Consider the following 70,715-nt stretch of genomic DNA (forward strand, 5'->3'; position numbering starts at 1 on the left):
CCAGGTCACTGGGAATTCTTTATTTCCTGCTTCTTCTCACTTGCTTGGGATGCACAGCAAGTGATGGAGCTGGGGTTGTGTTGGATTGACTCCCCAGCCAGGCTTCAAGGATCTCAACTCCCATTTCTGGGTGCTGGGATATCAGCAGGGATGTGGAGGATGGGCTGAAGTGCAGCAGCAGCTGGGTAGTCCCTCAGGGAATGGGAGTGGTGGGTGCCAGGGAAGCTGCAGGAGGGGACAGGGATGTGGTTTGTCCTTGGCACCAGGGATACATCCCGCAGCCACACCCATTCCCCAGCTCTCCCTGGGGTAAACAGGGACAGCACTGCTGAGCTGGCAGCTGGAAGATCCTAAGGACTACTTAGGGTGAGACCCAGCAGATCCCTGGAACCCCTTTTCCAGCTGATGTGCATCCCTCAGGATCAAACTGTTCCCTCAGGATGTTTGGAGAACTCGTCTCTCTTGTGAGCAGGGCCCAGGCAGCCCAGGTGGGTTTGCTGGAATGAGGCTGAAGGCGATTTGAGATCACTGGAGTGGCAGTGGGGCTGTTTCCAGCTGACAACATGGAGTGAATGTCCTCCAGGGAAGGAGGGAGGAGGTGAAGACCTAGGACTTCTCTTCAGGAAATCTCCTGGAACCAGGAACACCTTCTTCCCACCTTCCTCTAACCCATCCCCTCCACATAGCCCCGTGAGCACCTGGAACCCTCTCCTGACATTTCCCTCCCCCTCCATCCCACATCCAGCTCCTGCTCCCTGGCCGTGGGGCCATGTCCTGTCACTGTCACCATCCTGCCACGCGCCCAGGCCTCCTCCAGGAGCTGCCATCCCACGCTCCCGACCACGGAGCTGCTGCCAGCGCCGGGGAGCTGCTCCAAGGAGCGATGGACTGGAAGCAGGAGCAGCTGGCACTGGGATGAGCCGTGCTCAGCGCGGGCCATGCGTGTCCTGCCAGCCGCGATGGATCTCTGGAGCTGTCAGCTCCATGGAGCGGTGACACGTCAGCCTTGTCACCTCACCCCGCATGGCAGCGCAGCCTGAGAGGGGACATCTCTGAGGGTCCAGCCCAGGGCAGGGGGTGTCAGGGATGCATGGCCTTCAGGGGCTTTGTCGCCCGCAGCAGAAGGTGGAAGGCCAGGGAGGGCATTTGGCCACTGCCCACGGGACACCTCGTCACGTGAGGTTTGGAGCAGAGCCAAGTGACACAAAGGAGGTGACACGTTGTGATAGACGTCCCTTGCGCCCAGCTCGGTGCCAAGCCTCTGGCAGCAGGCAGGGAAGAGAGCAGTGATACAGCATTGGTCCAGCTGGCTCGTTCCCAGAATCCCAGAGCCACTGAGGTTGGAAAAGGCCTCCAGGATCATTGAGGCCAAGCTGTGCCCAATCCCCACCTTGTCCCCAGCCCAGTGCCATGTCCGGGCACTTGGGCACATCCAGGGTTGGGCACTCCAAACCTCCCTGGGCAGCCCCTTCCAAAGCCTGACCACCCTTTCCATGGAAAAATTCCTCCTGAATTTATGCAAACCTGGAGGATGGGGTTCACATCTCTGCGTGGCCACGGGGCTGGAGATCTTGGGGGTCCCAGAGCCCTCCCAGAGCCACACAAATGTTCAGTAGGCACTGCTGCAACTTGTCCTCTTCCCTCTGTTATTCCAGAACTCATGACTTGTCCATCCCTGTTTTCCTTGGTGCCATGTCACCTCTCAGCTCAGAAGATTCTCCCCCATCCCCTGCCTGGAGCACTCTGGGGTGGCAGAGCAATTCTGGTGGGCAGGGAGGCCAAATCCTTCCAAGTGTGGGAAGGGGGAGAGGCTTGGAGGGAGCAGGAGTGGCAAGACTGGTCCTGGAGCTGAGGGATTTCTGTCCCCAGGATCTCCTGGAGCTCAGCTGACCACCCTTTTCCCCCTCTGCTCCAAAGAGAGTTGATGGTCCTTCTCCGAGTGACTCCCCAGCAGCTCCTCATGCCTTTCATTTACTGGAGCAGCACTGGAGTTCCTGCATCAGTTCCTGAGCCCCTGACTCCACATTTGTACTCTTGAATTCCCTTCCAGGTCTCTTCCTGCAGCCTTTGAGGTCACCCGAGCTCTTCTGTTTGATATTCCACTGCTGCCATCACCCGCTTCTCCTCTGAATCCCCAACAGGTTTTATGAGCAACCTCCTACCTTCTGAGCAAAGATCATTAGTGGGAATATTAAGGAAAATCAGAGCCCAAATGGATCTTTGAGGAACTCCATTAGCAGCCTGCCTGCAGCTCCGAGCTTGCTGGTTTAACTCCATCCATTGCCACCTTCCCTCCAGGCATTTCCCAGCTTTCCCAGGTCCCTTTCTCCATTAATCCCCATCCTCACCAGTTTAATTAATAATTTCTCCTGTGCCTTACATCAAATGCTTGGCTGAGGTTCAGGGAGATGAGATCTCCTGGAATTCTTTTGTCTGGGAAAGCAGCTACTTTCCTAAAAAAAGCCAACCTGCCATGGAGTGCCTTTGGTAAATCCATGTGGGATTTAATCCCTTTTTCCATTTATTTCAGTGCTTTTAATTACAGTTTCCTTTAAAGTCTGTCCTAAAGCCCGGCCCCTTGCTCAGGTCAGGTCTCAAGTTGTCTTTTTTCCAGATCTTGTTTTTTCCTCGCTTCTGGTCAGTCAGTTCTTCATCCCAGGGAAAAATTCCTGTGGGCACATGGTGTAGAAGGGAATTATTGGGAATCCAGCCTGGCAAGGTTGAACAGCTTGGAGAAGCCTCCCAGATGTGACCCATCCCGGTGGAATGGGCAGAATCAAAATAAAAGTTGTGTGTTGGGATAAGAGCTGTTTAATAATTGATAATAAAGTAAAAAGCAGTAATAATGGTAAATAGTGATGGCAAATAATAATGGTAAATAATAGTACTAGTAATAGTATAGTAATAATAGTAATAATAATTATAATAATAATAATGTCAAAAACCCAGTGATGCACAAAACAATAGCTCACCATGCCCTGACTGATGCCAGGCTCCCCTTCCAGATCCCAGATCAGCCCTTTCCCAGTAGCTCCCCCAGTTTATACCCTGGATATGATGTTCCAGGTGTGGAATTCCCCTTGCCAGTCCAGGCTCTCACAGCATGGCAGTGTCTGGCCAAGGGCAGGGAGGAGAGGGCAGCTCTGGCTCTGCTCCCAGTCCAGGGACCTGCAGCACAAGGCCAGAGCCACTGAGGCTGCAGAGTCCTTTCCCTGGGCATTCCAGGCCAGGCTTCCATGGAAAACGTGTTCCCACCTCTTGGTGATGGATAAGGATGCCAAAGTCTGAGCGGCAACCACAACCCCCTGCCCAAAAGGTACAAAGGAACTTTATTCCAGCATTTCCATCTCCTCATGCTGTTTTCCTGGGAAGCTGGCACAGCTAGGATAGCTCAGAGCTCCCTCCTGACCTTCAGCTGATGGATCCATGGAGAGTTCCACTGATTCCACTCTCAGCAGCTCCACTCTGAGCTTGCTGTGCCACCAACATCCCACAGGCCATCTCCCCTCTTCCCAGAACCCCTTCCTGAATTTTCTGAGAGGCAGAAACCAAGGAAAAGGCTGTGTTTGTGTTTCTGGGATGGGTTTTATTCCACACCATATGTTTAGCAGCAGATGCTTCCGATGGGAATGTGACCAAAGCAGGGACGTTTTTCCCTGACCCTCTTTCCACACTGTGCAGACCCAGGGGGAAAAGGGAGAGCAAACATTTGGATCAGGAAGCTGCATTTGCAGCCTCCCAGCCCCTTCCCCCTGCACTCCATGTTTGCAAAGCTCTGGTGAATAAACAACCGTGTCCCCTTGCCAGCTTCCATGGATCCCAGGGAAAACTCAGAGCTGATTATAAACAAACGAGGTGAAAATTTTGGTCAGTTCCCAATGCAGCCTGAAGTGCTGAGAACATCACAGGTCTTTGAACTGGGGGATGAAAGGGTCAGAGGAGTTCCTGGAGTTTCCCCAGAGCCTGAATTTTGGACACCAATTCCTTATTTGTGCTCTTCAGCCAGGAAGAATTCACCACATCTTCCCAATAAAAGCCTGGGAATGCCTTTTAACTGAAGCAGCTCCCGAAGTCGAGAATCACAGGGAGCCCCAGAGCAGAGGCTGCTCATGGGGAGCAGCTCCTGCCTGTTCCAGGAGCACATCTCCATCCATGGATCCTCTGCCAGTCTCCTCCTCTCTATCGTGTAAGGATAGGGAATGGGGAAGCACAGAATCCCAGGATCACTGAGGCTGGAAAATCCCTCCCAGCCCATGGGGTCCCAGCTGTGCCCCATCCCCACCTTGTCCCCAGCCCAGAGCACTCAGTGCCACCTCCAGCCCTTCCTGGGACACCTCCAGGGATGGGCACTGCAAAGCTCCCTGGACAGTTCCAATCCCTGAGCTCCCTTTCCATGGGGAAATTCCTGCTGCTGTCCACCCTGAGCCTCCCCTGGCCCAGCCTGAGGCCGTTCCCTCTCCTCCTGTCCCTGTTCCCTGGCAGCAGAGGCTGCAACCTCCAAATGCACCAATACATCCCAGTATGAGTGACTGCAGGAGCGGGATAAGAGTGGAAAATTCAGCTTCCATGTCCAGATTCCAGACAGATCTTTGTCTTTTCTGGAGTTTCTATGGAAGACTTGGGTATCTCTCAAGTTTTCAGCTGCATTTTTCCAGGGCTAAACCGAGTGCTCCTGGCTGGAGACATAAAATTCCTGCACACCCTGGAGTGTGGAGCGTGTGGAGCACCTGGAACCCGCTGTGCTGTCAGAGGTGGGGCCTTTCCCAGGAGTGACGCCGGGATCCGCACACATCCCACGCCTCGGTGGCTGCAGGAGCAAATCCCTGCAAGGGAAAAGGGATTCTCGGGTGCTGCCTGTGCCGTGGTGGCAGCAGCTCCAGGGCAGGGCCTGCAGCAGGGAATGTGTCCCTGAGGAATGCTGAGTGGGCTGCCCGTGCCAGGAACATCTCCTGCCTCGGCAAGAGGAGCCCGGCTTTTGTCACTTCCCATTTCTCAGCTGGCAAAATCGGGATGTTCAGCTTGATATGCCCATCCTTCTCCTGCTGACTCCTTCGTGCTCCCGTTGCCACTTCCAAATGGGAACCAGCTGATCCAGCAGGTCAGAGGGACCTTCCCCCCATCCCAGCATCCCTGTGAGCATCCCCAAGTACACCTGGGATGACACCACGGGCAGTGCCGGCATGGAGCCATCCCAGGTGTGCTTTGGATCCCATCCCACAGTCTGGGGATCACCCTGCCCTGCTCTGATCCTGCCAGAGGAGCCCTGTGATCCCTTGGCATCACCCCTGGATGGAAACGAGATCCATGCAGCTCTGAGGTGTGAAGGGTTTGGATACCCTCATGGGTAGGGCTGGAAAGCAACCGGCTGCCACAGGGGATTCAAGTATCCAAGGAGGCATCTTTGGGACCATCCCAGGAGCTTCCCGTGCTCCCTCTGGCCCTGCTGGGCTGCACTTGGAGGATTTATGGGAGGGATCTTCCAGCATGAGATTCTCCCAGCCCTCTCTCCACCACAGCCCATCCCTGCCTAGATCCCTGCATCCCTCCAGCTGTCCTGCCGATCCTGCTGGAGGAGCCCACCCGTCACCCTGGGAACTGCTTGGTGCTGCTTTCGTTTTCATTTTCAAAGTGCTGACAGCTCCCCTTTGTCCCTCGATCCGTTTTTTGCTCTGGGCTTTTCTCTCCGTTCTCGTGAAATGGAATCATTTTGTGCCCAGCCAGGAGCTCGGAGCTGCTCCGAGGTGACAAACACGGCAGCAGCAGCAAATATTGTCACAGCAGCTCTTGGCTACAGCCTGACCCCGCTGCCCACGCACATCCCCGCTCCGTGTCACCGCTGCTGGAGCGCCTGCAGGGGACACAGCCTGCTCGTGGCTCGCCTGCCAACCTGCCCCCGTCACCCAGAGGTGGAATTTGATGAAATCTGGGCAGTTCCTCATTGTCCCCAATGCCCCTGTCTCTCCCTGCAGCACCACAGGTGCTGTTTACCCTCAGGCTGTGCCTCAGCACTGCCCTGTCCCCGTGCTCTGCATCCCAGCCCTTGGCATTTCTCACACATCCATTCCCATCCCTGTTCAAGCTGCCAGATGTGGCTCCAGGCACTTCCCTGATTCATCCAGCCTGGATGGATGGGATGGCCGTGGGGCCATGCCCACATTCCCAGGCTCTGCTCTCTCCCTGGGCAGGGCACTGCCTGCCCGTGACTCTGGTGACACCGTGGCCTGCCTGCCTTTGAATTAATTCCATTCATTTCACAGTGCCAGGGTTTCACTGAACCCTTTTCCTTATTTTTCACATGATTGCCAATCTCTGCTCTTGCACTGCCGAGTCCAACAATTTCTCCAGCTGTCCAGAGGGGCCATTAATCAAATGAGAGGGACGTGAGGGACATTGGTGTGCACAGCCCGTGGGTGTCGCCGTGTCCCTGCATGGCTGGGCTCCACCCTCTGTGCCCCCCTCTGTGCCCCCCTGCTCCCCAGGGTCCTGCTGGAGCTCCTCACCTGGGCCTCCTGTGAGTTCCAGCCCCTGCAGGCCAACATCTGTCCCACGCAGGGATCTGGGCCAGTCCTGGGTAAAGCAGCCCAGGGAAACCTCTGCAGCAGCAGGGCTTGGCTGCTTGGACTAAAATCAACCTGCTTCATTCCTTGCCTGCTTCATCCTCTGCATTCTTCATTGCCTGCCTCTTCATCCCCTGCCTGCTTCATTCCCTGCCTTCTTCATCCCTGTGTCTCCTTCATCCTTTACCTTTTCATCCCATCTGCTTCATCCCCTGCCTCTCCATCCTCTCGCTCTCCATCCTTGTGTCTGCCTCATCTCCCTGCATTGCCTCATTTCCCTCCCTTGTTTCCCTCCTTCCTCACCCCCCTGCCAGCCTCATCCTCCTGTGGGCTCCCTGTCCCTGCCTTGTTCACCTTCCCTCCTGCTTCATCCCCTGCCTGCTCCCTTGGGCTCCTGGCCCTGAGCAGCAGCTGCAGGAGGTGACAGCAGTGGCAGGAGAAGGGGGGGCCCTGCAGCCAGGTGGGAACAGCCTGTGCTCCCTTGGGATGAGGAAGAGCAGGGATTTCACACCTTACCCAGGCTCAGCACTGCGCTGTGCTGTGCCAGCTGCCAGGTTTGGGCCCCAGGAAGCTCTCCAGGCCCTCCATCCCTTACCCAGGGAGGCTGGGGTGTGCTGGCTCCTCTCCTGGGGGTCAGCTCCTTGCCCATTTTCCAGCCAGCTTTGGGCACTTGGAGGCTGCCCTTGAAACTCTGCCGGAACATCTGAGCCCTGGGCAGAGCTGCTGCTCCCAGGCAGTTGGCTCTGACCCTTCCTGGCTGGAGGGCATCACTCTGTGCCTCCTAGAAAGCCTCTAGACAGGGCTTGAACTCCTTCCAGCCCTCCCAGATTTTTTTCAGCTCTTTGCTTTCCTCTCATTTTAGGAAGAAGAGCTCCCAGCTGCCACGGACGCAGCCTTTGCACTGCAGCTTTTTGTGCCACTGGCCCTCCTTGTGGAATTGTCTTCCTGAGAAGATGAAACCAGACACAGGTCAGACTAATCAGGCCAGAGGTGGGATCTTCACCCCTGTTAATCACCCTGGGCTCCTCCAGCAGCAGCTCAGGGGTGTGTGCCAGACTCCATCAGACGTGCAGTGCCTGGGAGTTTATTTCCCTCTGCAGAGTGTGAATCAAACAGGAATGAGCAGCGAGGAGTGAGCCACGGACACCCAGAGCCGAGAGGGAACATCTCAGCTCAGGTGTCTGAGCTCATCCTGCTGACACTCACACCCTGGGCACAGCCAGGCGGGGCAGGAGCTTTTCCAGGAATCGTGGCACGGTATCCACACCTGAGAGGGGAATTCAACACCAGAGGATTGATTTTCCTGCAGGCTCTGAGCTAAATGGATGAGCTCTCCCTCGCTCCCATCCCACATATCCATTTCTCCAGAGGCGCTGCCTGCCTTCCCAAGGTGGAATGTTTTCTCCTGCAGTCGGGAGGATCTGGCAGATTTTGCCTGGTGGTGGAACACAAAGCTGGGGGAGAAAGCCTTGGTTGGTCACACACAGGGGAAGGGCAACAGTGACCTGGGACAGGAGATGGATAATGAAGAGAATTCTGGCCTGGAGGAGCACAAAGGCAATGAGCTGGGAGTGTGGATATGGGAATGCTGGGAAGCAGCTGGCATCAGGGGAGGGAGGTGCTGCACTCCAGGGACTGCAGGGAACTGGAGAGGAATTGTCCTGTTCAGGTGAGACCCCACCTGCAGAGCTGCCCCAGCCCCGGGCCCAGCACAGGGAGCACCTGGAGCTGCTGGAGCCAGGCCAGAGGAGGCTCCAGGATGAGCAGAGGGATGGAGCAGCTCTGCTGGGAGGAAAGGCTGCCACAGCTGGGAATGTTCACCTGCAGAGGAGAAGCTTTGGGGTGAGCTCAGTGTGGCCTTGCAGGGCCTGCAGGAGCTGCAGGAAACATGGAGAGAGACAATTGCCAAGGGCTGGAGGGACAGGACACAGGGAATGGCAGAGTTGGATGGGATATTGGGCAGGAATTGTTCCTTGGCAGGGTGGGCAGGCCCTGGAACAGGGTGTCCAGAGCAGCTGGGGCTGCCCCTGGATCCCTGGCAGTGCCCAAGGCCGGGCTGGATGGGATTTGGAGCAGCCTGGGATGGTGGGAGGTCTCTGGCCATAGCAGGGGTGGGAGGCGATGAGCTTCAAGTTCCCTTCCAACCCAAACCATTCTGTTATTCCGTGCCTGGGATTGCTGTGGGAGGAGGTGCAGGCTGGGGAGGTGGTGCAGGTACCTGTCCATCACAGCTGCCATGAACAGGCTCCTTTCCCCTTCTCTCCAAGTGGGAAGTGCCAGAGCAGGAAAGCAGAGGGCTCCTAATTAAAGCAGATAAAAGGAATCAGTTTCCTATGTACAGCAGAGGCGTAGCTGGAGGGACTCGTGGCCACAAGGAACGCCTGAGGATGTGGATTTAACAGGGATCAGAGGAGGGTTAGACCTGGAAATGGGTTAGACGAGGTCCCTGGGGCCACCCTCAGACGCGATCACACATTTGGCTGAGCCAGGAGAAAACTTTGCATTCTTTGGGTCATAAACCATCCCTTTGTGCCCTCAGGGATCTGCAGGGCGAGGGATCCCTCCTGGGAATGTGGCAGGACTTGGTGTGGAGCCTGGAGATGGGTGAGACAACAGCGCAGGAGGTGCAGCTGTGATGGCTCCAGATGAGTCTTGGAAGGAGGCAGCAAACCTGGATTGTCCCCCTGGAGATTCCCTGGATCCACCAGGTGCCTCATCCTTGCTGCAGAATCCTGGGAGATTTCTGGGCCAGAGGTGGGGAAAGGGGAGAGCAGGAATCATCTTCTGGCTGTGGAAAGCAGAGGTAAGAAGGAGCAGGAGCTGCTTTCCCAGGGGGATGAGGCTGTCCCAAGCAGGCAAGGGAGGTCAAGGGATACTCCTCCTTTTGGGGTAGGAATTTCCAGCCCTGGGTACAAAGTTGACAGAGAGGGAGCCCCAACAGCCCAGCAGGGATGGGAACACCCCTGGCACAAGGTTCAGGCTGCACTTTGTGTCTTCTGGCTGCTGGAATTGGTGCCTGTTTGTCCTGATATCCCTGGGAGGAGCCCTGACCCATCCCCCTGGGAATCTGGGAAAATCAGTGCTGCTGATATTTTTATTTTTCCTCTCAGATCCCCCCAACCCAGATCCCTCTGGGCAGGGGCAGAGCCAAAGGGCACCGTGAGCCCCACTGCAGGGAAAATTCCCCCCAGAAAAAGCCCCCAGCAGCATGAAATCCATAGAAAATCCTTCCCAAACACAAACAGACAGAACATTCTAGGAGAGAGCTTTCAGGGCCAGAGAAAGGCACGCTAATAACTCTTGGTAGGAGCCGTGACCCCGGCGATGAAAGCCCCAGTGTGGCTGCTGGAATTGCAGGATTTTCAAAGGCTCTTGGAGGGCAGCAGTGACCCACAGGCATTCCCGGGAGGGGGGAGATGGGAATGGTGAAGTTTGGCTCCTTTGGCACGGGGATAAAGGAACTCTTTCTAATCAGGGACCCAGCGGAGCTTTATGAAGGCTGAATTCTCACACCAAGCAGCAACCAAAAGGCAGCAAAAACCCCTCTGGAAGTCACACCCTGCTCCCAGCTCCCTGCCCAGCTCAGATCGAAACCCATCAGCCCCAGCCTCTGCTACTCATCCCTGGGCTTCTTTTGGACCCCAAACCACTGCAGATCTTCCCATGTGGGGCTGTGAGGTTATTTTCAAATTTTTTTCCCCTTTTTTGGGGTGTTTTCTATGTCCATGTCAGGTTTTGATGTGCACTCAGAAAGGTTTTTTGTGCCAGAGCAGCTCCTGGCTGTCCCCCAGTGCCACGGGGGCTTCCCCTGCCACCTGAGGGCTACCCAAGGAGCAAAATCTCCTTGTTCATGCTGGCAGGAGGGTGGGATGTGGAATTCCCACCTCCAGAAGTGAGGAGAGAAGAAGACAAAGGATTTTGTACGATTCAATGTGAATGAAGTAAAAGCTGTTTATTGTGTTTTTAAATATTGCTTACATTTATTTCTTACCTTGGTTTACATAGTTACGCACTGTTTAATTGGTGGCTCTGCTTTGTTCATGCATTTCTTGATTGGTAGTTTTACTTTGCTCATGAGGCAAGCACGGATCTCTTTTTTAATCTAATTGGTAGAAGCTGCAAGTGCCATTTTATTGGGTTTGACAACTTTTTGTTTGTTAGGAACATTTTTCTTTTTTCTTCTTGCAACATTAGCTTGTTGTTTTGTTTTTTTAATCTACAAAGACCACCTTATTTTTTTAGCTCCAGAAGGTTGGGGTGGTTCATTTAGTCCTTTTTCCTGTAAATATGATCCTGCACAGAAGGAGTGAGTGTGCTGAGGCTCCTGCCAGCAGCGCCCTGGGTGGCACAAACAAATCCCCACGCACCCAGCCCAAATTCCCACGCACCCAGCCCAAATCCCCACGCACACAGCCCAAACCCAGACTCCAGGACCTGTCCCCAAGACACTCTCCCAACACCCTGTGGCTGGGAGCACAGCTGGCAGCAGTGTGGGATGTGCCCTGGGGTGGTTTATAGCAGGAATTAACTGTTTTAATAGTTAATTAATATTAACTGGGGAGGTTTATAGTGGGAATTAACAGGGGAATGTCTCTTCATGCCCTGCTGAGGAGGGGGGAAGCTCTGGGTGAGCTCTGTGTGCCCACCAGTTCCCCTGTGGGTTTGAGGGCACATCTTGAGCTTTTCCTTGTCCCAGCTTTCCCTCTATCCTGTTTTTTGGAGGGTTATTAAGAGCTCCAGTGCCTGAAATGAATCCCTCGTTTTCCAGGTGTTCCCAGCTCAGCCTCCCAGCCCTGTTAGGCTCCCCTAAACCTGGGGCAGGTTTTGTTGTCTCAGGGCTCCTGTTCCCCAGCCAGGGGAAAGAGAAGGAGAAGAGAAATAGGATGATCCCAGCATTTGGGACCACCCTTCCCTCCCCACCTGCACACACCAGGTCCTGTTAAACACTTTGTCAGCCAGCGTGACGTGATGGACAAACCTGAGTGTGACCAGCAGAGCTCCAGCCCATCTTCCACACGGGAAAAGCAGGATGAGATCCCACCTCGGCCCGGAGCTGGGTCCCAAAGGGATCCCCCACCCTTTTCCAGCCAGGGCACAGCTCCTGCAAAACCCCGGAGCCCCCCGGGGTCCTGCTGTCTCCGCTCAGGGAGGCACCACCGGAGTGCTCACCCCGGCCCTGTTCGCCTGGCACCGCTCTTCCCAGATTTCCTGGTCCTTGCAGCGCCGCTCGACATCCCAATATCCATGGAGACACGGCATCACCCCTGCCAAGCTTCCCTGCGCGCACGACAGTGCCCTCTCCTCTCTGGCAGCAGCGAGCCGCACATTCCTGACCTCCGGGCTCAATTACTGCAGCTCATTATCTCCGGGAAGGGAGCCAAGCAGGCTGAGAAAGCTTCCACTGGTGCAAACTGCAGCAGATCCGCGTGCTCAGACGCCCGGGGGCTGTGATCCATCAGCCCGCAGCTCCTGCTTCCCCAGGAACGCGGCATCCCTGCCCGCATCCCTTCCCGGCTGGAGCAGCACACCCAGAGCCCTGCCCAGGCACGAAGGACACCTCTCCTGCCGGGCTCTGGAGATGTTTTCCCCAGGGATGTGGCTCCCCGCTCCCGGATGCGGGTCAGGAGAAGGAGGGGAAGGCGGCAGGGCAGGGATGGGGCACAGGGATGCTGATGTGCCCGCGGCAGAGGGGAGGGAAAGGGGATGGAAACGCCGAGGAGCGGCACAACAAAACCTCCTGGGCTGGGTCACAGAGCCTGGGGGGAGTGAAAAGCCGTGATCCAGGCTGAAAGGATTCATCTGACTGAATTCCAGCATGGACCTGTCTCCCAAGGAGACCTGCTGAGTGCACAGTTCCCGTTGGACACGGGGAGGAGGACGGGAAGGCCCTGCCAAGGCGTGGATGCTCCCAGCCAGAGCAGCCAATTCCCTGCTCCTGATGACTCGGGACATCCCCTCTGGGATGGGAATTGTCATTTGGACCTGCAGCCCCCGTGGAAGTGGGCAGGAGGAGATGGATTCTTCCCTTGGAGCTTCCCAAGCCTGGCTGCTTTGCCTTCAGCCTCACCTTCCTCCTGCCTTCCCACGGCCTCTGGTGGGAAAATCGGGAAACACCTGGAGCATCCCCCTCACCCCTCGCCTCCCTCCTCCCCTCCCCCAGCCTCCCGAAGCCACTGTCTGGGATTTCGGGCAGAACATTTTGTTTGCAAAGCGCTGTCAGATGCGACGTTAAGAAGCGCCGTAAATCAGCACACGGGGGCCTCTCCAAGCCTCGGCAGATGAAAACCTTTTATCACAATTTGGATCTGTTTGCACTGCTATGAAAATTATGGCTCCGGTTTAGCATCAACTTCCCATTATTCATGTCCCTGGGAGCAGCACCGGCTAAATTGGATTGTTTCAATCCCTGCTGGCCCTTGAGAGCCTGGCAGATCCCACCCCGCTCCCCATCCTCACCTTGATGGCTTCTCCCAGCAGGATGTGGGCGGGAAGGAGGCTCCTCCAACCTGCTCCTGGCTGGAGGAGGCCTTGGGAATGAGGGAGAGAGGGATGCCAGGGAGGATGGAGCCGCTTCTGCATCATCCTGGCAACACCTCAGGCTGGAACAGCGCAGTCCCCACTCGGAGCTGCCTCTTCCAAAGGTGGGAAAGGCCCCAGCTCTGGGCACATCCCTCCCTCTGCTCCATGCCCAGGCACTCGCTGCATCCAGGGGAGTGTCTGGAAGAGGGGAGAGTTCAGCAGTGAGGGAAGGATGAGGGATGTGCATGGAGCTGTGAGGGAAGGGAGGGATCTTTGTTATAAGAAATCAGGATGTGCCTCCTCCCCATCCTGACAAAAATGCCAGGGGGGATTCCTTGGATGTCCTGGCCTGGCATGGGCTGGTTTCCAAATCCTGAGGAGCCTTTGGGATGTGATCAGGGCGTTATTCAAGCTCCCCAAACACCTGGAAGTTCATCTCACCCAAGCACCACTGTCCTGGCAAGCTGGAAAACCCTTGGATCACTGGTGTCCACCTGAAACAATGAGGTTTATTTTAAAGGTTTTCTTTGCAACAGATTAAGCCAGAAACCTCCACTGGAAGGTGGTGAGAGGCACCATCAAGCCCTGGTTGAAAGTGTTGGATGTTCCTGCCAGGCTTAACTCAGCTCCACAGGAAGAACAGTTAAATTTCCCCCTGGAACACTCTGGGACCATCATCCGAGGGGATGATCCTGTTGAGAGTGATGCTGTGACACTGTGGCTCAGCACTTGAGCTCCCTCTGATGCCTTACGTTTTATCTTTTATATTTCTCATATTCTGCCCAGCCTGGGGCTGTAGCTCTGAGCTTCATATTCAGTGTCAGTGAGCTCTGCACAGAGCAGGCAGACAAAACAATTCCCCTTCCAGTTTGCTACCAAGGACAATCGTTACAAGTTCCAGGCCCCAAAGCAGAAACAGCGCTGGGCTGGAGAGAGAAAACAAGAAGGGTGGGACTCCATGACCTGAAGCTGGGACTGGACAACTAACCCCGATATGCAGATGGACCAAAACTGATAAAAATGTGAGCCCTCAAGAGCAGTTGTGCATTTTGTGACCCTTTTTGGTCCATCTTGGGTGCAGCCCTGGCTGGGCTCTTGTAGTGCCCAAGGTGTGTCCTTTAAGGCCTTTCAGTAAATCCCTGCGTTATCCTGAGCTCTGTCCAGCCTCTGCTCCAGGTCAGCATTCCCAAGGCATCACCTCTATGGGCAGCGTCATTCCCAAGCCCTCAGAGCCCTTCATTTCCCCCCTTGTGGGATGGAGCTCAAGCAGCAGCTGCACAGACCTGGCTCTCCAGAAATTAGGAGCTGGCACGGGGGCTGTCAAATCAAGAGCCTTTGTCACACAGCTGGGGATATCTATTTTCCTTTCTGCACCTCGCCGCTATTGTAATTGCATTTTTTTTTATTTTGTTTTTTTAGATAATCTGGCCAGATGCTCTCTCAACAAACCTTGGAGTCTGTTATGGCAAGGCAGGAGGTGCTTTAATTTTAACTCAGCCCCAGAGAGGCTGCTCAGGGGATGATGTCAGCGTCCAGCAAATCCCTCGGGGGTTTCTGAGCCTCAGACAGAGCAGGGAGCATCCCAATAAATGTGGGTATTTCTCATGTTTGGGGTTTTTCTTATATTGTTATCTTAATTATATTTATTATTGTATTATTTATATTATTATAGTATTCTTATATTCTTATATCTAGAACTATGTATTTATTTTATTTATTTGTATTTATATATTTATGTATATGTTATTTATATTAATTATATTTTGTATTTAATATTTAATATTAATTAATATATAATGTATATTAATATATTATATAATGTATGTATTATATAGTCTATATAATATTGCATATATAACATATAATAAATATATATTTAATATATTTATATAATATATATAATAGTATATAATAATATAGAATAATTATAATTTTATAATAATTATACTTATATAATAATTCTATAATAATATAATTATTTATGATATTCTCCTCCCCCTGCCATCCTCTCCTCCAGCCAGACCCTTTCTGAAGGTCCCCGTGCCCTCAGGAGGGGTGGGGTGACACTGCCAAGCCCAGCTGTGCTGCTGCCCGTCCCCGCTGCTCGCTGAGCTCTCCCGAGCATTGCAGGCTGCTCCCAGCCAGCCTGGCTTTATTTCTCTGCCATCCATCACTGATTTGCCACACTGTCAGAGTTCAACAATAGCAGTAATAATTAACCATTTAATCTGACTCAAACACTGGGGCTTGTTTGCTCTTTCCGCGGATCAGATGGGAAACATTGCAAAGATCAGATTCTGATGTTCCCCAGTTTCGTGTTAAGTGTCTTGACTCTGCAAAATTGCTGGGAGTCTTTCATTTTGCTCTTTAAGCTCGTTAGTCCAAATTAAAAACAGCATTCATTCTAATTTCAGCTGCTTGAAATCCCTCCAAGATCAGTGCTATTATTCTTTGGAACGCCTTGGGAGCAGAGCGAACACCCGGAGACATTCCCTCGCATTCCTGATGGCCAAATGGCTCCAGCCAAGCCACAGCTCCAGCTCGGTGCTCCTGTCACCCCCCCTGCCAAGGAGGGAATTCCCATTTCTGCCACGTCCTCACCCCCTCTCCCCAGGAATCACATCCGTGGATGCTTCCCTAATTCTGTTTATGACCTCGGCATTAATTGGTTTGCTGTGGGTCACAGCTCCTGAATTTTGTCCTGCTTGGCTTTAAGTGGAGCTGGAAGGGAGAAAAGGGGATGATTTCTTGTGGTCACTGCTTGAGCCACCTGTCCTGGCAGGGGACAGCCCTGCAGCGAGCTCGGCCGAGCCTCTGCTGCTTCCCAACCTTCCCACTCTGTTTGCTTTGCAATTCTGGGGGCACCAGTGGGCTCCAGCCTGACCCAGCTGTGGATGGAGTCTCACAGGCAGAGTTCTCTTCCCAGGCATTTATCTCCTGCTCCAAACGCTCCACCAAGCCTCGCCCGGCCTCGTCTCCAGCGGGGGAAGCTGAGCGAGTCAGGCAGAGTTTCCAGGCTTTTCCTAAGGGATGTTCGGCTTCATTTCCTGAACTAATAAAGCTGGGCAGGGAGAGAGGAGAGAGAAAGGCGGGAGCAGAGCTGTGCTCGGGATCAGCCTGGCAGCTGGAGAGACCCTGGCAGGGGCTGGAGGGAGATCCAGAGTTCTGTGCACCGTGAGCACCAAATTCCCAGAGTGGGGAGACCCAGGGATGCCTTTCCAAGCTGAACCCTCCCCACAGCAGCCCTGATTTTCCAGCCCAGGGATCACACACGGAGCCAGTCCAGCAGTGCCCCACTGGGAGGTTGTGAAAGAGGCTCCTAGACACCCAAAATTCCAGCCTGACATCCCAAACCTCCCCCCTGGGAGCCATCCCTTGCTCCAGGATGTTTCATCTGCAGGCAGCTGGGCTGCCTTCATCCACAAAATAATTCCTCACCCCTTCCTGCTCCCACCATTCTCCAGCTTATCCCAGAGGAAATTTGTCCTGGGAAAGGGATAAATCTGACCAGGGCTCTCCAGCCTTGCCCAACTCCCAAGGAGCTGGAGGAGGAGGAGGCAAAAGCACAGGAGGGGTTGGAAGGACATTCAATTCAGGAAGGTTTTTGTTCCCTGGGATGCTCCAGGAAAGATGATTTGGAGAGCATGGTCTGAAGCCACATCTGCCTCCAAACCTGGTGGAGCCTTCCCGGGAGCTGGGAATTTTGAGGCTGAGCAGATCTCGGTGCAGTTAATCCCTATTTTAATACCTATTTTCCATGTGCAGTCCCCAATATGTTGCTGCAGCCTCAGAAATGTTGTGACTTGGAAGCCATAAAAGCTGGAAGGAACCTGCTAATTGAGAACACAGCCAGGCTGTAAATCCCAGGAAAACACCGGGGCTGGCAGGAGACAAACCCAGGCCCAGCGAGAGAGGGAGGGGGAGAACTCAGCTGGAGAGTCAGGAAGGAAATTAAGGAGAGAGGGAAAAGTGGGAGAAAATGGGGCTGGTGGGGTCCCTGAGGCAGGCTGAGCCTCAGGTACCACTGCAGGTTGATTTAGGGAAATCAAAGGAATTGATTCAGATGGAATTGCCATTAGGAGAGGGAATTTAGAGCAAATTGATGGTATGAATAGGAACTAATTGCCAGAACCAGGGAGATTCACCCAAAGAATGGCACAGAAAGAAAAGATGATATTTCCCATCTCCTGATAGAAAACCTAGTGCTGGAAATGGGCTCGGTGGCAAAGCAGGGAAGGGATCAAATGTGGCCTGAGGGGGTTGTGTGGGGTTTTTTAGGGATTAAATGGGATGTGGAGTCTCACAGAGCAGTGGGTCAGGCTTTGTGTCAGGAAAATAGAAATGGAGCTGTTGGGTATGTGAATAAATGGGTTCCAGTAGGAAAAATTTCCTTTGGTGTCGGGGGAAGGAAATCGTGTATCCAGAGTCCATGAATGTTCACTGAAGGGATCAAGTCCTTTTCACTGCACCTCATTTCACCCCAATCCATTCAGCTGGAGTCACTCCATTCCCAAATTTCCTTTTATTTTTTTTTCCATGGACACAGGGGGATCTGCTCAAGAGAATCTGCTGGGATTTTCTAAAGGCTTTTGGGCAATGTCCCTCATCAGAGGCTCACTGGGAAATGAACTCGTGATGGGTCAAAAAGGAAATTCCTCTCCTGGGCAATAGGAAAAACAGGATTGAAAGTGTTGTGGAGCATCTCTGTGATGGGAAGTGGCTTGAGGAACCTGTTCAGCCTGGAGAAGAGAGAGGGAACCTCGATAAAATCTGTTCCTGTGCTCAGGTGAGACCCCACCTGCAGAGCTGCCCCAGCCCCGGGCCCAGCACAGGGAGCACCTGGAGCTGCTGGAGCCAGGCCAGAGGAGGCTCCAGGATGAGCAGAGGGATGGAGCAGCTCTGCTGGGAGGAAAGGCTGCCACAGCTGGGAATTATTTTGCCCTACAAGCGAGAATTCCGTGTCGCTCTCCCCGGAGCTGGACGTGCCCCTGGCAGGGTGTCCCCCGGGGCAGAGCCCGCACCCTGCTCCTCCCGCCGGGATTTGTGGCAGGGATGCTGGGACAGCTCTTGGCAGCATCCCTCTCCTCCTGCCTCCCATTTCCGTGCTCTGCTCGCCCCAGGGACCGCCTGCAGCCCCTCTCCCAGGCTCCCGGGGTGACCCTTTCCTGCATCCCTGCCTGCTTCCAAAGCCAGGGCAGCGCCGCTCCGCCTCGGCATTCCTGCTCCCGAGCAAATCCCAGCCCTGGGCCCTGTCGCTGCAGGGCATTTGTGTTGCAAGAGCGTTTTGTTCATGCTAAATTAATCTGTCTGTACGTCCAGGGCTCCTGGACTGGGGAAATCGCTGCTCCTGCTCCTCCCTCTGCTGAATGCTGAGCTGATGGGCAGCGGGATGAGGGGTCTGGGGGTGCCGATTCCGCTCTCGAGTGCTGGCAGAGGGATGGGAAATGCCCTGAGGGAGGAATCAGGGACTCCGCAGCAGGAATTAACCCTTGGAAGGCAGGATGCTCCAAGCCACGGCTGCCTCTCGCTCCCTGGAGCGCCGGGGAAGGGACTGAGCGCCTGCCGGGGATCCGTGGGGATGCTCCCTCCCCATCTCCAGCCACCAAACCACATTTCCTGGCAGTGAAACAGACATTAAATAACGCTTGGATGTCAGAGCAGGCTGTGGGGGAGGCTGTGGGAGAGGAGAGGAGGAGCAGCTGGTCCATCCAAAGGGAGGGGAGAAGAGGGTGGGAAGCAGAGCTGGGAAGGGGCTGGGGGTGGCACTGGGCTGGAGGAGGTCAAGGACAGGGTCAGATGTCCTGGAATGAAGTGACCTCTGCTGTGACCGTGGCTGAGTGGCTCAGAGCTTCGTTGGAAGGGTCCCCTCCGCAGTCCGTGGGTGCTGCTGGAGGAATTGGGTGTGGACACTTGGGATTTCGGATTTGAAACCCCAGCAAGGTGTGAGGGGCAGGGAGGGCAGCTGGCACTGCCATCCTTCCCTGGCAAAGGCTCCAGGGCACTGCAGGGGGGTTGATCCGTGTCTGCTCCCAGCTCGTCCTCTGCTCCCAACGGGAAACGGCAGCCGGAGCTGTCCCAGGGGAACGCGACTCAGAAGGGATGGACAAATCCCAGCAAATATCTGCTGGCTCTCTACAGAGGATAATGACACGTCCTTGGAGTCCTCCGGCGCTGATCTCAGCGAAGCCAAGCCTTTGAGAGCCACGCTGAGCTTGTCCCCGGCTTCCCGCTCTGAATTCCCACGGTGCCATTTATCCAAGCACGCTTCAGGAAGCAATTGGAGATTCCCACAGGCAGCAGCAGCAGCTCCTCTGCTCCACCATGGGCTGCATCCGTGTCCTGAGGCAGGGGCAGGCCGGGGCAGGCACTGCTCACACGGATCTTGGGAGACCACCCCTGGATCCGTCTCTTCCCAGCGCCTGCTTGCGCCGACGTGGAGCGGGTGGATCCTGCTGGAATCCTGCTGCTCCCTGCTCCTTCCCCGCGCTCTTAGAGATGCACCAGGAGCTTTTCTTTCCCCCCCAGGTGCCTTTTGTGCTCCGCTCCCGTTTGATGCTCCTCGCTGGGAGCCATCCAGGCGAACACCTGAATTCCCCCCTTGCGGCAGCCGGGGCTGAGGGGAGGCAGGGGAAGGAGGGAACCCGGGCCGAGGTGAGCGGGCTCCCTGGCTGCAGTTCCCTCGGGAGGCTTTGCCAGTGTTTGAGAGGGAGTTTGAGGAGCAGCGACCTGAGCAGAGCGGAGGGAGAGGCCCCCGGGGGCGGCACGGAGGCGGAGAGGGAGCCCTGAGATCTGCACAAATGGGAGCAGGGAGGGGCAGGGAGGAACAGAAGAGGGAGGATGAGATGGAGCACGGGGGAGAGGCCACCTGGGAAGGGACATTGACAGGAGCTGCAGCACCCGCCAGGAAGGGGAATCCAGCCCGGATGAATGGGGGGACATGGAATTGGTTAGGTTGGAAAAAACCTCGGAGATCAACAAGTACAACTGTTCCCCCAGCACTGCCAAGGCCACTACCAGCGGTGTCCCCAAGTGCCACATCCATACTCCTTTTAAAGCCCTGGGCAGCCAGTTGCAGTGCTGGACAAACTTTTCAGAGAAGAAATTTTCCCTAATATCCAATCCAAAGCTCCCCTGGTGCTTATCCTGCTTTGTGCTTCTCCTTTGTCACCCTTGAGGGCAGGGTGGCACAGAGGGGACAGTGCCACACATGGGCCACCACCACCACCACCACCACCACCACTGGCTCCCGAGTCTCTCCCAGCCCCTGCCAAGGAGCTTCCTGTGGGATCAACTGCTGGAACAGCATCTCCTTGGGGACCCCCGAGGCCAGGCTGCTCACCTGCACTTCCAGGGCTGGAATCTGCAGCACCTGGAGCGCAGGGAAATGAGGAGCAGGAGGTTCACATCCTCCTCCTCCGGCGTGGCTGGCATCCAAGGGAAGGGATGCTTGGAGAAGGTCCCCAGGCACAGCAGGGATGGGAAGGAGGGAGGGGTGCCTTCCTGCACGGACCCTTCCTCCAGCCCTGGGCCATTGTGCTGCTTCCTTCCTGCTCCTTCCAGAGCTTTGTCAGGGCACAGAATTGTCCCAGGTAATCCAGGCCCCAGCTGCTTCCTGCTCCGCCTGGGCCATCGCTCAGGAGCAGGAGGGAAGGAGATGAACAAGAGGCTGAGAAAGCCAGCAAGGAACAGCGTGGGATTGCACTCCCCCACACGAGGGCACAAATCCTCCCTCCTGGGGCTTCCTGCTGCCTCTCTCCCGGCCTGCTCCCATCCCTGTGGATCTGAGCTGGGGAAAGGATGGGAGGGATAGGGACCCCAGGGCTGTCTGGGAACAGCAGATTTGGGAGCAAGGAGAAGCTGCACCGACACTGGGGGTGCTGGCAGTGCCCGGAGCTGGGGGCTTGTCCTCGGTCTCCTGGCAGGGAGCTTGGAAGTGAGACATGACCCAAAAATGGGATTCTGGCGGTTGGGTGGTTCCCTGCAACAGGCAAGGACCAGCAGGAGGGAAGGAGAGCTGAGAGCCAGAGGTACCTCCAACACTGGTCCCGTTTGAGTAGGGACTGGCTCCAGGGACTTCAGGCTTAGGCTGCAGGATTGGGGCTGGATCCAGCATTCCCCATGTCCTGTCACATCCAGACTGCAGGATTGGGGCTGGATCCAGCATTCCCCATGTCCTGTCACATCCAGGCTGCAGGATTGGGGCTGAATCCAGCATTCCCCTGTGTTCCATCTCATCCAGGCTGCAGGATTGGGGTCCATCCAATCCAGTCCCCCATCACTGGGTAGTGAAATCCGTACTGGAGATCCTCCAGCTGCTTTTCCAGGGATAAACAAGGCCTTGCTGGGTTAAGGAGGGACAGAGGACTCTCAGAAGGGGCTCTGCTGCCATCTGAACACTTTGGCTGAGGGCCTGGGCCACCAACGTGGGGCAATTCCAGAATCCTCCTTCCCCAACCACAGACTCCACCCCTAGTCTGGAAAAGTGTGTCAGTGCTAAAAGCCTCGACAAATTCTTGGCAGAAAAATTTGCCTGAGTTGGATTGAGCAAAAATCACAACAACCCTCATGGGAATTGTTTGTGCATCACATGGCAGGAGCCAGGAAAGTCTGGGGAAATCACAAGATCATGGAATGGTCTCGGTTGGAAGGGACTTTAAGCCCATCCAGTGCCACCCCCTGCCATGGCAGGGACACCTCCCATTGTCCCAGGTTGTTCCAAACCTTGTCCAGCCTGGCCTTGGACACTTCCAGGGATCCAGGGACAGCCCCAGCTGCTCTGGGCACCCTGTGCCAGGGCCTGCCCACCCTGCCAGGGAACAATTCCTGCCCAATATCCCATCCAGCCCTGCCCTCTGGCAACTATTCCCTGTGTTCTGTCACTCCATCCCTTGTCCGCAGTCCCTCTCCAGCTCTCCTGGAGCCCCTTTGAGCTGCTGTGAGCTTGGAAGCTTTCCAGGATCCCCAGTGGATATTTCCTTGACAATGCCCAGCTCCTGGTGCCTGCACCATGCTCACCCTGGGCCTGGTTTCAGCCTCTTTGTTTTTATCCCAGCCCTGCAGATCCATGCAGGGATTCAGTGCTGTCAGGTGATCCTCTCCCAGTTCCTTCACACAGCACTTTCTTCCCCCAATCCCTAAGGCAGGCAAACACCTCCCCTGGTCTCCCATTGAAGATCTGGAGCTGGAGATGCCGTGGCTGCCTTTTCTCAGGGAGGATCCAATCTGGGCTTTAATGGATTGTGCTCCTGCCGCAGGGATGTTCCCGGTGCTGTGCCTGACGGGGGTTTCCAGGCAGGATGATGTCCTGGAGGTGTGCAGGGATGCCCAGGGGTACCGGCCTTCCTGTGTTTTCCTTAGCCCCGGCCTGGGACAGCGCTGCCGCATCGTCAGGCGGTGCCGGGAGCAATCAGCGCCGTGTTCCAGTGTCATTGTTTTCCCAAGGATCCCGTTTTGTTCAGGGGTCAGCTTTCCGGGTCAGAGTCCTTTCAGGAAGGTTGAGCTTCACATCCCTTTGTCTGCTCCTTCCTAGAAGGGCTGAGGGAGCTGCTGCGGTGCGTTTTCCTCCTTTTCTTCTCCCGTTCCCTGTTTTTCTCCAGGACTATTGATCTGCAGCCCTGCGGGATGCTGGGGGAGCACAGTCCCCGTGCTGTGCGCTGGAAAGAGCTCCCTCTTTCCCCCAGCTGTGCTCGGATCGAGCAATTGTTTTCCCTCTCCGCTCTTGTTTTGGGATCCTTCCCACCCCAAAGCCCCGGGCTAAAGGAATTGCTCCGCCGCCCTCGTGAAACTTCTGCGGCCGCCTTGGCGCTGTTTGAAGCGCTGCCACAATGTTTGTTTAAAAACGCATTCATTAGCTTTGGGGTAATTGGGGTTTGCAGGGCTCTCTCTCGCATTGTTCTGCCCGCTCTAATTTGTTCTATCGATCTTCCCGGAGATAGGAGCGGGAGCCAAGCGCTGTCACTCGGCAGGATTTGTTTCCAGCGGGGCTGGTGGCCCCTGCTCCTCTCAGCACGGCCGGGTTCTGCCTCCCGGCCCATCCACCAAGCCCTTCCCGGCAGGCGATGCCTTTTCGCAGCGCTGGCCGGTGGATTTCCCGGAGCGCTCCGGGATGCGCCCGGCGAGCCCCGGGCTGTCCCCGAGCCCTCGGAGCCGCCGCGGCTGCGGCTCCTGCTGCGGCACACTCAGCCCTGAGTTTCCATGGTAACCCCGAGGCTCCTTCCCCGACTCCAGGTTTTTCAAAAGCGAACATTTTTCTCGTTCCCATCAAAAGGGCCTTTTCTGCCGGCAGCGCCGGCGCCGCCTCCCCCAGCCGGGCTGAGCCGCGCCCGGGGAGCCTCGGGAAGCTCTTCCCACTGCCCATCTGCCCTCGGCCGGCGTGGGAATCCCCCCTGAGCAGGGCAGAATTGAGCTGATGCTCACCAGGCTGGGTTTGTTGCGTGTTTCTCATTCCCTCTTCTACGGAACCCCCCATTTCTCTGCTCATTATCCCTTTCCCCAAGTGTCCCTCTGCAGCAGGAGCAGGGCGGTGGTGCAGCCCCAGCTCAGGAGCAGGAGCAGGGCTGAGCTTTCCACAAGCCCCTCACTCCCTCCATCCCTTTTCCCCAGCATTCCCCCTTTTTTGGTCTATCTCAGAATCCCCTTGTCCTGTCCTAGCGTCCCAGCAGGAGCAGGGCGGTGGTGCAGCCCCAGCACCACAGGACTGGGATTTTCACCATCCCCTCACCCCCTCCATCCATTTTCCCCAGATTTCCCCAGTTTTCGGCCTCTCTGGCTCAGTACCCCCTCGCTCAAGTGTTCCTTTCAGCAGGAGCAGGGAGGGATGGAGTTGCATCCCCAGCCCCATTGCGATTTTCACCATCCCCTCTGTGCTTTCCCCGTTTTCCCTCCCCCATATCCCTCCTCAGCAGGACCAGGATGGGACGCTGGTGCATCCCAGCTCCTCTCCACCCCTCTGGCAGCAGCACCTGCCTCCTCACATCCCTCCTGTGCCTCTTCCCACCTGGCAGCCGCTCAGGGAGGGCCGTGCCCGTTTTTCTGCCAGCAGGCACAAAGCATTCCCAAACAATGGCCATTGCACAACTCAGCCCTGCATTTAACAGCGTTTTACAGGCGGAATAAATCTCGGGGACTCCATAAATCTCGGGACTGAGATAAGAAATGTGCATCCAGAGCCTGGCGTGGAGTAAATCCTGCCCAGCTCCAGGACACACGAGGAGCATCCTGTATTTCACACCTGCCTTGGAGCCCAGAGGGAGATTTATGGGATTCAGGAATGGCCTCCACACTTTGCAAAGGCTCAGCACTCCCTGCCCTGCACGGGAACGCTCCCAATTGCCAGGCAGATGGAAGATGAGATGGAAAAGCCAGGAAAGGTTCTGTGGGACAATCCTGGGATCACTGCTGCTCCCCGTGGAATGCTCTGCAATCCCAGCAATGCTGTGGCTTCTCCTGTGGCTGACAAGACATCCTCATTTCCCAATTTTTCCAGCCCTTTGGAAAGAGCGGATGACAGGAAATGTGAGTCCTTCCAGAAACCAGCTCGCCATGGGGTGGGTGTGCTGGAGTGAAATTTGGGATAAAAGCTTGGAGGAAGTTGGGGAGGGATGGTGGGGGAGCAGAGAGGGGTGAGGGATGCGCTCCAACTTCGCTCCTCTGATGTTTCAACTGCTGGAAGGGAAGGATTGGGACAAAACACCATGGGATTTGCAAGGAGAAAAAATCCCTGAATCCAGGAGGTTTTGGGAAGGTGGGAGATACCTCAACACCAGCATTCCTTACTCAGAGCATGTCAGAACCAGAACCTGAAATAAAAATACATCTCCAGAGCTGAGCCCTGGTGTGCGGGGACTTCTCCCAGGGCATTTCCACACACTCCAGGTACTTGAGGGTGCCAAAAGCTCCAGGAGGGTGGAGGTGCCAGGGAAATCAGCTGGGAGTGGAGCTGGAGGCAGGTCCTCCCTGCTCAGGGCCACGGGATTCTGAGTATCTTTCGAAATAGGATTACAACCAAGAAACAGGACTCCCTAATCCATTCTCTCCCTAACAAAAATAAGACTCGGTGAGCGGCTCAGGTCAGGGAAAGCACTAATCCCTCCAGTGTTCCTGTGCTGAGGCCTGGAAGCACCCTGGAAGTGCCCTGGTTGTTTGGCAAAAGCCCCGAGAGCAGGACAAAGTTCCAGCAGTGAAAGAAGAAAATCCCGTGGGATCCTGGTTGCATCCAGCAGTCACTTGGGAGCTGGGAATGGAGCTGGGCTGAGCTTCCCCTCCCACTCAGAGCAGAGGGATGAGGGTGAGCCCAGAGCCCGTTCGTTCCTCCTGCAGTGCCAGGATTGGGATGCCCTGCAGCTCCTGGAGCTGCTGGAGAGGTTGGGATGGCTGGGAAGCACCAAAAGCCAAGCACAGGAGGAGCACGGCAGGGTGGAGGTGTGGGAAACACCGCTGGGAATATCCCAGTGCCTGGGCAGTGCCCGGAGAGCTGGGGAAGGGCAGGGGGGTGCTTCACCTCACTTCACAGGAGCTGCGTGTCCTGAAGGGACAGCGACAATTCCTCTGCTTTTTGCCGCTGAAACCTGACCCTGGCAGCCACCGAATCCAGGCGAGAGTGTCCAGGCTCTGGTTCCAAGCCTCCCTCTCCACCCTCAGCACTATCTGATGCCGTGCAGACGTCCCCAGGCTCCAGGAATCCTTCACCCCTCTCTGTGCCATCTCGGATTCCGCGGTGCTGCAGGAAAGCAGAGCCGGCTCTCAGTTCTCTCTGCCCTCCATCCCTGCCTCCATCCCTGTGCTCCATCCCTGACTCCATCCCTGCTCCATCCCTGACTCCATCCCTGCTCCATCCCTGTGCCCCATCCCTCTGCCCCATCCCTGCTCTCCATTCCTGCTCTCCATCCCTGCCTCCATCCCTGTGCCCCATCCCTGCCAAATCCCATGGAGAAGCTGCCCCTGAGCAGGTCTGGGGCAGGGGCAGGAGCCAGATCCTGCCTCAGATCCCTTTTCCCTCTTGCTCCACCTGGGCAGTGCCAGCCCAGGTGTGAGGAGCAGCTGTTAAAAACTGGTTTTGAAGTGATTTGTCCTCAGATCGATGCAGAGTTGATCCATCCTGGCCCAAGGACAGGTGTCGCTGCCTTTATCCACTTGGAGCATTGAAGGCCTGACAGAACTCCTGGTGCTGCCTCTTCCCTCAAACAAATATTTTAATTATCAATTAACCAGTATCTGGTTCTGGCTCTGGTTTTGCTTTAATTCCTGAACCAATAATCAAAGTTTTATTCCCCAGACTGAACAAGTTACTCTTTCACCTCCTTTTTTTTTTTTTTTTTTTTTTTTTTTTTTTTTTTTTTTTTTTTTTTTTTTTGTCAAGCTGATGACCCTGGAAGTGTCCAAGGCTGCTTTGGATGGGGCTTGGAGCACCCTGGGATAGTGGAAGGTGTCCCTGCCCACGGCAGGGCTTTTTCCACTCCAAACCCTCCTGGGATTCTGGGATCCCAATCCTTGATTTCCCTGCAGGGGATGTGCTGGGGCAGTTTGGCTGTGATGGGAGCGGGGTTGCTCCATTCCAACAGCACCAGGGTGGAGGCAGGATCCAGCTGGCATTCCCAGGATGTGGGCAGAGGTGGATTCCCCCTGGCAGAAATCACTGAAGGGGAGGTTCTTGCAGCGCTGCCGTTTGCCCCAGCCCTCACTTTTCCCTTCCCACGGCTCCAGGGATTGCCTGGGCTCCGTTCCCAGAGCGTTTTGTAGGGGCAGATGGCTCGGAGCAGGAGGCACGAGCGCATCCATGGAGGGAGGCAGGGATGGGGGAGGGTTGGGGGCACTCCCAGGCTGCTGCTGCCACTGGAAGCCCCTCATGCCCTCCCACCCCTGCAGTGCTGACCTTTCCCTGCTCCTGGACTCGCCAGCAGAACCCATGAACCGAGCTGGGAACAATTTCCCGCTGATACGCCGAAGGTTCTCAGGAATGTCAATGCTTTTCCCTTGTTTATTTGTATTTTCCGCCCTGCAATTAACGGGATTTCAGCGAGTCCTCACATTTAGCAGGAGCCTGTGTAGCTGTTTCACCTGCCAGGGCCACTTTGCCCCGGGTCCTGTTTGAAAACATGACCATATTTCTGTCAGACTGGCAGCAGCAGCCCCCAGGCTGTTTATTCCAACCTCGTCCTGCCTGGAAAAGGGTGGGCAGGACGGGATACAGTGGGAAAAAGCAAATTCCACGGCATGCTTTGAGCAGCTGAAGCATCCAGGAAGGTGTGTGCTGGCTCAGGGCTCTGGAGCAGGGGGCAGTGGTGACATCAGAGGTGGGGTGGTGACATCAGAGGTGGGGTGGTGACATCAGAGGTGGGATGTCTCCACCTCCCGAGGTCACCAGTGAGACCTGAACTCCCTCAATTCTTAAATTCCAATGTTTGCCCCTCCCAAAGGTGGCCTCCCTGCTCCAGGTGGGATGGAATCAAAGGTTCTGCTGCAAAGGCTCATCGTGAGGAAGTCATCAGAGGGTTGGGGAAAGGCTTTGGGATAAAAGCATCCAACATTTCCCACTGAGGGGTGTCCAAACCCTGAGCTGCGGGATGTCCTTCCCTCCATGGCTCAGCTCCATGACAGCAAATTCCTGCAGGATCAGCTCTCGTTACCTGGGAGGTCCTAAAGGACCTTCTGAAAAACTTCCTGCAGCCATCCCACGATCCAGAGAGCTCTGGGAATTCCCTGTGTGTGTCTCACCTCCCCTCACACCTCACACACCCTCTGCTTGCTCTGGCTCCCCCAAAAGCAGCTCCCAGGCCATTCCTGCTGGGATAACAAAGTCCAAGTGCTGCCTCTCCACCCTCGCAACATCTGCACCTCCTGCGCTGCTCCAGCTCCTGATTTCCTCCCTTTCTGACAGATTCCCTGGTGTCTCCCACCTTCCCCCACTTTTGGGGAACAAGAATCCAGCTCTGATGGAGCTGGCTGGAGAAGGGAACTCCTGAGAGGGGATGATTTAGGACCAGGGGCAGGACTTTGGAAATCCTGCCAGTCCAAACAGGAACTTCCTGCAGAGAAAGATCCAAAAGGTGCAGCCAATCCCTTGGGATGGAGAAGGACCAGGTTCCCTCTCCAGCTGCAGGGATGGCAGCAGGACCAGGCTTTTCCAAAGGGCAGTGCCAGGCCGAGGGCAGTGAGGTGAGGAAGGGAAGGGAAGGGAACAGATTCCCAGCCAGGCTGGAGTCGGGATAAAAACACCACAAAGGGTGGCTGGAAACCACTGGAAACTACCCTGACAACCAGACTAGGAGAAAGTAGGAATTCCTGGATAGTGGGCAGTGGAAAGGTTCTTTACAACCTCTTTTATTTTTATTCTCACTCCAGCAAAACAGGATTCTCCCCATTTTATACAATTCCCCTGTGTTTTGTTAAAATCTGGCTTTGATGAACACTTCAGACACCTGGAGCTCCAAGCTCTGTCTGGCTCAGGGCCCTTCCTGCTGTCCCCACAAACAGAGGATGTCCCAAGCACTGGGATATTCCCAGGCTGGGACGTTCCCTGTCATGGATCAGGCCTCAGGGATTTTCCTTGCAGACAGGTCCATCAGCTGGCAGTGATACATCATTCCTCCCTCCTTCCTAATTCCTGCTCTGATGGATGCAGCCAGCCCTTCTCCAAAGCTGACATTTATAGCACCAGTCTTCTCCGGATATAAATATAACCTGGATGCGTTGGAGTAGCAGGAAAATCGTTTAAATGTTCCCTTTGACAGCGAGTTTGAAGATTGCTGACACTAAAACCACTTACTGATATTGTTCTGTATCATCCCGCACTCAGCCTTCAATCATCCTCATTACAGGTGTGCGCCAGCTCAGCCCTCCCGCCCTTCCCCTCGCGGCTCCCGGAATCCCGGAGAGCCGTGGGTTCCCGCTGGAGCGCGGAGCAGAACCAGCAGCTCAGGGGGGGATTGATCCCCTCTGCTCTGTCCTTGAGAGCCCAGCTCCAGCCCTGGGGTCACAGCACAGGACCGAGCTGGAGCTGCGGGAGAGATTCCAGAGGAGGCCACGGGAATGGAGCCCCTCTGCTCTGCAGCCAGGCTGGGACAGCTGGGAATGCTCACCTGGAGAGGAGAAACTGTGGGAATTCCAAACACAAAATATTGTAAATGCCAGCTTAGATATAAATATAAATATAAATATAAATATAAATATAAATATAAATATAAATATAAATATAAATATAAATATAAATATAAATATAAATATATTTATTATATTATATATAATATATTAAATATATTATATATATAAATATATAACATATATTTTATATATTATATATATCTATAGAAAATATATATATAGTTTATATATATTCATATATAGATATGTATATATATAGATAGATATATTATATTGCATACAATATAAATATAAATATATTATATATAAGATTTATAATATAATATAATATAAATTATTTATAATATATTATTATTATATAAATATATTTTTTCTATATTTACATATTTATATATTATATAAATAGTATTATATTTTATATATTTTATATATAATATATTATAATATATTTCTATATATTATGTATCTATATCAAATATATATAGTTTGTAAATATATGTATATATAGATATATAATGAATATAGATAGAAATAGAAATAGAAATATATATTAATACAGGGTTTGACTTGGAGAAATCTTCCAGACTTAAAATCATAAGTAAGAATGCGAGTTTAAATAGAAAGACACTAGGTTAAGTTGTAAGAATTTTTAAGGCTTTAAAGTTGAGATACAGATATAGATATAGATATAGATACAGATATAAAGAGATGTAACTATATAAAGTTAAGATATAGATATAGTAGTAATTATAAAAGTATGAAGAAGTTTAAGGTATAATAAGTAGTTTTGTTTGTCACTATATAAAAAGTTTAAGAAGTCATATGAAACAAAATAATTAGTTATTGGTGTGAAAGTAGAAACATCCTTTTGTGGCATTATTGGCTAAATACCCTGTAGAAAACCTTGTGAGCTCTGACTGGGAATGTTCAGTGAATGAAAGCACTCACTCCTTCATGAGGCTGCAGAATAAAATAATAAAAATAATGAACATATAAAATATATAATCATATATAATAATGATATAATAATGATATAATAAATATATTATATAAATAAAAACATTGAAATAATAAAAAGAAAATATAAATAAATAATAAATTAAGACTTCTTCCAGTGCTCCTGTCTCTCTCTCAAAATCCCAATAGGAAGGTTCCAGGGAGACCTCAGAGCCACTTCCAGGGGCTAAAGGGGCTCCAGGAGAGCTGTCCAGAGGTGGGAAAACGAGGAGAACTTCTCCTGCAGGAGGAGTTCTGAGTGACAGAGACATCCCCGAGCGAGCTGGTGAAAAGCTGTCCCAAACTCTGGTGGCACAGCCAAGGGGACGAGCTCTGCCTGGAGAGTTTGCAGCAATTCCATCTCCTCAGGACCGCACGGACCAGGCCGGGCTCTGCTCCCAGGTGCTTTAACGCTCTGAAGAAATGTTTATATGCTCTGTAGAAATGTTTTCACGCTCTGGAGAAACGTTTTTATGCTCTGGAGAAATGTGTTTTCCCTCCCGAGTGCCAGCAGGACGGGAACACCCGAGCTCTCTCCTGCCTCGAGGCTCGGGGCCATCCTTGGGCTCCCAGGGAGGAGATCGCCCAGCGCTGCCCGTGTCTCTGGTGATGCCAGGTGATGTTCTGGCCCAGAAACACGAGGAGGGCTGACATCTGCTGCGCTTTCCGCCTGGCTGCCTCCTCCTGTGCCGAGGCAACGCGCGGGGGCCGCGGTCGGAGCTGACACTGGTGTCAGTGCCACAGCACCGAGCGGGGTAAGCGGCCACAAAGGGCTGGAAAAGTGCAAAAGAAGTAGAAAAGTGGAAAAGTGGAAAAGTGGAAAAGTGGAAAAGTGGAAAAGTGGCTGCTGCTGAGCTGCAGTGGTTAGTGGACATTAGCAGTAGGGCAAAATCAGATCTCATGCTTGAATTCCAAATAATTTTTTCAAGGGGCTAGAGAAAGCAGCTTGGCCAGAGTGGTGGTTTGTCGCTAGAGGACATGAAGTATAGAGCGAGGGTTCCAATAACACAAGCAGCAGCCAGAGGTTTTTATGAGGCAAAAGCCTTTATTTCGGGGGTTTTCAACCCTTTTTATAAGGTGTTCTGATACAGGTTATCTTGATTGGTAGAAGGAACAACACCTCCCTCATCCCATTGGTGGGACAAGAGAGAAACACTCTCAGAATAGCTGTGCCTTGTTTTGGGAAAGTAAAACCTTATTTTTACAAACAGTCCTTGAGAGAGAAAAAGTTCTCAAAAGACTTTCCCTTGGGAACAATCAGCCCCTGAGAGCTTGAAATTCTCTCAGGTTCAGAAAATCGTGTCCACAGTGGTTCCCAAGCCACCATGGTGCAATTCAGAATTCCAGCGGAGGCCCAGTCACACGGCGACCTGAATTTATGCTGTGTTCCTTGCCATCCTTCAACCATTTCCCCTCACTTTGAGTACGAAATCCCTAAGGAAGCAAAGTTTACCTGATTCAGTTTGGATCTGGAGTGCCTCCTCCTGTGCCGAGGCGACGCATGGGGGCCACGATCGGAGGTGACACCAGCGCCGGTGTCGGTGCCGTGGCGCTGAGCAGGGTAAGCGGCTCAAAGGGCTGGAAAAGTGGAAAGGCGGAAAAGCGGAAAAGGGGCTGCTGCTGAGCTGCCAGAGGGCAGGGAGGGGCACAGGGACACCTGAACACCTGAGGAGGGGAGGAGGAAGGCAGCACGCCAGAGCTTCTGTCTCAATAAACGATCCAGTGTCGGATCCCTGCCAGAGAGTGGGATAAGAGAACGCCAAAGTGCACTGCAGGTCCCATCCTTGGGGAGGGAAGTTGGGGAAATCCTGGCTCTGATTTCAAATGGCAAACAAAGTTCATGGAATTACAGGATAATGGAATGGGTTGGGTTGGAAGGGACTTCAAGCTCGTCTTGTTCCGCCTCTGCCGTGGGCAGGGACACCTCCCACTGTCCCAGGCTGCTCCAAGCCCCATCCATCTTCTCCTTGCTCTGCCATTCCATGGTCCTGATGGTGTTTGCCATCCCCACTCCTGCTGTTCTCACTCAACCCACAGCATTCCCCATTTTCCCAGCAGAGAAATGCAGAGCTGCTTGTTCCCGAGGGATGGATCCAGGGGGCTTTCACTGCACCTGGCCGAGAAAGCCTTGGTTTCTTAGATCCAGGGAATTTCTTGCCCTCACTGGGAGGTGTGGGAGTCAGCCCAGCCCCTCCCAGGTGACATTCCCATGGGGCACTTTGCACCTCTGGGTGCTGGCTGCTCCCAAATTCCAGCTGCCCCCTGGCAGTGACGTGGCTGGGACACCCCAGCTGCACCTGGGCAGCTTTTCCTGGGATGCAGGACATGAAAAATGGCAGCTCAGGGAACCAAATGCATCCCTTTGTCTCCCCTGGGACCATCCCATCACCTCCATTCCTCCTCTGGGATGGAGCAGGAGATAAAAGCCACGGGAGACCCCGAGTGGAGCTTTGAGGCCTGGAAAAGGGGGAATGTTTTTATTGCTGGATTAATAATTTACCAGGACAAACTGGAATTCAGGGCACTGAGAATCTGAGAGATACTCACAGAGCTGAGCTCGCCTGCTCTTCACCAGCAAGGAGCTGCATTTAGGGGCTCTCTCCTCATTCCTCCAGCTCCCCAGTTTCCAATTTCCCTCCTCTGCAAGGCAAACCTGCAGTGGATATTTCCACGTGCGCCTCTCAGCCTCGGGAGGAGCTGGCTCCTGAGGAGTGATAACCTGGCCAAGCAGACTTGGCACCAGGAAAGGGACAATTCACAGCCCAGACAACTTTACCTGGATTGAATTAATCCGAAGCAGCAGCAGCAGCAGTGCCTTCCCAGCCCTGGCAGCACGAGATTGGCACAATTCCCTGATAATAAATTGTGCAGAGAGCAGCAAGAAAAGGGGAAAATCCTGACTTTGATGTGCTCTATCTCCCATCTCCAGCACAGCACGAGAGCCCTGGCCGCGGATGAGGGTGGAGATTGCAGGCATGGAGGAAATGGATTGTGCTGGAAAGGTGGGAAAATTGGGGGGAAGATTAGTGGGACTGGCTCTCATCATCTCAGCTGGTTCACAGCCTGAGTGAAAATTTGGGGGGGGGGTGCTGAAAATCTGGCTTAAAAAAAAGGCAGGGAAAATAGCAAAGGGTCCCAATTCCTTGTGGCAAAACAAGGAAACCCACCTGGAAAACAGAAATGGGAATGGGAGCTGCTGATTAAGGGTTAACTAATTAATTATCAATTAGGGTTAGAGCCCAGTCCTGCAGGAACTACCTGGGATAGGTCATGGAATAGAACCAGGGAGTCCCAGACTGGTTTGGAATTCTTAAATCCCATCCCACCCCTGCCATGAGCAGGGACAGCTTCCACCATCCCAGGCTGCTCCAAGCCCTGTCCAGCCTGGCTGTGGACACTGCCAGGGGTCCAGGGATAGCCACAGCTTCCCTGAAAAATTCAGCTCCCAGAATTGTCAGCTCATTTCTTTCCTGGTTTATCCTATGAGGAATTTGGGTTCTTTATCCCACTGCTCTTCAGAGGGGGCATTTGAGAGCTCAGTGCTGGGAGGGCAGTCCCAATTTCCAGCTGGGATTTCACAGTCCCAATTTCCAGCTGGGATTTCACAGTCCCTTCCCCCTGTTCAGTGCCATATCAATATTCTCCTGAAATGGCACTGGGGGTTATTTTCCTTCTGCTACGAACAGCAGCTGAATCCCCGCTCAGCCTCTCTGAAATATTGCTGTGAAAATCAAGGACATGAGCTGACTTATCAGGAGAGAAAAATGCCACAGGGACTAATGCCAGGCTCAGGGGCTGCACAGCCAGGGAATGACAGAATTCCTCCTGCAAGGCAGGAGCCTGGAGCACAGGGGACTTGGGGAGCATTACCAGGAAGGCACAAATAAACACCTCCCAAGAGCCAGGTTTTTCCAGCTCTGCTGTCCAGTCTTAGGGAGAGACTCTACAGGGATGCCGAATCCTCTTTGCACCCCTGTATCCATGGAGTTTTCCTTTTGGCAGCTTGTACACTCGGTTCTTGCGTTCTGAGGGCAATTTTTGTTGAGGAAGTGGGAGCAGTGAGCACAGAAAATCCCCTTTTTAGGGCACGCTCCCAGCAGGACGCTGCGGCCACGGCGGTGGCCCTGGAGATGATTCCAGCAGCAGATTTGGTTGGAGGTTTGAGTGCAGGCACAGGATGCAGCTGGGATTTGGGAATACAGTCACACAGAGCAGGAGCAGTGTGCATTATTCATCACACAGGTAACACCGCCACGAGGAGAACATTCAGCTGTTAAATGTGGGGAAACTGGGAAAAAAAGAGAGGCCATTGCTGTGAGAAGAACTCTGTGCTGCAAATCCCTGGCTGCAGCTGTCCCACAGTTTGTGTCACCATTAAAATGAACCAAAAGCAGGATTTTGGGGGGGTTTTGGGGGTTGGCCACCTCTATTCCCATGGGAAGATCCAGCTTGTGATCCCCATGCAGGGCACAGGGGAGGTTTCCAGGCTGTGAAATTCTGTCTCTTTCCCTCCAGTCTGAAGGGAAAACAAGGTGGGATTGCCCCCCCGGGCAGTGATTCCCACCAGGAGCTGACCCTGCTCTGGCTCCAGGAGCTCCAGGAGCCCTGGGAGTTCCTCTTCCCGTGGCCCAAGGGCTGGTGAATCACAGCCCACGTGTCCCCACCCCATCCACAACCCCTCTGTCCCCATCCACAACCTCTCTGTCCCCATCCCATGGCCACGCCAGGGCTGAAGCACCTTGGATTTCCCAATCCAGACAAATTTCAGCATTTCCCTGAGCTATTTCCTGGCACCACAGCGGGAGACACTGCTGAACCAGGGCCAGGTCAGTGCTTGGGGGTCCAGATGGGGATCCCTCATCCAGGGAGCTCTGTGGGGCCAGAGCAGTGGGACAGGGACAGGGATGGGGACAGGGACAGGACAGGGACAGGAACAGGGACAACAGCACCGCAGGGCCATCGATCCCAGGCCTGTCAAGGCCAGTGGTAACACAACAGTCAACAAGACACATGCCCTGAGGCAGACCTCAAATATTAAATTCCCCAGCGGAACGGAGTTCCCGGCTTTAATAATTATCCTTCTGCAGCACAGGCCCTTGAAATCTTCTGATGGAAAGTGCATAATTTAAGTGCAAGGTACTTGTATTGTTGTTAGTGGTTAGTGGTGAGATCTGTGCCAGGTCTGCTCTCCTTTAACATCTTCATTTGATCTGAAAGAGGGAGGGTAAAGAGCCTGTTAATTAAATTTGCAGAGGATATGAAATGGGAAGGTGCTGCAAATCCTGGTGAGGACAAAGAGCTAAAAGATAATGCACTGGGAAAGAAGGGTCAGGCCTAGGAAGGAAATAGCCAAATGAAATTCATTCTGAACAAATGCAAAGTAATCCAGCTGGGGAAATATAATTTAACACCATGGAGACTGGGAGAGAGACATTTGGAGAGCAGTAATAGGGAGCGGCCTGAGGGACAGCAAATTACAGTGGGATTTGGGATGTGTGGTGGTGGGAAGGGCAAGAGCTGTGCACACACAGCATTCAGGCCTTTCTGACCCAGAAAGAGGGCAGGTTTTGTGTCATTGTGCCACTAAGTGCCACCCTACCTGTGTCTGCCAGGTGTCAGGGGCTGAAAGATCCCGGCACTCCAGAAAAAAGAGGGATATTTGTGTTTGGGGCAGCTGGGGGCCAGCTGGGGCCATTTTCTGTGACAGAATCCCAAATCCCCAAAGTCCCCTGTCCTGCAGCCCCACCTTGGATCGGGCTGTGGAGCTGAGAGGTCCAGGACAAGCAGCAGCCCTGTGCTGGGGAGGGTCTCAGCCCCCAGGAAGGGAAGGGACTCCCATCCCAAACTCCAGGCCACAGGAGAATGTCACTGACTCTGTCCCTCCCTCTGTCCCTCCCCCTGCAGTCATCACAGAGACACCTCCAGGGTCACCAGTGGGGGAATTCTGCCTCCAGCACCTCCCTGTCACCTGTCACCTCCCTGTAGGGACACTGCTGTCCTAACTTGGGCCCAGCTGCTCCCAGAGCATCCCTGCCATGGGATGGTGGCACTGCCCTGGCCCCGTCCCTGCAGCCTCTCCCACACCCTCGGACACTACGGGAATGTCCCCTGGCAGAGGTGGACACCGCTCCTGCCTCCCCCGGCGCCTCCCCCCGCCCTCCCAGGCAGCCGTGCAGAGCAGACAGCTCCATTTAGGAGGCGCAGCAAGTTTCCAAGAAACCCTGCTGCCTCCAGAGCCAGCTTGGCATGAATATTTCAGCGCAGCTGCCCGGCCCCGGCTGTGTCTGCGCCCAGCCAGGAGCATCCCTGTGCTGGGTGACCCCGGGGTGGCCTCTCCGGCACCCAGGAACCTCGGGAGATGTCCCCAAAGTCACAGCCCGGAGGCTCGGGCACAGCTCGGTGGCCAGCACGCCCTGCTCGCTGCTAGCCCCGGGCAGTGTGCCCCCCTGGCCGAGCCACACGTCTGCGGGGGTGTGGGGGCACGGCTGGGGTGGGGGGAACCCATGCACCGCTCATTAGCCTCGCTCCGCCTGTCCTAATTGCCTGCTCAGGCTGAAAGAATTGTGTTAGAGGCTGCTCTGCCTAATTATTATTGTTCTTTTAAAAATAACGGGGGAAGGGAAGAGCGAGCGGGAGGGCAGGGGGACGGGGAAGGCCGGGCTGGAGCAGCTTTGCAGGATAAGTGACTTGTTTAATGCGGGGCTGGGAGGGAATAAACAGGTCTGAAATTGGTTCGCCCCCTCCCCGCCTCCTGCCTGCCCCTCTCTCCTCTCCCACCGTTTATTTCCGAGTGATCAGAGGGAGAATAAAAACCCATCTCGTGTAATAGAGGCAGAGGATTTAATCTGCGTGCCTGGGACTTCAGCAAACTGCAAACATCGATCCGAGCCGGTGGGGAGAGAAAAGAAATTTACAGGCCAATAAAAATATATTAAAAAAACTTCCCCTGCCCTCTCGCCTGGGTGGGGGCGATGCCACGGAGCTGCAGGCGGGGACAGGAGCCCGAGTGTGGCACGGAGTGGCCCAGGGACCCCGGGGAATGGTCCCGGGCCCGGGGGGCAGCGAGTGGCCCCGGGAGCCCCCCCGCTCGCCCGGGGCTGCTGCGGGGCCAGCGGGCTGAGAAGCGCAGGGTCTGGCAGCCAGTCTGACACTTAAGGAATTAGCTCTGCATCATTTGGAGTTTTCTGCTCTACTAATTTTCAGCCGGCTCCTCATTTGGGTCTTTCCCCACCTCCCATTTTAAAGGGGCAGCGTCGCGGATTGCCGGGACCTCCTGGGACCCGGGGGCAGGGCTTGGTGCCGCTTATCACATCCTCCCTTGGCGAAACCGGCACATTTTTCCCTCTTCTCCAGTAGCCTCTTCATTTCCACACCGTGTTTCCTTCCCCTGCTGGCATTTGCACAGCTCCCAGCTCACCTGTGGCATCACCCCTGTGCCCAAAACCCTTCACTCGGCAAACAAATCCACCCAGCTTTGACTTTGCCCTTTGCTGTTTGCTCTGGACTCGCACCTGAGGTCTGCTCTGTGCCTCCTGTCGGCTGATGAAAGCCGAATTTCAGCCCTCTGTTGACTGAGGGTGCACTTTAGACTTTTTTTTTTTATCTTTTCGGAGAGGGGAGAAAGGGGGAATGTTTGATCAGAGGTTTGCATGCCTCACACCCCGCGGGCACAGGGGGTGAGAACATCGCCCTGGCTTGGGAGAGGGGACACCAGGGAACATTTCCACCTCTTGCTCCATCTGCTCAGAGCTCAGAACACCCCAAAGCCTCTCTGCCACCGGCAGCTCGCAGGAGCCGGTACCAGCTGCCCTCTGCTACCAGCCCTGGCTCCTGCTCCAGTCCTGCTTTGATGCTCGCTCCAGCTCTGCCGCAATGTCCCAGCCCGCTGTGGGGACAGTGGCGGTGCCCAGGGACTGGCAGGAGCTGCACGCCAGGCAGATGTGCCCAGAGGCTGCGCTGTGACCTTTCCAGCTCTGCTTGTCCCCCCCGCCCCTCTCAGAGAGCGCTCCGAGGACACAGAATTCCAACCACCGGCGCTCTCCTTCCCTGCCCACCCTGCCCGGCACCGAGCAGCCCATTAACAACAGCGGAAATCAATGGGATTTCAAAAGAAAAAAACCCTCAGAGAAGCCAAGCCAGCAGCCGGGCCTAGACACGGTTGTTATCCCGCATGGGGAGAAGGACCAGAAATTCCCCCCAGCCGGCTCGGGGCTTTGCAGCTCGTTATTGATCGGGCATCGATAGCCTCCAGGCGCTGCTGGCATGGGCAGGCAGGCAGAAATCCCGCCCCTGCACATCCTCCTGGACTGCCCAGCCTCCTCAAAACTGCAGGAGGGACCCCTGGCAGAAATCCAGATGAAGAAATTGCCGAATGAATCAAATCGGAGTCTTTCTGCTGGTGCGGCCGCAGCATGGGCACGGCTGTCACGGGAACGTGTGTGCCGCCGGCTCCCTTCTCCCCTGCCCTGGTGGCCCTTTTAAAGTCAAAACACGGCCCTGTGCCTCTCCCAGACCTCTTTGGCTAAGCCCCTGCGGGCTCTTTCAGCACCTCCCGTTTGGATTTGATCCCGTCGCCCCTGGCCAAATTCCCAAATTGCCCTGCCAGAATTCCCTGGGGTTGCCAGTCCCGGGAATCGCCCTCACTCCCATCCCGTGCCCACCTTCATCCCCGAAGGTGCCTTGGCAGCGCTGCCAGCTCCTCCTGCCCTGGCTGGTGTCTGGGACCCCCTCGGTGCTCCCAGCCCTGTCCCGGCCGGGTGAAGCCCCCCGCACAAGGCCAGGGGCCAGGGGCTGTCCCTCTGCTCGCAGGGACAGCGGGAGCGCCTTCCCCACACCCCCATGGCACAAAGGCCTCTCTGCCCTGGGAATGTTCCCAGCAGAATCTCCTTGGAGTGGAGCTGCCTTTCCTGCGGTTCCTCGTGCAGGCTCCGGTGCCACCCCGCGGTGCCATCCCCGGCAGTGCCACCAGGGCTGGCATCCCAGACGAGAGGGAGACACAATTCCTCCCGGGGAGATGCCGCGCTCCCTTTCAGAGGAGCAAAGGCGCTTTAATTCCCCATTTCAAGCCCGTTTCCAAGCCATTGTCCCTCCTGTCCGAGCGCCCTGGGCACAGCCAGGGCAGGAATTGGCTCCAGGCTTCCCTGGAGCGGGCAGGGAGAGCTGAGGGTCCTCATTCCCTCCCTGGCACCTCCTCTGTGGGGCTGGAGCTCGAGTCACCCTCCTGCTGTGCTCAGAGACCCAAATGTCACCCAGGAGATCATCCCGTGCCTGCTCATCTGGGAATGGGAACCTCCCAGGGCTGGAGCCAGGCTGGGAGAGCTGGGAACGTTCACCGGGAGAGGAGAAGGATCCAGGGAGAGCTCAGAGCCCCTTCCAGGGCCTAAAGGGGCTCCAGGAGAGCTGGAGAGGGACTGGGGACAAGGGATGAGGGACAGGACCCAGGGAATGGCAGAGTTGGATGGGATCTTGGGCAAGAATTGTTCCCTGGCAGGGTGGGCAGGCCCTGGCACAGGGTGCCCAGAGCAGCTGGGGCTGCCCCTGGATCCCTGGCAGTGCCCAAGGCCAGGCTGGATGGGGCTTGGAGCAGCCTGGGATGGTGGGAGGTGTCCCTGCCATGGCAGGGGTGGAATAATGTGATTTTTTGTGTTTCTACAATTTCTAGGATCTCTCCCTGGGCAGCCTGACACAAGCCAGGAGGTGATGCCTTGGGAACGCTGACCTGGAGCAGAGGCTGGACAGAGCTCAGGATAAAGCAGGGATTTACTGAAAGGCCTTAAAGGACACACCTTGGGCACTACAAGAGCCCGGCCAGGGCTGCACACAAGATGGACCAAAAGTGGTCACAAAATGCACAACTGCTCTCGAGGGCTCACATTTTTATCAGTTTTGGTCCATCTGCATATCGGGGTTAATTGTCCAGTCCCAGCTTCAGGTCATGGAGTCCCACCCTTCTTGTTTTCTCTCTCCAGCCCAGCGCTGTTTCTGCTTTGGGGTCTGGAACTTGTAACGATTGTCCTTGGTAGCAAACTGCAAGGGGAATTGTTTTGTCTGCCTGCTCTGTGCAGAGCTCACTGACACTCAACATGAAGCTCAAAACTACAAAACTAGGCAGCAGAGAATGTGAAAAATATAATTAATTATAATAAATTATAATAAATTATAATAAAATATAAAAATTATTAAAAATTATTAAATAAAATAAAATAAAATAAAATAAAATAAAATAAAATAAAATAAAATAAAATAAAATAAAATAAAATTACTTAAGGCATCAGGGGTGATAACTGCGGACTCTGCTTTGACTCTCCCTGCAGGGGAACTGAAAGCTTCACCCCAGAACAGAGCCCTGCTGAGTTTGTGACATCTCTGGGCTGGCAGGTGACACCCCTGGGGTGACAGGGAGAGGCACTGGGTGAGTGCTGAGGGTGGTGCGGCACCTCTGGAAGCACCAGGGAGCAGGGGAACATCATTCCCAGCTGGAAGAGCAGCCATTCTCTCGTATGGAAACAAACAATAAAAGGCCTTGAAGAGAGAGGAGTGAAGAGGGCCTTGGTGAGAGCTTTGCAGAGCAGGGAAAATGATTAGCGAGTGATTATTCCCGACTTCTCATTATGTACGAACAAATGAAATTATCCAGCAACTCATTTAAGGCAAACAAAAGGAAGAACTTTCCCCTGCGGTGCATTATCGGGCGGAGGAACTCCTGGGAGAGCAGCTCTGCTCAACCACGGGCATGGGAAACACGGGACAGGCACGAGGGCATCACCCCAATTAATGCCGCCCTCGTTAATCACTCACTGCTGGCCCGAGCAACTTCTGCTCCCCATCCAGCCCTTCCCCAGCTCGCTGATGTGATTATCCCTGCACCAGCGGGTCTGGAAGGATGCAGCAGAATCCCAAGGGAGTGGGACGTGGCTGGGAGCAGCTCAGGATCAGCCGAGTGACAGCGATCGAGATGTCGAGCGACAAGCGCCTGACTGTGCAGCTCAGCAGCCCGAGCTGTCACGGGGAGCAGCTGCCTGCAGCGGGCAGGGGGCTGCCATTCCCCGAGGGAAAACGGGAACAGAGGAGCTCCCAGCAGGTGGAAGCTGCAGGGATGCTCACAGGGTGGGCTCCTCCACCAGGTGCTTCCTCTGGAGTTGAGTGGGGATGAGTGGATGGAGAGGCTGGGAAAGTGGGCAGCAAAAAGTGACACAAGAGATAAAGAAGGAAGGGATTGAGAAGGCATCTCATGAGGAATCCGAAGAGGCAGGAGCAGCTGGAGGCAGAGGTGCCGTGGTTGGAGTCGGGAGAACAGGAGCTGGGACAAAGAGGGTCCCTGAGCCCCATCCCGGCTGTGCGTGCCAAGGAATATCTGCAGACGCTTCCCTGGAGCGCTCCCTGGCTTCTCCAGGAGCATTCCCTCAGCTCTGCAGGCTGAGGATGTGACACCAGGACATCTCTGCAGCCTGAAAACCACAGTGTTTGCAGCAGAATCTCCGTGTCCTTCCCCATACTTGTGTTGTGGGGGCAGAATCCAGAGAAAGACCGACCCAAAAAGATATGGAAGTGGGGCAGGAAATTGCTGATCATTTGGAGCCAGCCTGGGCCGTGTTGTGGTGCCTGGTGCCTTCAGTTTAATCAAAAATATTTTGGCTTTCTTCAATTAAAAATAAATAAATAAATAAAAAATTTAAAAAGTCATTATTTTTGGTGTTATGAGCAGTGATGAAAATCCAGTGGCTTCCTAAATTCCTTTAGTCCAGGTGATTTTCCAAGGATTCAACCGGACTTGTTTCACTTAGGAATTGAAGTGATGGCTGGCTTGTAATTTGAAACCTCTTGATGGGCTGATTAATGATGGGTAAATCTTTCAAGGAGCTGGGATCGATGCCACCTTGTTGAGGTGTCCATGGGAAGAGGCAAATCCCTGATGTCCCCAAGGCTCCTGGGAACAGCTCAGGGCTCCCAAACCACACCAGGCTTTCCTGGGGGCGGTGGGGTGCCACAGCCTGTGCTGGAAACCAAACCCCAACAATCCCAAAGAACTGAGTTCATTGGAAAGGCAGGATTTGTCCTCCCAGAGCTGCCACAGCAGGGATTTGGTTCCCTTCAGCGAGTGATGCCGTAGCAAAGTGACATTCCCGATATTCCCACGCTTCCGCTGTGCAAGAGCTTCCCCGGCCCTTTTCCCTGCCTGGCTCCGTGGCCACAGCAGCAGCAACCTGCTCTGGGAGGGTCACAAATCAGAATCCTTGTGCTGGAGCCTGGTTTTCCCGAGTGGAACACGATCACGGAGAGGTTAACTGGTGAGTTTGTAACGGGAAACCGCGGGATGGAGGAGGCCGTGGATTCCCAGCATCTTATCTGATGTTCTCTCCATGCATCGCCCTCCTGCAGCTCTGGAGGTGCCAGAGGGGCTGAAACCCCGGCCGTGGTGACATTCTGGAGTCCACAAAAGAGGAGAACACTGGATACAATAATAGGGAATGGGGAAAACAGAGCGTCCGGTAAAGCCGGGGTCAGGGCTCGGCTCAGCGGAATTCCAGGCAATTCACCCGGCTGGGCTGGATCCGGCAGCAATTCCACAGGGCAGCAGCCACACTGCCAGGACCTGAAAGGACAAACCCTTTCCCATGGTGGGATCTCCCCAGCACATCCTGGGAATCGGGGAGACCGGGAAGAGCCCTGGAGCCTGGCAGCACCCCCTGGAGAGGACAAACATTGCTCCAGGGGAGAGCTCAGCCATCCATACCCAAACTCTCCTCCCTCGGTTCTCATTGGAATATGAGCTTGGCAGGTGACAGAAATTCCTGGAATAATAAGGAATAACAAATGGCTGCTGTCCTGAAAGGTGGGGAAGGGATGCTACAGCCACCTGAGAACTTCGGATATCTCCGAATCATGGATTGGGTTATGTTGGAAGGGACCTTAAAGCCCATCCCATTCCACCCCTGCCATGGCAGGGACACCTTCCACCATCCCAGGCTGCTCCAAACCCCAATGTCCAGCCTGGCCTTGGGCACTGCCAGGGATCCAGGGGCAGCCCCAGCTGCTCTGGGCACCCTGTGCCAGGGCCTGCCCACCCTGCCAGGGAACAATTCCTGCCCAATATCCCATCCAACTCTGCCCTCTGGCAGTGGGATTCATTCCATGTGTCCTATTTCTTCCTGCCCATGGAAAAAGTCCCTCTCCCACAATCTCTGATCAATGGAACAGCATCAACCTGTAAATGGAATGTCTCAGAGCTCTGGATAAAAATTCCTAAACTGCCCAAAATCACAGATTTGTGGAATGGTTTTGGTGGGAAGGGATCTCAAAAATCATCCCATCGCACCCCTGCCATGGGCAGGGACACCTCCCACCATCCCAGGCTGCTCCAAGCCTCATCCAGCCTGGCCTTGGGCACTGCCAGGGATCCAGGGGCAGCCCCAGCTGCTCTGGGCACCCTGTGCCAGGGCCTCCCACCCTCCCAGGGAGGATTTTTTTCCAACCTGACCCGTGGCTGATGGCCCTGCTCAGCTGAGGGTCCCTCCCCTAAATCCAGCCACAGACGTGGCAGCTCTGAGGTTGGATGTCCCCAGTGCCTGCTCCAGCAGGATCCGAATCCTCCTGGGGATGTCATTCCAAGCCAGCCCAGGCCCTGCAGAACTGGACAATGGAAATTTGGATGCAGATAAATTTGGCAGCGTGGGTGGGTTTCAGTGGCCGTGAGCGCTCTGAGGGAATTCCAGCAGTCCCTGCAGATGTAAGACAGAGCCCTGGGAAGATTCCCAACACATTCCCACTCTCAGAAAACAACAGGAGGCATTGGCATGTTCCAAGATCTTCCCAAAGTGTGGCAGCAGTGGCTGCAGGAGTCCCAGCTCTGGGAAAACATCCTCGGTGTGCAGTGGGTGGGAGAAGGGTTTAAGACAGCCCCTTCATCAGTGGGGTGCAGATAATCTTCAGGTCCTTCCCAACCCAAACCATTCAATGATTTTGTGAGTTTCCAGTCAAAGTTAGAGCAGGGAAATCCTTGCTTCCCTCCCCTGACCGAGGCACAGCATTCCCAGCTTTCCAGGGCTCTCCAACACCCTATGGATGGATGGGATCAGCTCCCAGCAGCCCTTCCCTCCCTGCCCACCTCCATCCCCACCTTCAGTGGCTCCTGTATTCCCAAAGGAAAAGTCTTGCATGGAGCAGCAAAGTCCTGGAATGTGTCTGAGGCTGCTGGAGGTTCTCAGGTCTCCTTCCCAGCAGTGGGAATTACTCAGCACCTGGAAGGCCCAAAAACCTGTTAGGAAAATCACTGGATAACCCTGAAACCTTTCCCATTTCACATGTCTAAAGGCCTGATTTTCCCCTGGAATTCACACATCTCCTAAAAATCCCTCAGAAAGAGGCTCATGTAAGAGGTTTTTTGGGGAAAAACAAACCTCAGAGAACTGGGAGCTCTCTGTGTCCAACCTCTTCAAGGAGCTGGGAGGCAACTGGTGCTCCCCAGCTGGAGCCATCCCAGTACTGCTGCAATTATCCCTCTGTTTAGGTGTCCCTGAGGAGGGAGAGGAGCTCATTATGCCCTGAGCTGAACATTTGGATCCACTGGGAATGCCAAGGAGGATTTTGGAATTGGAGTCCCATGAGCTGAGAGCATCCACAGATCCCTGCAGCTCCCCACTGCCCCTCACCAAGGCAGCAGGAACAAATCCAGGGGAAAGCAGAGCAGAGCAGGGAGCTCTGGAGGGGTTAACGTGCTCTGGAGCATGGTTCAGTGAAATTGTCAAAAAATCCCTTCTGACAAATTGCCGCAGAAGAGAGGAAAAAAATCTAAAGAGCCGAGTGCATGGTAATGATTTCTGAAAAGTTCCCCGGCACCAAAATGGCCAAATACCATTAGCAAAGCAAATTGTGTTTTGTGCACATAATTCACACCAGAACACGGAATTCCGGCCCGTTATTAACGGGACACGAAGCCAAGTCATCCAGAAAGCTCTGCCTGGCTCTGCAGGGCGGGGTGGGCTCGGCTGCAGCAGGGGAGGGCTCAGCCCCATCCCTGCGAGACACAGGGGATCGGGAATGCTGTGGGATTCTCTGGGAAAAGCTCAGCTCCACCCGAAGCATCTCAGCGTCCTCCGAGCCGCCCGTTTGGGGTTTGGGGAGCGCCTCTTCAAATCATCTCCTTCCCGACGCTCATTTTCCCAGGGTTTGGAGCCCGGGGCTGGCTCTTTGCATGTCCCAAGCCTCGCCGGGGCCTCCCGAACCGGCCGAGCCCGACGGAGCCCTGCTCCACCCCGGAGCTGCTTCCCGGGACACTTTGATTTTGGAATAACATCTCCTGTCCTTCTCCACGGCCTGGCTCTGACACATTCCCGGCGCGTCCGGCACGCCAAGAAAAACAACATTCGGATGAAGCCGGCTTTTGGAGCAGCCTTCAAACATTCCCTGGGTTGTGACGGCGCTCTGGGAATGTTCTGATGGAGCTGCTGATGGGTGGAAACCCGCTTTTCCAAGCTATCCACCGTGCAAGTCCCGCTTTTGGGGTGAAATAAAAGCCATCCACGGCTCCATAGATCCTGGGATTGGTGGCAGCGAAGCCCCTCGGGCTGTGGGTCAGGGAGGGCTGGTCCTGCTCCTCCTCCTCCTCCTCCTCCCCTCCCGATGCCGGCATCCCGACACAGCAGGGCACGGAGCTGCCGTGCCAGCCCTGCCAGCCCCAAGGGAGGGAGGAGCCCGGGCTGGGCAGCCAGGCTGGAATTCGGTCATGGAAAAGCTCTGGAATTCATTAGCTGTGCCCCAGGCCGGGCAGGATTGTAATAAACACCTTCTTTGAGTCCTGTAGGTAGAAGTTACATGAAAATTACCTACTTTAAAAGCGCATTAGCATTTCAAAGGCAGGCATTAGGAGACAGCCGAGCGCGATGACTGCGCACTGGCAGGGCTCTGCTTCGCCTCTTGATGCACCCTGACGCTTTTCATCTCATCCCGGAGTGTCGTTCCCAGCTGGATGGGCCGCACGGAGCTCCCAAACCACTCCCGAGGCTCCCCGGGTCGGATGGGGAAGAAACGACTCCCGCAGGTCCTGGTGCTCCTCATTTTGCTCATTGCAAAGGAGCGGTGGAGGAGGCTCCTCCAGCGGCCTCTGCGGCGGCAGAGGTCGAGCCGAGGGTGCATTCCCGGGTGCGGGCGATTAAAAAAGCTCAGCTCGGCCCCGGTGTCCCCAGAATTCCCGTGCGTTCCCGGCGCTCTGATCTCCAAAGGCAGAGGACAGAGATGGAAGCGCTCGGGGACATGAAAAGGCCTTTCAGGGAAGGAGCTGAGCAGAGGAGAGCTGGCTAAAAGCAAGGTCAGGATGACCTGGGAATGGGTTTTCCCTGTTAAGTGGTGAGGAAGAGCCAGGGACATCAAATGTCCATGGAAAACCCTTTCCTGCGGGATGCCCTGACGTGTGCCACGGGCATGGCAGGACTTTCTGGCCCTGCACAGGTGAGCCCAGAAGGTGATTCCCAAAATCAGCAGCTCACAAATCCATCAGGGACCGGTACACAAAGGAACGGACGGGATCCGTGGTTTGGGAAGCCTTCAAAGAGGAGCTGCTGGGGCTGCAACCAGGGCAGCTGTAACTGCTGCCCTGCCCTGCTGATAGAATAAACCCTTCCCGGGCACTTCCCAGCTCCAGCTGGTGCCCCAGCCAAGAGCAGGATGCATCCTGGCTGTTCCCGGACCCCAGGGAGAGACGGAGGCGCAGACAGGACGGTGCTGAACGCTGCCGAGGTTAGGGCGGGGTGTCTCAGCCAGCAGGGAACAATGCACAGATATCTTGGATCAACACAGCTCCAAGCTCAGGAATAACCCCCAGGACTTCCAGGGAATGTGGAGCCTTCCTGCCTCTGCTCCCGTTCACGGAGAGGGCTCTGAGCCTCATTTTGTGTGAGATGCCGCTTGCAGGTCACCCAAACTTCCTCTGGAGCCGCCGAGCGAGGCGAGGGAAAGGAGAGTTATCTCCTGCCACAGTAATTACTCCTTGTTTTTCCCAGATAATACTCCGGGAATTTGAATATGGCCATTTTTCCTGCTCCTGCTGCAGCTCTGAAGATTGTGCTGCTGTCATCTGTGAGTTCTTATCGCTTATCTCTGCTCTTTTATCTTTGCCACTCATTTCAATGTGTTTAAGGCTCTGTGCAGAGCCTGCTCCGGGGAGCCTCTGCACAGCTCCCAGGGCTGTGAGCCCCTGATGGGTCTCAGCAGCCACTCCAAGGTGCCAAAACTCTGCCGTGAACCTGGACTGTGCTCTAAGACCTTCAGCAACTTTTTTATCCAATAGGAAATAGCCTCAATCCTTCTTTTCCGGGTTTTCCTGAGGTATTTGCTCTCCTGGCTCTGGAAGTCGAGTTTTGCACCAAGGCAGGCACTTGGCACTGCTGGATCCGGGCCTGGCACATGGTGTCAGAGCTCTGTTGGACCCGGGAGCTGGAAAATCAGGATTTTGAGGGGCGGGGGGGTCAGACTGGGGTGTTTGTAGGGCCAGAGGAGTGTTTGCAATGGCAGGAGAGAGAAAGGTGGGGCTGTGAGGGCTGGCAAAGGGGGCCAAGCCCACCTGAGAACCCCCCCAGGCAGCTGCAGCTCCAGAGGTGGCTCCAGCCCCATTCCCTGCCCTCTCACACCTCCATCTCCTCACCCTGCACCTCCAAACCTCTGGATGAACAACGCCTTTACCCTCTGGAATTTGTTCTCCTTCCCTTTTTCTGTGGTCTGTGGTCAGGGCTGCCTGGGGGTCTCACGGGAGGCCCAGGTGGGAAATTCCCTGGGCTAAACCCCCTTCCCATCAGGAGATGCAGTTCCAGCTCCACGCCAGGCTCTGCTCCCCCCGGAGACATCCGGGATGTGTCTCCCAGAGCTCTGGGGGGGCTCTCCCAGCGCGGGCTCCCCATGTCAGGTCGGATTTCTCTGTGGGGAGCCGGGAGCAGTTCCCGTGGCATGGGATCATTATCCACACGTCCCACTAACACACAAACCCTGCCTGGGCACGCCGGTTTCCCAGTGCTCCCAGTATCCCAGCGGGGCTGGGGGCTGTAGCCCATGCAAGGAAGGGATTGGAGCACGCTTTGGTTTAGGAGCAGGGTGTTCCATCCCTCCCTCAAATTAAAACAATCTCCTGCGCATCCATCTCCTCCACCACGGGAGGCATTTCCCAGCCGCCATAACGGATTTGGAGCAGGGAACCAGGAGATAAAACAATTTACTAATTGGAAGTGGCACCAAACATTTTGCCTCTTGCCCTGGCTGTGATCTCGGGGGCAAGTGGCTGGCAGCTCTCCAGGAGACAGAGCCAAGGGACAGCGGCAGTGCCGAGGTGGCCGGGGTGCCACTCCGGGAGCCCCACCCCGCTGTGTCCCCAGCACTCTGTCACCTTTAATTACACCCAGAGGTGCCCATCAAAGGCAGAGCCGGGTGCACGGCTGAGGAGGAGTGACAGGGCTGGTGCACAGGAATTTCACACAACAGCCCAGGCATTTTCTAGCTCACTGACTCGTTTTCCCTGTTTTCTTGCTTTTTTTTTTTTATTATTTTCTTTTTTTCGCATGGCTTTGCACTTGGCAGCCCTGGGCAGGCTGGCGCTCGGGGAGAGCGTGGCTTCCTCCAGAGCCAAGAGAAGCCAAAACTCTTCATTCACTCGTTCCTTCATTCATTCCCTCCACAACATCTGTGTGTTTAGCAGCCTGTCCCACTGGGCTCGGAGTGTCCCTGCTGCCGGGGGTGGCACCGGGTGACCCCGGGCACCTGAGGGGTGACACCTTGAGCTGGGGCTGCCTTTCTGCAGCTGGACAACATCTGGCACTGTCCCCACCACCCTGCCCTGTGTCCCCACAGAGGGACTGCCCAGCGTCTGCCACCCTTTCCTGCTGCTCACTGAGGGCATGGATCCCTCTGATCCCTGAATTCCCAGTGTGAATCCCTCTGATCCCTGAATTCCCAGTGAGGATCACTCTGATCCCTAAATTCCCAGTGAGGATCCCTCTGATCCCTGAATTCCCAGTGAGGATCCCCCTGATCCCTGAATTCCCAGTGAGGATCCCTCTGATCCCTGAATTCCCAGTGTGGATCACTCTGATTCCAGTGAGAATTCCCAGAGAGGACCTGCACAAACCTCACCATTTGAAGAATTCCAACAGTGGCCTCCAGGCTGTTGCTCTGCATGTCCAGGATCTACCTGGAAAAACCATCTGTGCCCCATTTTCTGGACATTTCCAGGGACCTGCTCCAAAGGTGGAGCCCCACAACTCATCCTGTGGGATCAGCTCAGGGAAGGGCAGGACAGGGATGAGCAGGAGAGGAAAGCAGCAGGGATGAGGTTGGAAAGCTCCATGGGACAAGGGGACACCTCCCAGTGCCTGCAGCAGCCAAGGCTGGAATGTGGGGGCAGCTCTTGGAAGTGCAGAGCAGGAGCACAGCCAGATCTGGACCTTGGGAGCATCCAAGCAATGGCACCAGAGGAATGGGCAGGGACTGATCCCAGGAATCCCCCCTGCACAGGAGCAGAACTTCTGCCCTGGGCAGTGAGCAGGTTGTGCAGAGAGGCTGTGCAGTGTTCCTCGCTGGGGATATTCCAGATATTCCTGTGTCCTGAGCTCTGGGATGGCCCTGCTGGAGCAGGGAGGGATCCCAGGATCCTGTGATTTCCCACTCCCAGGTTAAACACCACAAAGACACCAGCCGGGTTTGCGGCTCTGCCACATCTCTGCAAAACGGGCAGAGACCCCAAGGAACCCTCCGAGGTTTCTCTGCTCTGGTCCCCACAGCACCGCGGTGAGTTCAGCACAATTCCGGCCATCCCCGGCTCCATCCCACGCCTTTGTGCCCAGCCCGTGCTCCAGAGCCACTCCCGGCTGGAAAAACGCTTGTCTTAAGTTGCCATCTAGGGGAGCACACAGAGGCAGAGGCTCCGAGGGAGGTGACGAAACCGAGCACACCAAAAGCCTCCAGCGGCTTTGTGCTTGGCGAGAACAGGGACAAAGAATGGAAATAAAGCGATTTAAACCGCCCCCAGCGCGGTTCGGTGATGACAAACACCCGTGAGGAGGCAGCGGGAGCCGGGTGTTTGTAAACTCCCAGAGATTCAAAGCTCCGGGCAGGGATTTCCCTCAGGAGAGGATTTAGGGTCCAGTCCTGGGAAATACTTGGGTGTTGGAACAGAAATCGCTCCGAGCTGTCTGCTGGGATTTGCCCCTTGGCTTGCAGGCTGCTGGTGCTGCTCGCACCCGCAGCCCAATTTCCCGGGAAAGCTTTTCCCAAATCGCCTCTGGCATGTTCAGCTGCCCCAGGATCAGCCAGGGTTCGCTCCGGGTTTCCAGCCCCTCGTTTCGTGGTGGCGAAAGGGGGACATAAAAAGGGGTCAGTGCGAGCTCTGCAGCCCGGGTTAAATCCAGAGCGGCGCAGGATGGAAACAAATCCAGTGGGATTCAGGGAGGGGAAAACGCAGGGAAGGAGCAGAGGGCAGGGGAAGGGGGTGAGGGTGTGTGTGGGGCGCTGCCGGTGGCACATCCCTGGTGGCACAGCTCCCCGGCTCTTTCCCCAGGATTTTCCCCAGGTCCCAGCTCCCTCAGCAGGCTGAGGACGTGGGATTTTTTTCCCTGGAAAGCGCTGGCAGCTCCGCAGACAAAAGGTTCCCTCTATCTGCGTTTGTGCAGCGCTTATCGCGGCGGAGTCTCGCTGCTCGCAGCCCTTTCCTCCAGAAGGGCAGAGTGTTCCTATTGTTGTTACACAAATCGCTTCCCCTGCCAGTTCCTTCCCTTCCAGGCCACTGAGTGGAGCTTGGCTCGGCTCCCTCCGGACTAATTTGATGAGAGATAATTATCTTGTTAATATCATCTTATTTTCTTAAGTCCCAGCCTCCCTTTTATTAATTCTGTCAGTGGCGGGTTGTGTTGCTCTTAGGTCCGTGCCTTTTCAAAACACTCTAACAGGCACTTCTGGGAGAAAGTCGGGAGAAGAACAACTTCACTGGGAGAATGTAAATATTGACATTTTTTTTTTCACAATGGAGGTTTTTAATCGGCTCCTCCTCGCAGGGTTGGCTGCCGTGGGAACCCCTTGGCCACCGTGCCCGTGGGTGGGACGTGGCTGCAGCGGGAGATGCTCAGGGTCTGTCGCTCCCTTGGGAAGCAGGGGCAGGAATTCCACCTGGAGGGAGCAGGAGGTGCCCCTGGACACCCAAAACTGTGCCCTGGCCTTGTGTTGGATCTGCTGAATGAAGCTGGAAAGGGATGGAAAATGGGAAAGGAAAAGGATGTGGAGTGGTTTGCAGGGAAAGGCTCTGTTCCCACTATCCGAGAACTACCCATCCTTCTGCTAAATCCTCTGAATGAAGCTGGAAAGGGATGGAAAATGGGAAAGGAGTGTGGATGTGGGATGGTTTGCAGGGAAAGGCTCCGTTCCTGCTATCCAAGGGCACTCTGGGATTGGGGATGTGGCTGACCCCAGCCTGTGCAGGGGACAGGAGTCCCACAAAACCTTTCTGGGCCTTTCAGAGCTCGCTGTACTTTCCAAGAATGTTTATGGCCATTGTTACCATTCACAGTGGGATTGTGTTATTCCAAATAACCCCACACACGGCTCATAACCGAGCCAAACCCGGAACTGCAGCCCCCAGAACCCATCCTGTGCTTCCCAGCAGGAATGCCAGGCAGGATCCACCTTCCCTGACACCACATCTTCCTTCCCCACATCCCTCAGCACCAAGGGAAGAGTTTGTGGGGCTGCAGGGGGGATCCAGAGGATGCCCTGATCCTGCTGGATCCACCAGCACTGCGCTGGGGCAGGGTGAGGGGCTCAGCTCCACAGGGATGAGGAGATTTTGGGATTTGGTGGGGAAAAAGAGCCATTTCAGCATCAGCTGAAGGGGAAGGGGAGTCTTCCTGCTCAGGGCAACTTGATGGAGGATTTTATATGGGAGCTGCAATGTTTCTTCCAGCTCCACTCCAGATCCACACAGGATTTTTTTTCCCCTTGGATCAGGGCCTGAATCCCTCTAAAGCAGAGCAGCAGTGGGAATGCGAGGTTGGAAGTGAAGTGTGTTCTCAAGCAATTTTCTGAATCAGGATGGGAACACAAACCTCTTCTCTTTGACTCGAGGGTTTGTTGGGTTTTTTTGGTTTTTGTTTTTTTTTTTTCCTTTTCAATAACACAGATCTCAAACTCATTCCAGGCAGGGAAAATGAGGGGGTCAGGCTGCCTTCCTCTCTGCCAGGAGCAGAATTCCATTAAGCTGCTCCTGCCTGTTTGCAGGAAGGAGCTGTTTGCTCCCAGTTTGTGCTCATGCCGTGCCTGGAGCTGGAGCATCCAAGAGCTTCCAAGAAATGATGGGATTTAATACCTGCAGCACGCTCCAAAGCTGTGGATTCCCACTCATTTATCCCAGGGACTGAACTCATTCACTGGCAGGGCAGGGAAGGGTTTTCTGCAGTGGCAGATGGACTTCCAGCATTTAAACAAGGAGAATCCCATTTTTTAGCTGATGTGGAGGGTCCTTTTAGAGTCCTACGTGGTCTGGGCTCACCCCACAGGCTCCACGGGGCAGAGAGAAGCTGATTAATTAGAAATAAAAGCATAAAAATGATTCAGGTCTTATTGGGAGAAGAAACAGAGTCTCTAATTTGGTCATCTCCGTGGAGAAGAAAGGGAAAGGGGGAAAGAGAGATGAAGGGAGCTGCAGGGAGAGGATGGGTGAGAGAACAGAGTGAAAAGGGTGAGAAGGGAAAAGGTGGATGCATTCCCCTAGGAATGGCAGCCTGGCTGCTCCTCCTCTCCAGGCAGCTTTGAGGGAAGGTTTATTCTCCTTGCATGCCAAGCACTGCCCTCCTGGGACACAGCTCAGCTCCAGCAGCTCCAGAGGCTCCGACCCAATGGGAAACAGGGGCTGCACCTGGATTAGGCCTAGAAAAGCAAGGATATATGGATATATTATAGCAGCTTAATGCACATTTATTGCATTTACCAAGGTTTCATTGCTTGAGAAGTCACAGCCCCTCTGTCCTCTGCTCAAATCTCCCCTTTTCCACCCAAAAAAGAATCCCTGAGAGCTCCAAAGTGAGGGATGGTGGCCCCAGACTGCCCAAGCATCCATCAGCTGCAGGCCCCTGCTCACCCCCACATTCCTGGGGATGCCCTGCAGGGGGATGAGGCTGCTCCTGCTCTCCCTATCCCACAGCAGGGTGCAGCTGGGATCGAGCAGGATTTGGCTGCTGCCACCAAGGCAAACACACCCTAAAAATATGGAGCAAAACCCACGAGGAGCAGGCAGGTTTCAAAGCAGCTCAGAGCCTGGCTGCCTGCAGGAGTGGAGCTCCTATTTTGGGTTTTTTCCTCATTTTCTGGCATGCAGCAAATGCTTGATTTACTGTCCCAGGCTGCAGCCAGCCCAGAAATGGGAATGTCCTCACCTGCTCCCCTCCCAAAGCCTTCGCTCTGGGACCCTCAGGGTTCTGCATCATGAAGGGCTTTATGAAGATTAAATGGATCCATTAGTGGGAGATACCCAGCTTGAGGCACCTGGTCCCCCTTTGGTTTTCTCTTTCGTGTTATTTGTGGGGTTTTCCTTTTTTTTTTTTTTTCTTTTTGGTGGGAAAATTTTCCTAAAGGGAGCTCATGTGTTCAGAGCAGAGCTCCCAGGAACTCCACAACCACTTCAGCAATTCCAGGCCTCAGCCAGATCCAGGAGATGAGGATCCTCTCTGAAATCAGCAATGAAACATCCAGTGCTCAGGAATTCCTGCCTACAGCTGAGAGAGCTGTAGCTGGGATCCAGGGAAACATGGTTTTCCATCCAGTCTTTTAAATCTTTCCCACAAAAATTCACCTCCTTTCCGAAGGTTTTCCCGGTTTTCCCAAATCTTTCCCACAAATCTTTCCCACAAAGATTCACCTCCTTTCCTAAAACTTTCCCAGTTTTTCCATGAATGGAAGGTCCTGCAAGACAAGCTCTGGCTGTCTCCACACCCATTCCCAGTGGGAATCTGGAAAAGAAAGGAAATTATGGAAAAATACAAACTCAGGGGGTGCAGATCGTTGCTGTTGCATTCAAAACAAGGCACTGAGAGTAAAATCTTCAATTTTTGTGGCTGCTGCTGTCCATGTTCTTAGAAAGGGACCAAGGAAGGAAAATCCAACTGTGAAGCACCAAATTCACCCCCCGGCTCATCTGCGGGTTTCTCCATGTGCCACCCGGTGCTGGGGCATTCCCAAGCCGGCCCGTGTGGATTCCCCACACTTCCCAGAGCCTCACAGACACGGGGAGGGGGGTGGGATTAATTCCTGGCAATTTGTCACCCGGGCAGCTCGGCAGATCAAAGAGCGCCGGGTGGGTCTCCGGTGCCGCCATCGGGAACGCTCAGCCCTACATCCCCGATAACTCCTGCATGTTCCAGCTCCCCACACGGGGAATCCATCATTTTCCTGTTGGTTATCATTTTCCATCATGCGTCTCCTGTGCATTTTTAATTGGTTAATTACTTTATTCATATACTAAGCACACCCTCAAGCCGCAATTATTATCGGCGCTAAGTGCTCCGCTCGTGCCATACATCTTTCCTGGCCCACACTTTCCTCCCTGTGCAATACCTGCAGCTTCCTCAGCCTCGCTCCGGCCCTCCTCTCATTAGTTCATTATCTCTATCTGCTCATTAGCCCCGCTCCCCAGCCCCTCGTTATTGCCGCCGCAATTACAGCCCCACCGCCCCTCCTTCGCAGCATTCCCGATCCAGCAGGGCGCAGGAATTCCAGCTAATTCCCCTCCTGGGCCCTTCCCGCTGCTCACGAGGTGTTTGTTCACACCTGGCCCCGGGGATTGTGTGCTCTGGCTCCGTTTAAAATACCCAGCCTGCGGCCTGGGGAGGAAATCCGGCTCTCTGCTCATCCCTGGGAAGGGATTGGAAGCGCCGCTTGCCTTCAGCTGGAGGGAGGATCCACAGGCAGGATGGGCAAGGGAGCAGCAGGGAAGGGGTTGGGATCAATCCAGACTGGAGCAGCTCTGGGGGAAGGATTTGGGGGATTGGTGGGAAAGAGCTGGACCTGCCCCAGCACCCAGAACCCCCAGCCCAGGGCTGGTCCCACAGCAGGGGAGGGGGATTCTGCCCCTGTGCTCAGGTGAGACCCCACCTGCAGAGCTGCCCCAGCCCCAGGCCCAGCACAGGGAGCACCTGGAGCTGCTGGAGCCAGGCCAGAGGAGGCTCCAGGATGAGCAGAGGGATGGAGCAGCTCTGCTGGGAGGAAAGGCTGCCACAGCTGGGAATGTTCACCTGCAGAGGAGGAGCAGTGCTGGAGTGGTGAGCCTGCCCCTGCTCGTGGATTTGGGCTGCAAGAACAGAGTCAAACTCCCCCAGAGACCCCTGAACACTTCTTGGAGGGGCTTTTCCAATATTCCCATCCTGTTTCTCCCTTCCTGGAAATCTCCCATCAGAGCAAGGCACCAAAATGTCCCCCCAGGCTTGCTCCCCTCACCTGCAGGACACATTCCAGAGAGATTTTTGCTTTGCCTATCCCACTTTTCCTGCTGGGATCTCAGGCCCCGCTTCCCGTGGGTTCATGTCCCCAAACCAAACCTCGTGCCAGAAACAAGGTCAGCTGGGGCATGGACAGAGGTGCCCTGCCCTTTCCCATGGCTCTGTGATCCCGAAATACCACCATCCCCACCCAGCTGGGAGAGCAGGCTCCCACACAGGGGCACTTTGTGTATTTAAAGCTCTGCCTGTGCTGTAATTCCGTGTGCAATATTAATTATCCAGCTCCCACTGTTGCCATGACACTCCTTAAAGCCATCAAAGCCATCATGAGCACATGCTACCTCCACCCCACCCTCCTGCTTGCTCCTGGACCCCAGCCCAAACCCCAGGGCTGGTGGTCCTGCCCCTCTGCCCAGCACCAAAGCCACATTTGGACTTTTGGAAGTTGTGTCTAATTCTCAAGCTGTGTTCCAAGAAGTGCCCGGCTCCAAACGTGCCCATTTTTAGGTCAAACTGCAGAATTACTGTTTCCTTAGCACAACATTGCCCTATCTTTAGAAGCTAAAAGGGATGTTTAGAGTTAGGAGGAGAAAGGAAGAAAGAAATGGAGGGGGTGGGGTGAATAAACACATCCTGAGCCCTGGAAAAGACACAAATATGAGATCAAAAGGGAGTGAGCCAAATTCTGAATAACCTGATGTCTGCAGCATTTACATCCCTCAGAGCTGGCACCTGCGAAACCCCACAGGCAGTGACAGAACAGAACTGGGAGCTTCCCCCAGCACTGGGAGCCTCCCCCAGCACAGCCCAAATAGTGCAGGGAAGACTTTTACACCTCCCAAAACTGCCAGGAGGTCAATTCTGTTTCACCTGCAGTGAGGCTCAGTGCAAGAGAAATCAGGATTTGTGCTGGGGAAAGCTTTTCCCAGAAATCCAGAGGGGTTTTTCACCGCTGGGTCCCCCGCAGGGTGTGGGGCTCTCGTTTGTGGGGTCTGTGCTCAGTCCAGGGCACAGCAGCGCCTCCAGGGCTGGATTTGGCCCTAAAGTGCTCCCAAAAAAATGCTCCTGAGATGAGTGGGATGGGGCAGCTCTGCCATGAGGAAAAGCTGGGAGAGCTGGGATCACTCAGCCTGGAGGAGAGAAGATTTGGGGAGAGCTCATGGTGGCCTTCCAGGAGCTGAAGGAGCCAACAGGACACGTGGAGAGAGATGATTTACAAGGACCAGGGCAAGGGGGAATGGCTTCACTGCCAGAGCATGAGTTTAGATGGAATATTAGGGGAAAAAACCCTCCCCATGACTTTTTACATGGACACAGTGCTAGGACAAGGGGCAACAGTTTTAAAGTAAAAGAGGAGAGATTTAGATGGGATATTGGGCAGGAATTGTTCCCTGGCAGGGTGGGCAGGCCCTGGCACAGGGTGCCCAGAGCAGCTGTGGCTGCCCCTGGATCCCTGGAAGTGTCCAAGGCCAGGCTGGACAGGGCTGGGAGCAGCCTGGGACGGTGGGAGCTGTCCCTGCCTCTGGCCAGGAGTGAAAGAACTTCCTAAACCTCTCCTCTTTCGTTTCAAACTGTTCCCCCTTGTTAAAGCTGAGCTGCTGTCCCTGAGGGCTGAGCCTTTTCCTCAATTCCCCGGAGTTTTCTCTTCCCTGCCCTCCTGCATCCGGCCCCAGCTGGGAGCAGGGAGATGGGAGCAGGGCTGGGGCTGCTCCAGCGCTCCCACCCAGAGCAGCTGGCACCCTGCTCCCCGTGCCAGGGGCTGCGCTGGGAACCAGCTCCTGCCTGCAAGCGGCTCCCAGCCCTGCTCATGCAAGCAGAGGCAGTGCCAGGAGCCAGGCAGGATTTGTCCCGATATTATTGGTGATAAAGGAGCCTCCTGTGTGAGAGGCAAGTCCATTTCCAATCCATCTGTATCTATATCTAAAAAAGCCTTCATTTTCCCCAGCGCCGCCGCAGATTCCCGGGATAAATTGCTGCCATAGCTTAGCTCCCGACTCCATTACATCCCATTCAAATCCCCTTCATTATCACAAGGAGCAACGTGACACCAAAAGCTTGTCTCGGGGAATTTATGGCACGGTGGAGACTCTTAGATCCACTCAACCCCATTAAAACCTTCTCCCCTATAAAACATACACCTTGTTAGGCACCTCAGCAGCAGCTTCCCTGGGAAGGAGCACATTCCAAGGATTGAATCCCTGCTCCTCCTGGCTTTGCTGGTGGGGAGAGCTTTGTGCAGCCGTCCTTTATTCCCAGTTTGCTCGCCCAGGCAGGATAAAAGCAAACACACCCCACTGGCCAAAGCCAGGCTTTTATTCAGGTCTCTCCCCGCCACAAAGCCTGGAAAAAGGGATTTGGTGTGGAATTGTTGTGAAATCCGTGTTTGGGTTTGTTTAGAGGCATTGAATTAAAACAAATTTATTCTCAAAATCTCTTTAAAAAAAAAAAAAAACGTGACCTGGGATTCCAACAACGTGTGCTGAGCCCTTTTTCCAAGCTGCTCCCTGCTCACAGATGTGCTCAGCCATCACCTCAGAGAGGAATTTCTGTTCCCATCACAGTTCCGCTGTTCCTTCTGGAGCTGGGGAAGCAGGAGAAGAGGGGAGAGATGAGGAGGTGCTGGGGAAGGACCTGCCAAGTCCACCCTGCCCTCTCCCACCTCCATCCCCTCCCCACATCCCACACTCCCTGCAGATGGCTCAGCCTCATCCCACACCTGAGCAGCCCAGGGGATGTTCCTGGGGCAGACAGCCCTTCCCAGCTGGGAAGAGCTGGAATATCTCATCCCTAAGGAAGCAGTTCTGCTTTTCTCCCATGTTTTCCTCCATTTTCACCTCGCAGCTCTCCCCCAGCTCCAGGCTGTGCCCTTCAGGAGTGCAGGTGGCAGCTCCCGCCTGCTCCAAGAGCTGCCGGTTATTTCGGGTAAATCTGTTTGTGTTTCCCTCTTTTTGCCCCTCATCTAATCCCATCTCCCTATTGCTTGCTGGGCTGGATTTTGCAAATCCAGCTAAAACCAATATTGGAGCTGGGAAGGTCAGCAGAGCCTGCAGCCACTCCTGCTGTGTCACCTCTGTGCCGCTGCTGAGCCATCACAGGGGTGGCTTTGTCCCTTCCCTGTCCTGGGAGTGCTCCAGCTCCTGTCAGCATCCCAAACCACCCCCAGCAGCAGGGACAGTCCCCTCTGTGGGGTCAAACTCAGCCCTGCTGTGATCCCAAAGATCCCTTGGTGCTCCTGGGGTGTGCAGGACACAGCACATCCCTGCTCTCCCTGGGGGATCGGAGTAACCCTGCTTTGGGATGAGCGGGTTGGTGCCAGCAGAGCAAAGAAGGAAAGTGAAATCCCAGAAAAAAAGCTGAACAGGGAGAAGCAGGAGATCTGTCTGGATCACACAGGCATTCCTGGGACTGGAGAATTCCGGAGCCATTCCACGCAGTGGAGTAAGCTGTGAGCACCTCGAGGTAACTCAGATGTGGTCAGGTGGCTCCTGAAGCCAGGGAGATCAGGATGATCCCACATTCCCATGCAGGAGGTTGGGGATCATCCCAAATTCAGGAGCTCTGTCCTCTTTGATCCCCAAGGCCCGAGACTTTTCCCAGCTCATCCCCATGCCCATCCCACAATTCCCATCTGGTTGGGGCAGCTCCTTTCAAAACACATCCAACTTCAAGGGAAAACTCCAAGCGAGGGAGGATCACCCACCTCCTCCACAGCTTGTTTGTGACTAATTCTCTTCCCTGCTGGAATGTGTCTCCTTTTCAGGTGGAATTTGTCTAATTTCAGCTTCCAGCCACCACATCTTGTTACACCTTTGATCGCCAGATTAAAGAGCTCTCGAGTCTCAAATAAATTCTCTTCTGCTGGGGACTCCCAGCCTTGTGCCAAGCAAGGATTCAAAGTGTTTTTCATTAAGCCTTTCATTAGAAAAGCAGGTGTTTGGCTTGGTGTCTTTTTTAAAAATTCATTGACTTTCATGCCTCTTTCCTGGATTCTTTCCATGTTTTCATTAAGTGTGACCCTGGAACTGGACACTGAGCACACCCAGAGCTCTCCTTAAAGCAACTCGTGGTCCCACAGAACTGAGAAGTTCTTTTCTTTAGCAACTTCCAGTTCAGAAGGTCCCACCTGCTTCCCTACACTTCCCTAATCCACATTCAGCAGTGTGTGGATATCTTTGTTCCTGGAAATGTGGATCTTCATTGCATTGACCCAAAATTCAGGCTCCTGCAACAAATTCAGCCTCCAAGTGATTCACACCGCCCCGGCCACGTTTATCTTCCTGCTGGGATTTGTATCCTCTCTAATTCTTATCTCTCCAGACTGCACTCCCCTTCAGGTCATGGATAAATACTCTTGGGTCTCCTCAGGAAAACCTGGCACTGATCTGGTAATTTGGCCTGGAAACTGCTGAGGATGGTCCTCCCAGCCCTGAGGGACAGAGAATTCCCTGCATCCCAACAGCACCTTTGGAATGATGGTTCTCACACCATCAGCCCTTTCACCTGCCAGGACATTCCCCAGCCTGGACAAAGAGCAGCGGAGGGAATGGGAAGCAGAGTTGGAACAGGTGGAACGATGGATGCGAGTCCTGCTCCAGGCTGTGGACCTGGAAATTGCTCCCAGGTTCTGTGGGACAGCTGCAGGGTTTAATCACAACCCAGGAGAAGGTGGAGGCTCCAAGGCAAGGCAGGAGGGGCAGACAAATGAGGGCTGATGAGTTTGGCTGGAAAAGAACCGGCTCCATGGGAGTCAGCTTTTCCAAGTTAAATGGGAATGCAAACCTGGGCACGGTGTTGTGCCCAGGGGAGGAAGAGGATGGTGAGGAGCAGCAGCCCCACACAGGGTTGGGTATCCAGGGGTTCTGTGTACAGCCAGCAGCCGGGCAGGGACCTCCAGGGCAGCTCCAGAACAGGGAAATCCCAAGAGTGGAGAATGAAATCTCTCCTTTAAGACAACCAGGAAACCTCTGTGCTTCTGGAAGTCCTCCCATCTATTTGGTGTCACATTTTGGGATCCCTCCAGCATGGCAAGATGGAAAATGATTTCTCTGGAAAATTCCTCCTTAATGCCTTCTGCTGCTAAAAGAGGAGCTGAAGAGATCTTGTTGCAGCAGCAGAAATAAAATTCAGCAGCCCTGGAGAACCACTGAAACCTCGTGGGGTTATGGAGAAGGTGGAGAAAAGCTCCTCTGGAAGTTCACAGCAAAGTTCAGGAGGCAGCAGGCACAAACACAAGGACAACGCCATAAAGCACGAGGAGAAGGTTCTTCCCATGGGGCAGGTCAAGCATCAATGGCCCAAAGAAGTGGAGGCATCTTCGTCCTTTGAGATCTTCATCCTTCAATATCTTCATCCTTCAAGATCCTCATCTTTCATCCTTCAAGACCTTCATCCTTCAACACCTTCATCCTTCAAGATCTTCATCCTCCATCCTTCAAGATCTTCACCCTTTGATGTCTTCATCCCTCAAGATCATCATCCTCCATCCTTCAAGATTTTCATCTTCCATCCCTCAAGTCTTCATCTTCCATCCCTCAAGATCTTCATCCTCCATCCCTCAAGATCTTCAGCCTTCATCCCTGGATATCTTCATCCTTCGTCCTTCATTCCTCAAGATCTTCATCCTCCAAAGTCCAACAGCAATGCCCTGAGCAGCCTGAGCTGATCTTGAATCTGGCCCTGCTTGGAGCAGAAAACAGAACTGGAGACCTCCTGAGGGCTCTTAAACTCCAGAATTTTCTGGTTGCAGGAGCAGTTTTCCAGCAGTTTTGGAGCAGTGGTGCCATGCAGACCAAGAGTGCAAGCTGGATTTCTCTGGATAGTCATTACATATTCCATCAGGAATATTCAGATCCTGTGCCTACACAGAAAACAGACTGAAGGATGAACTCCAAACTGTTCTGACTCCACTCGCTTCTCCAGTGCCTCCAAACTGGGTGCTCTGCAGTTTTAAAACTCATTCAAAAATGCAAACACCAAATTTGAGGCAGAAATTTTGTATTTGTGGGTGAAAAATTCTAACCTCTAAGTTTTTGTTTCTTTTTTTTTTTTCCTTCACTCAATCTTTTTGCCACTCCAAACCTCCCATCCAAAGGTCGCCAAGTCACCTCAGCACTGCCCAGAGCAGCTGGAGCAGCTCGGCTGCCCTCAGGAAGTGCAGGAAGGAGCCTTGCAACAAAACCCTGGAGCTCCAGAAGCTGGAGATTTCCCTGGAATGGCTGCTGGGGAAGAAAGTTAATTTGTCATTGTTCTACTCCAGCGTCTGCAGCCCTTTAGGTGAAAATGAGCATTTCAAGTCAACCCCCCAGACAAAGCTCGTTCCTGATTCCAAACTGTTCCTGCAATGTAAAGATTAAAACAATAACATTTTAAGCCTGGAAGCTCCAAATGGGAAGGAGCAGTGTGGGGAGGCTCGGCTGCAGCGCCGGAAGCCCTGCTAATGACGGCAGTAAATTGGATCAGAAGGATTTGCTCATTTTGGGAAGAGAGATGGAATAGCTGGGGCTATTCTCACTGGCTCAAAACTCATTACGTTGTTTACACTGCACCTTCCTGCTCCACGCTGGAAATCGGACCTTGCCTGGGATATTCCAGGCAGGAGGAGCAGGGAGAAGTCCAAGATTCACGGTGATGTCTGATTCCTGCCGTGGTTTGGTTGGGGTTTTTTAATATGGGATTAGTTGGGAAAATCCTGGGTGCAGAGAAGGATGTTGGGATGGTCAGTGCTGTGTGACAGAGCTGGGACAAAGGCTGATGGGCAAAAGGAGGGGAAAGGCGTGTTGGATGTGTGATGTCACGGGGAGAGAAAATCCCAGGATCACTGAGGCTGGAAAATCCCTCCCAGCCCATGGGGTCCCAGCTGTGCCCCATCCCCACCTTGTCCCCAGCCCAGAGCACTCAGTGCCACCTCCAGCCCTTCCTGGGACACCTCCAGGGATGGGCACTGCAAACCTCCCTGGGCAGTTCCAATCCCTGAGCTCCCTTTCCATGGGGAAATTCCTGCTGCTGTCCACCCTGAGCCTCCCCTGGCCCAGCCTGAGGCCGTTCCCTCTCCTCCTGTCCCTGTTCCCTGGCAGCAGAGCCCGACCCCCCAGCTGTCCCCTCCTGCCAGGGACTTGTGCAGAGCCAGAAGGGCCCCCTGAGCCTCCTTTTCTCCAGGCTGAGCCCCTTTCCAGCTCCCTCAGCCCCTCCTGGGGCTCCAGCCCCTTCCAGAAGGTGCCAAGGACTGGGTGACAGCAAGGTGCCTCCTGGATGGGGCCTGGCACCAGCTCTCCTGGAACCTGCTGGACCATGGACCCCACCCAGGGCACCTGAGGGCTGAAGGGAGGCTCCAGGTGGCCTCAGGGACAGGGAGAGCTCTGGTCCTGCAGAGAGTGAGCGAGACCAGGGAGTGACACCAGGCTGTGCCACATCCCAGCCTCGTGGACACCAGCCAGGCCAGCTCGGAGCCTGGCAGGGAGCTCTCCCTGCACAGCAGCACCTGGAATCCTTATCTGCTTCCCTCAGCCTCCAGCTTGGTGCTCTCCCAGCACATCTCCCGCTCCCCATTCCTCATCCCGCCGGGAGGTGGGGGGTGCCCGTTCATCTCCAGCAGGACTCACCCTCCTCTGTCACACCGCATTTCTGCCACCCTTTTGTCCAAACCTGGATGCCTGGGCAGGAATTTGGTGGCTTTCCAGCACTTGGAAATGTTTCTTGTGGCCCTGCAGGTGCTCAAAAGACGTGGATGTGTGCAGTTCTCCGTGGATGTGCAGTATTCCATGGATGTATGCAGTATTTCATGGGTATGAGCAGTTTTCCATGGATGTCTGTAGTTTTCCATGGATCTGTGCAGTATTCCATGGATGTCTGCAGTTTCCATGGATATGCAGTTCTCCATGATGTGTGCAGTTCTCCTTGGATGTGTGCAGTTTTCCACAGATGTGTGCAGTTTTCCATGGATGTGAGCAGTTTTCCATGGATGTTTGAAGTCACTCTCCTCCTGCTGGGTCCTCCCAGTGCTCCCAGCTCCAGTGGCCCAGTCCAGCTTGGTGACTCCCTGGTGCCTGAAGAGCAAAAGCTCAGCAGGGCCCGGCTGCTCCAAGGGAAGGAAACGGTGTTCCCTGGATTTTGTACCACCAAGAGAAGACATTCCCACCTCCTTCCCCGCCGCCTGTCAGGAACAAACACCCCTGGAGGAAGGGGAATGGGATATCCTGAGTGACCTGGAAGAGCTGGAGAGGCTCTCCCTCCATCCCTCTGGCACCCCCTGCTCCTGGAGCAGCTCCTTTGGCCAACGTGTGGCTGCAGCTGCAGCTCTGAGCCCCCCACGCTGATGAATTCCATATTTCCCTGCTCCAAGCCCACGTTTCTCATCCCTGCCAGGCTTTCCTCAGGGTCGTGCTTGGGAGGGAAGATTTGCTCCCAGCCTCTGGCAGGGCCATATAACAAAACCAGCCTGCAAGGTTCCTTACTCATCTCATTATGTGCAGAGAGACCCTGGGCAGGCAAAGATAAAGCAAAATAAGAGAAAATTATTGCATCCCTTAAATCGGAATAAAATATCTCCACCCAATATCTGCAGGGTGGAAAGACGTATCAGGAGGTACCACAGAACTCCCATCCCAAAAAGGCCACATGACCCAGACACTTTTCCCACCACAACTGAGCCAAATATTGCAAGACAAGGAGCAAAAAGAAATCCTGTCACAAGCATCAACTTCTTTTGAGACTTCCAGGATTTTCCCAGCTTCCTGCTCCATCTAAAGCATTTGTGAGCAGTGCTGGGAAGCTTCAGTCACATCCTGGCCATTACACCCCACCTGCATGGGTGGGAAAAGGGGAATGTGGCCACTGGGAAGGATTTCATGGATGGCTCTGTCCCAGCACAGTCAGGGGTTTGTAGGGCTGGGGACAAACCCTCCTTTAGCCCATCCCACCAGTCTGCATCTGGTTGGGATCACTGGGAGCACGGGCAGGGCTTTTTGGGAGTTGATACAAGCCCTCTTGCATCCCATCCCACCAGTCCTGGGGTCGCTGGAGCAGCCAGGCACACCGGGGAGCGCCGGGGGCTGCAGCCACGCTCCGTAGTTGGGTTTCTTTTCTTAAATTATGCTTTAATTTCCTCTCCTTCTGGTCCCAGTGCCTGGGTTTTAATGAGCTCGCTCCCCCAGCATATCAAACATGGTTGATCCCTGGTGCTCCCTGTTTGCAATTCCCAGTGGCTCCCAAGCAAGAATTGTGCTGTTTAATTTTGCCAGACTTCCAGTTTACTCTGAAGCACCCAGTGGCACCAGTAAGGTTGAGGACCAGCCCAGTGGTGGCATTTAAAGAGCCCAGGGCTGCGTGCAGTGACCCTCGGGGGTGGTGGCAGTGGCCGTGGTGCACAGGTGACATTTCCAGCGAGGGGCGTGTGCCTCAGTTTCCCCCAGCTGTCTGGGCTGGCGGCTCCAGCTCCCAGGGCAGCAGTTAAGGGGATCATGTTCGTACACGGAGCTGAATTCCAGTGGCTGTGCCCGTGTAAGTGCTGAGTGCTATTAACAACCAACAGCAGCTCCCCTTCCTGCCTTTGCCTCGGGCCATTCCAGCCCAGTGAAGCGTCACCGGCAGCGCTACCTGGCAATGCAAACCTCGGGATACCCTGGAAACCTGGAGCTGGGAGTCCTGGAGAAGTGCCTGGCTTTATCCAGGCGGATGGTGCAGGAGCTCAGGCTGCCCGGGAGGTGGGAGAGACACCTGAAGGAGAAGAGGACATCCCCTGGAAGGTGAGACAGGCAGGAGTGGAATGTGGAGACACCAAAGGGTGGAGGGAACATTCCCCCCCATGAAACTGGGACAGGCAGGGGTGGTAGATGCAGCCTGGCTGGGCTGGGGAGGATGTGGCACACGTTGTTTTTGTTGGTGGTGCTTCCTGCCCCGAAGCTGAGTGGGCTGTGCCATCCCAGCCTCTCCCTCATCACCATCCCCATTCCCATCCTTCCTCCCAGAGCTGGATCCTGCCTGGAGACAGATGATGTGCTGGGCAGCAGCAGCAAAGTTTATTAAGTTGGGGTGGGAAGCTCTGGCAGGCTGGGTTCACAATTAGGCTCCCAAAGGCAAGATCATAAAGCATCCAGACACTTGGGATACAGGGCTGATTACCAGCATCCTTCATCATTAAATATTAACACCCAGGCTGCTTAAAGGCCAGTGAAAGAATTATAGAATTTAATACCTATCACGCTCTATCAATAGGCCGGGAGAAATATGGGCCTTGCGCCTGTGTGGGGTTTTTTTTTTCAGGCTTCAGAGTAAACTGGAAGTCTGGCAAAATTAAACAGCACAATTCTTGCTTGGGAGCCACTGGGAATTGCAAACAGGGAGCACCAGGGATCAACCATGTTTGATATGCTGGGGGAGCGAGCTCATTAAAACCCAGGCACTGGGACCAGAAGGAGAGGAAATTAAAGCATAATTTAAGAAAAGAAACCCAACTACGGAGCGTGGCTGCAGCCCCCGGCGCTCCCCGGTGTGCCTGGCTGCTCCAGCGACCCCAGGACTGGTGGGATGGGATGCAAGAGGGCTTGTATCAACTCCCAAAAAGCCCTGCCCGTGCTCCCAGTGATCCCAGCCAGATGCAGACTGGTGGGATGGGCTAAAGGAGGGTTTGTCCCCAGCCCTACAAACCCCTGACTGTGCTGGGACAGAGCCATCCATGAAATCCTTCCCAGTGGCCACATTCCCCTTTTCCCACCCATGCAGGTGGGGTGTAATGGCCAGGATGTGACTGAAGCTTCCCAGCACTGCTCACAAATGCTTTAGATGGAGCAGGAAGCTGGGAAAATCCTTGAAGTCTCAAAAGAAGTTGATGCTTGTGACAGGATTTCTTTTTGCTCCTTGTCTTGCAATATTTGGCTCAGTTGTGGTGGGAGAAGTGTCTGGGTCATGTGGGACTGTCCCACAAGTGGCAAAGGCAGTGTCCCAAAAGCTCCAAACCCATCCCAGAGCTCCAAACCCACCATTCCCAGTTCCAAACTCACCATCCCAGAGCTCCAAACCCATCCCAGAGCTCCTCACCCATCCCAGAGCTCCAAACCCACCATTCCCAATTTCAAACCCACCATCCTCAAAGCTCCAAAGCCACCATCCCAAAGGATTGAAATACGACTCAGAAAGTGCAAAATTCCTTCAGTTGCAAAGGAAAATCCATGGCCCCTTTGGAGCTGTGGCCATCCAGCTGTTCCTGGGATCTCACTGCTCTCTCCAGGGAGACTCCTGGGCTGCTTTGGAGCCAAGTCTGACCCCATGACACAAACCAGAGCAGCTCAGTGAACCCCTGAGCATGGCCAGGCTGGGATTTTCCATGCTTTTCCATGCTTTTCCGTGCTTTTCCATGCTTTTCCATGCTTTTCCATGCTTTTCCATGCTTTCTGCACACACACACCTGGAAATAAGAGCACTTGAGCTGTCCAAGCCCGGGGGTGATGGAGACAGGAGCGGTGCCACCTGCGTGGGACACAGAGCCTGGCAAAGGCTCGGGCACAGGGTGTTCATGTGGAAAAGCGCAGGAATCTGCAGCCAGGTCTCCTTGATTCCTGCAGGAACCTCTTCCCTGCCCTCCTTTTCACGCCACCGCTGTCACCTCCGCTTTTCCCTCTCTCCTCCTGACTCTTTGGCCCCGGGGCTCGGTGGCACCACTGCCCTGTCCCCGCCGCTGCTGTCACAGCCCCCGGGCTCCCCGCTCCCCATCCGACCCCAAAGCAGCGAGCGAACCTCTTCCAGAGCCAGCCAGGCAAATCCAGACGTGCCCAGCTCTGGGGAGGCTGATTGAAATAACTAATTAGGTTCTCACAGCCGTTCGCTGCGCGAGAATAAGAGCGGATCCTGCTCTGTATTTCCTAATGAATCCCGCTCAGTGCTTCCTAATGATTTGGTTAAGGGAATTTGCGCTGTCTCCGGGCTGTGGAGCCCATGCAGCCCAGCCCAGCTGCTGGAGAAGCTTTGGATGCTCTCCCAAATTTACCTTTCCCTGCTGCCATGCAGGATTTTTTAACGTTTCCTGTCACGGCAGCGCCAATTCCATCTCCCGGTGCCATCCCGAACAATCCCCTTTTCCCTGTTTGTCCTATTTAGATGCACACAGATGGTTATCAATTTTTTCCCTCTTTTTTGAGCGTCTCTGAGAGAATTTCCATCAGGCAGATCTCCTCTTCCCCAGCCCAGCACAAACCGAGGCCAGAGCTCTGCGCTCACGTCCCACATTCCCACTCCCCACGAGTGCTCTGATCCCACAAAAACTGATGGATCCAACACCTGCCCTGCTGCAGGAAGTTCTCCCGAGCTCAGGAGCGCTGCCTGTCAATAACAGCATTGCTGGGGAGGAGTCTGAGGCAGATTTGGATGAAATAATCTCTTTTAATTGTTATTTTCAAAGCCAGTGATTTTTCTTTCTAAATTCAATTGTTTATTCCTTCTCACTCCATTATCTCTTAGCTGGGGGGAGGCTGAGGGTTTTTCTCCCTGGCTGTTATTTTCCAGTGGCTCAGGTCATCCTAACTTATGGGAGTTGCTAAAATCATGTTTCTCTCTGCAGCTCCATTTTAATTCCCACCCTTGACTTTCCCCAGTGTTTTATTCTCCTCCAGTGCACGTCTCTTTCCCCAGGGAATTGCCAGCGTGGCAATAAATCACTGCTAATTCTCCTCCCTGCTCCTCACACCTCTTCTTTAAACAAATTTAATTTTTCACACATTCATTTCTGCACTGTTTATGAGGAACGCTTTGGGTTTTAAAATATTTGGGGCTTTTTTTTCCCAGTCGTGCCATTTTTCCCACTTGGAATGAAGCATCCCAAGGACTTTGAGTTGACATTGCTTTCACCCTCCTCCCTGCTCTATTGAAGTGGTTTTCTTTGAGCTGCTTTCACAAAATATCCCTTTTTTTTTTTTCCTACACACCCCTGGCTGCACCAATACCTTCCACCACAGCTCCTCTGCTCGCTATTATTTTCCTACAAGCATTAAGAAATTCCAAGTCACCTCCTGCTATTCCATTTTGAGCAGAAGTTTTGTCATCCTCGGCTCCTCGAGTGCCAGCACTGAAGCCCCACTGTCCAGAGCTTTTCTCCCTGCATCTCTCACTCACGGCAGGTCTCTCTGCTGTGAATCAATTATTGGGATTTTAAAGATTCCTCTGGGAGCTGTGGCTCTCCTGGATTTTAATATCCCACCCAGGACAACATTCCCATTAGTTTTACTACTTCTACCACTCTAAGTAATTTACTACAGGTAGAACAAGTGGCTCCACACAGGTCTGGCACATCCCTGCTCCAAGCTCTTTATTCCAAGGTATCCGATGCAGACAAAAATTGCACACTGCATGCTGGAACACCAGGTTGGATATCAGGAAATGTTTCTTCACTGGAAGAGTGTTTACACTTTGGAATGGGCTGCCCAGGCCAGTGAAGCGGGGGGGGTGGGTCGGGTCACAATCCTGGGAAATGTTGGCCAAAAAATGAGTCGAGGTGAGGTTATTGTGATGGATTTATGGGAACGTGAAAGGATGGACTTGGTGATCTTGGAGGGTTTTGCCAACTTTAGTGATTCCGTGATTGGGAAGAGCATTCCCAGCAGGTCAGGGAGAGATCCTGCCCCTGTGCCCAGCCCTGGGGACACCTCTGGAGTGCTGTGTCCAGCTCTGGATGCTCAGCACAGCAGGGACAGGAGCTCCTGGAGCTGAGGAAGGGCCTGGAGCATCTCCGTGCCCAGGAGAGGCTGAGGGAGCTGGGGCTGCTCAGCCTGGAGAGGAGCCCCAGCTGAGAGGGGCCCTCAGCCCTGGCTGTCCCTGGGTGTCCCTGGGTGTCCCTGGGTATCCCTGTCTGTCCCTGTCTGTCCCTGGGTGTTCCTGGGTGCAGGGAGGGTCAGAGCAGGGAGGGTCAGAACTTCTGCCCTGGGCAGTGAGCAGGTTGTGCAGAGAGGCTGTGCAGTGTCCCTCTCTGGGGATATTCCAGATATTCCTGTGTCCTGAGCTCTGGGATGGCCCTGCTGGAGCAAGGAGGTGGCACCAGCTGAGCCCCTCCCAACCTGAACCTCCCAAAATGGATTTCAAGGAATGAAGGAATTCCTGATGCTCCCAGCTCAGTTCTTGTGTCTCATCCCAGCACTGCGGCTCCTCCAGCCCTGGTGAATGAAAGCTCTGGGTGGCATTTGGGCACCTTAAAACATTCCGAGTCACCCCAAATTGTCCTGTTGTGGTGAAGACATCCAAGGAAACGCTCCAAGTGGGATAATTTAAAAGCAGCGGAGCAAGGCAGACTTGTACTGGCTTGAGACTCTCCCAAAAATCCTCAGCAGGAATTGGGGAAAATCCGGCTCGGAACAATCCGGTGCTGCCATATCTCCCAGCAACACTCCCCAAAAACAAGGGCCCAAGGTGAAGAGATGCCAAAGGAGAAATTCCAGAAAGGGTCCTTCCATTTCTACAAGGGAAAAAATAAATATATGCAGTCAAAGATTAAATGCCAGCTTGAAGAGGCATTCAGCCACACTTCAAGGAACAGCTCCAATATAGAAAACAAGAAAAGAACATTTCTGAGAACTTCAATTAAGTACAAGGTAACTTGGAATCATTCCCATCCGTTCCTTAAATTTTCCAGACTATCTTTTCTCCTTTAATTTACTCACGGCTCTCAGAAAGGCTTTGCTACATCAAAGATACTTTTTGTCTCCTTTGTTCAAATGGATAAATTTGCCTACAAAAATTAGAAATATCATCAACAGTGGAAAATAATTTATTTGTAAAAGGAACTAACTTTTGTTTGAACTAGAGCTGGGAATTGAGATAATGTCTATGAATATGTGGAATGAATAGATGGAAGTATCTGAATTTATGGAAATACATGAATTCTCCTTTGCTGATAGAAAATTACAGTCAGGGCCCATCGCAAGGCAAATTAATATTCAACATAATCTCATTCCCACACAGGAGCCCAAAGAGACAATTGATCTTGTTTGCACTGAAATCAATGGAAAAACTCCCAGAGTTTGGCTTCCAAGGAGGAGCAGAGCCAGCAGGACACCTGAGCTGCTGCACATCCACACCTTCCCAGCAGCCCAAAAGCTCTGGAACCTCTGGGGCT

The sequence above is a fragment of the Poecile atricapillus genome, chromosome 13 (assembly GCF_030490865.1).
Source record: "Poecile atricapillus isolate bPoeAtr1 chromosome 13, bPoeAtr1.hap1, whole genome shotgun sequence".
NCBI classification, from domain to species: Eukaryota; Metazoa; Chordata; class Aves; order Passeriformes; family Paridae; genus Poecile; species Poecile atricapillus.